Here is a 50,778-nt window from a genome sequence, read left to right on the forward strand (position 1 = left end):
TTAGTATGGTCCCATGAGTACAACAAAAAGTACAAATCCCTTATACATTTTTGGAAATACAAGGAACTTGGTGCCCCTCTTAATGGGAATATGATACGGTGTTTCATCATAGTATTCATCAGGTTTGAAGATAAATAAACATACAATTTCCTCTAAACAAAACCAGAATTTACTCACATATAGCAAAAGGCCATAGCATCTGCCCCTCTCACATGTAAGTCACGGTTGTGGAAGAGATACGTGGACGATATATTGGAAATAGTGCAAAAAGATCAATTAGACAATCTTACTGAGCACCTTAATCAGAGTGACCCACAGAGAACATCAAATTTACCTATGAGGAAGAGCACGATGGTACTATACCGTTTCTGGACACATTAATTGTTTGCAGGCCAGATGGATCAGTGAAGTTACTGGTATATAGAAAGGTCACACACACTGACCAGTACCTCAATTTTTAATTCACACCACCCTATCCACCAAAAACTTGTGGTGATCAGGACCCTTTTTGATGATGAATTCCATCATAACTGAGGATGCGGATAAGAAACAGGAAATTAAGATCAAAGAGGCCCTCGGCCACTGTGGATACCCAAATTGGGCTTTTAAGCAAACAAAAAATGGATAAGAAACAGGCAAAGAAACCTGAAAAAGAAAAGGGACACTGACATCCAAACTAAAGGACTAGTTGTCATTCCTTACATGGAAGGGCTTGAAGAAAAAGTCAATAGGATATTCAGAAAACATGGCATAGCCACAGCCATGAAGCCAAACACTAACCTCTGCAAACTTCTAGTCCGCCCCAAGGACAAGGTTGACCCCATTAACAGCATGGATTGCATCTACGAGATACCTTGTACCAATTGTAACCACTTATGTTGGTGAGATTGGAAGGAAGTTTGCAACATGGCTCAAAGAACATCAAAAAGAAACTATGAGGGTGGAAAAGACAAAACAAAACTACACACGTCAAACACGCAAACAGTCAGAAACTGAACAATCAAAATCGGCTATTGCAGACCATGCATCTCAACAGAACCACGTAATAGATTGGGACAATTCAAAAATCCTTAGCAAGGAGTGTAATGCAAATATAAGACACATCAAGGAATCAATCTGGATTCGTAGAAGATGACCCAACATCATGAATAGGGACAACGGGACACACTATCTAAGTCACGTATATGATCCTCTACTGAGTGACAATTCTACACCCTCTGTGGTCAGGATTCGTCCAACTGGAAGAAGTGATCATCAATCATTATTCTGATGATGCTTTTTGACCATGAAAAGCGAAACCGTCAAACTAGTGAGTTAATTTTGGTTTTGTTTAGAGGGAATTGTATATTTATTTCCTCTCATCTCATATACAGAAATATAGTATATTACTGACCTCCAAAGTATGGGAGATTTTTAACTCCCACGATGTTGTGTCTTGCCAATATGCCTATTGAAAAATCTTTGGAAGTGTTAAAAGCTTGGTTGGAAGTTGATAATCCTTGAAAAATAGAATTCTACTTTCAGTTACAGAGGTGTTGGACCTACTACAGTTTGTCCTCACTCCCGTCCTCACTACAACATATTTCTTATTCCATTCGAAAACGGTTTGAAGTGGCCATGTGGAGCCCGGTTTCACCAGTAATGGCTAATGTGTACATGGACATTTTGGCGGTGATCAAGTATAGGATGACAATCTTACAAACCATTCCCACAGAAAACATTAAATTCACTTATGAGAAACAGAAAAGCTGATGGCTCAATTCAATAAAGTTACTCATTTACAGAAAGGTCACTCATACAGATCAATAGCTTAACTTAAATTCTCACCACTCTCTACACCAAAAACTTGGTGTAGTGTGCACTCTTCTTGACAGGATGAACAGTATTGTGACGGAAGAGGGAGACAAGAAACAGGAAGAGGATAAGATCAAACAGGTGCTCAGCCGGTGTGGCTACATCAATTGGGTCTAAGCAACTGCAGCTATTTTTCTAGATTTAAGAAAAGCGTTTGATACCATCAATCACCAAATTCTCTACAGCAAATTATATGACTATGGTATTAGAAATCACACCCTGAATTGGTTTGTATCTTATTTAAGTAACAGGGCACAACGAGTTAATATAAATTCCTCTTTGTCTGACTTCAAAAGCATTAATATAGGAATTCCACAAGGGTCAATCTTAGGGCCTCTGTTGTTTATTGTTTATGTTAATTCCTTGCCTGATAGTGTGTCATGTAATTGTGTGATGTATGCAGATGATACCACTCTCTTATGTTCCTCTTCTGACCGCGATATACTCCAACAGGAATTAGACAAAAATATGAGTTGTATTGGTAAATGGTTTCATGAAAACAAACTTACTCTTAATGTTAAAAAAACTCATGGTCTTTGGTACTAATCATGTTCTCAACAAATTTGATGATATTTCACTTTCTCATGCAAATAATGTTATTGAAAAGGTTGAAACATTTAAGTATTTGGGTGTTGTACTTGACCCAAAATTAAGTTGGAATGATCATGTAACCTTTGTATCAAATAATATATCTCCAAGCGTATTGGTATTATTAGTAGAGTAAAATATTATCTTCCTCCTAAAACTTTAAATATGCTTGCCAATGCACTTGTAATGCCCCATTTTGACTATTGTAGTACTGTATGGTCAAACTGTAATGCTGATTTATCCAACTCTCTCCAGATACTTCACAATAGACTTGCTAGAATTCTGCTCAATGCCGACATTAGAACTCCTATAGTTGATTTAATGTATTCTCTGAATTGGTTTAATATTGATAAAAGATGGGAAAACCATCTCCTCATTGTAGTTTTTAAATGTCTGAAAGGTCTTGCTCCAAATTATCTGAGTTCCCAATTTTCTTTTACAGAGTCTATGCATGGTAAATGTACGCGTAGTCAAAGTTCTAAAACCCTTATTGTACCACTTTGGAGCAATAATCAGGGTAAGCGTACTTTTCATTATAGAGGTGCCAAGGCATGGAACAAACTTGCATCGGATGTACGAAGTAATTACGAGTCAATGAACCTTCATATGTTTAAAAATGTATTTGCTCAATGTTCTATTTAACATATTTTCTTAAAATGTTTTCCTTGTTTCCATTATTTCTGTATTAGAAAGTATAAGCTTTGTTTTGATTATCATATGTTATTTATTAAGTATTGTATATTTTGTAATTAAGTGCAGGGCCTTCTTGGAGATCAGTACAAGATACTGAAGAGGTTACCCTGGATAAAGAAAGAATAAATAAATAAATAAACAGAGAAAATGGCTAACAAACAGGTTAAGCCTATTAAAGACAAAGAAAGACAAAGAAAGACAACAAGACAAAGGGTTTTATAGTGGTTTCATACATAGAGGGACTTTCACAGAAAGCAGACAGGATTTTCATTTTGCAAACACGGCATAGGCACAGCAATGAAAACAAATAATACTCTTCGTAAGATACTTGTACATCTAAAGGACAAAATCGACCCCATAACACTACTGACTGTGTCTGTAAATTTCCGTGCACCAACTGTAACCATTCCAGTAGGTGAATCGCAAATTTAACACTCATCAAAATGAACATCAGAAAGACACAGATAGGATGGCTATTAAAGACTCCGAGCAAAACTATATTTGTCAAACCTGCAAACAATCATGAACAATCGAAATCAACTATAGCAGATCATGCTCTTCAATAAAATCACATCATTAACTGGGACAATGCAAAAATCCTTTGTAAGGTGTGTGACTCAAACTCTAGACACATCAGATAATACTCTTCGTAAGAGTAAGATTAATGTTTAACCAGTGACATGGATGTATTGCTCCAGTTCCAGCTCCTGTATTATCACTAAATTATGTTGTATTTACTTTGAATTACCACCTGAATTTTATATGGATATTTACATCTTGATGTCAGGATTCTACTGATATACTTTGTTTTTGTGGATTTTGTCAGAATTTTATGGAATTTGCGACTTTATATTTGAACTTTTGCTGTTATAGCTGAACTTGAAATAGTGATATTGTACAGTGTATTGTACACACCTATATTGATTATTGATTTTTGATGACTTGCATCCTGTCTCTTCACAATGGACTTAACTAGCAATACAAAGGATATGGCCACACAGCTATGGAATTCTTTCAATGGATCATTCAATGGTTTCACCAACAAGGATATTTTTGATAGCAGTATGTGGGACATATCACCCAAAACTCAATCAACAACTATTACTATTAACCCTGACATTTTCGACAAATTTCATAATGAATTGCATTCAAGGTATGGATACCCACAAAATCATAGAAAGCATGGCCTCATCTACAGAACTGTGATGTGTGCAACATTGCAACGAGTTACAATCACTTGTTACCCTTCTACATGTACTGTGTCAGTACAAGGTACACTTCACTCCACTTGGATAGACACTATTCTCCCAGATATAGCCAAGCAACTTTATAATGATAATGATATTTCTTCTATGGAATGTGTCACTTCAACTCCTGAAGATGCAAAGACCTCTAAATCTATATCATCAACAGTGAACTTTTCCCTTAACTATGATGAAGACTTTCCCCGTCTACCATTGCCTCAAGCACCTGCACTAACCAAAGAAATTGCAACTCAGACTGACACTCTACCAAGCAAAGCAGTGTCAACATGTTCATGTCAGACTATCACCATGGTAACATGTGAAACCCAAACAGAGGATCTTGATCAAAATAGTGATTCACAAACCAGCTCAGCCTCAGAACAACACCCCTCTACGGACACTTCTGTGTCAAGCCCATGAAACCACCAAATGTGATTGTGAACAGTAGGCCTACCACTATGCAACATGAATCTGAACCTACAGCCCCTCTTCCTGATACATGTACTGTCCATGTTCCTACCATCCCCACCAGCAATCCCTTCAGTGTTTTAGAAGTGGATGAAACCCCAGATGAAACCCCAGATGACTTGGATGATTTTCCCCTATCCCTTGCCATGGAAAACTACATCTACAAGGCATACTCCTGCTCCATCATCTGCATCTACAGGCATAAAGCCTACTCCTGCTCCATCATCTTTCCAGCACTTGCCAACATCCTGCAATTCAGCTAACTCTAAACCTGCATCCCAGAAGTCAACCAAATCTCCATGCTCCAGAGCTACACCCGAGCTACTCCAAATAAGCTAGATACCACTGCATCTACAACTCCTAAGAAGTCAGATTCATCAAACTCACAACCTGAACAGCGGAGAACTGTTTTAATAATTGGGGACTCTATACCTAAGGGTGTGGTAGGTAGGCGCATGTCCAGGAAGTACAGAGTGATAAACAAATGTATACCTGGCAGTAAACTCCAACTTTGGACCAAAATGATACCAGAAATGATTAAGGAGGAACAGCCTGTGTCCATCATCATTCACTGTGGGACAAACAATTTATCTAAATGTATGACACATGAATGTATTTCTTTGTTAACTAATTTGATTACTACCATTCGTATAACGTCACCAAATGTTCACATCGCAGTTTCATCTCTTACTACGCAGAAATATGTTGCACGACAGATATGGATAAAGGAATACAATGCAAGAGTTCGCGATTTGTGTAAACATTATTCGTTGTCCTATATTAACAATGACAATATTAGAGATGAACACATCTCAGACACTGATAAGTATCGACTACATCTAAATGGACGCGGTACCTCACTTCTTGCGCTAAACTTCATCAACTTCTTAAAAAATAACTTGTACTTTCCACATATGGATTTTCTTATGCACAGAAACGTTATGAGAGCAAGGTAGTTTCTGTTGATAACAATATAAATATTGATATTGTTAGTGAAGATTCAGTAATCTTGAAAAGTGACAATATCTATATAATAATACGCATCGTCTATCTGTCTATCTGTGTGTCTGTGTGTCTGTGTGTCTGTCTGTCCGCCTATTTTCTCGGAGACTAGGGGTCGCACGTTCCTCAAACTTGGTGGGTGGGTGCAGCTTGGTATGAGGAAGAACGAGTTTATATTTTTTAAGGTCAAAGGTCAAGGCCGGGGTCAAGTTCAATTGAAGTCTAATTACAAACACTTTAAATGGCAAATCTAGCCATGCCAATGTGTTGACCTTGGACTCTCAAACAAAAGTTTCCACGGTGACCTTTTCCTCAGACCTACGGTTAAGAGGTCAAAGGTCAAGAAAGGTAAAAACTTCAAATTGCCCCTATAGAGCTCAAACTTGGTGGGTGGGTGGACCTTGGGCAAACAAATAAAAGTTTCCACGGTGACCTTTTCGTCAGACCTACGGTTAAGAGGTCATAGGTCAAAAATGTAAAAATTTCAAATTGCTCCTATGAAGCTCAAACTTGGTGGGTGGGTGGACCTTGCACTAACAAATAAAAGTTTCCACAGTGACCTTTCCGACAGACCTACGGTTGAAGTTTCCACGGTGACCTTTTCCTCAGACCTACGGTTAAGAGGTCAAAGGTCAAGAAAGGTAAAACTTCAAATTGCCCCTATAGAGCTCAAACTTGGTGGGTGGGTGGACCTTGGGCAAACAAATAAAAGTTTCCACGGTGACCTTTTTTGTCAGACGTACAGTTAAGAGGTCATAGGTCAAAAATGTAAAAATTTCAAATTGCTCCTATGAAGCTCAAACTTGGTGGGTGGGTGGACCTTGCACTAACAAATAAAAGTTTCCACAGTGACCTTTCCGACAGACCTACGGTTAAGAGGTCATAGGTCAAGATAGGTAAAAACTTCAAATTGCCCCTATAGAGCTCAAACTTGGTGGGTGGGTGGACCTTGGACTAACGAGCAAAAGTTTCCACGGTGACCTTTTCTTTAGACCCACGGTGAAGAGGTCATAGGTCAAAAAGGTAAAATTTCAAATTGCCCCTATGAAGCTCAAATGTGGTGGGTGGGTGGACCTTGGACTAACAAACAAAAGTTTCCACGGTGAGGTCAAGAAAGGTAAAAACTTCAAATTGCCCCTATAGAGCTCAAACTTGGTGGGTGGGTGGACCTTGGGCAAACAAATAAAAGTTTCCACGGTGACCTTTTTGTCAGACGTACAGTTAAGAGGTCATAGGTCAAAAAATGTAAAAATTTCAAATTGCTCCTATGAAGCTCAAACTTGGTGGGTGGGTGGACCTTGCACTAACAAATAAAAGTTTCCACAGTGACCTTTCCGACAGACCCACGGTTAAGAGGTCATAGGTCAAGATAGGTAAAAACTTCAAATTGCCCCTATAGAGCTCAAACTTGGTGGGTGGGTGGACCTTGGACTAACGAGCAAAAGTTTCCACGGTGACCTTTTCTTTAGACCTACCGTGAAGAGGTCATAGGTCAAAAAGGTAAAAATTTCAAATTGCCCCTATGGCGCTCAAATGTGGTGGGTGGGTGGACCTTGGACTAACAAACAAAAGTTTCCACGGTGACCTTTTTCGACAGACCCACGGTTAAGAGGTCATAGGTCAAGATAGGTAAAAACTTCAAATTGCCCCTATAGAGCTCAAACTTGGTGGGTGGGTGAACCTTGGACTAACAAACAAAAGTTTCCACGGCGACCTTTTTGTCAGACCTACAGTTCAGAGGTCATAGGTCAAAAAACATAAAAATTTCAAATTGCTCATGAAACTTGGTGGGTGGGTGTAACTTTGGCCAAGGAAGCTCAGATTTGAGAGCGAAAGTCAGGTCAAATTGCAAAAGCTGCAATTGAGCTCATCTGTGAGGACAGTGATCCCAGCCAAAGGACATCCCCTAATTTTAAGATCCGCAAAAGCCAATAACCATGACAGCCGAGAACCGCGAAATACGGGTACCGCCTAGTTGTAAATAATAATGTAAACATTTCATGTGATAAACAAGCAACAACAAATAATCAGATTTCTTGTGAAGAAAAGTTTGATATACAAAATGCAGACAATACTATTTGTACAAGTAATGCCAAGGGTACATTTAAGAAAAACCGTAATAAGAAAAATTATGAAATGTGTGGTACTTGTTTATGCAAAATTAAGCCATCTTTATCTCATGCATGTGTAAGTGTAACTTGTTCTAAATGTGATTTGAAATTCCATTCAAACTGTGCCAATGTGCATGTGTGATGCCATGTAGTAGACTGGAAAATTGGTGGTGTGACTCATGCTTCACAAGGGTCTGTTTTACTGAACTTCCATTTAGTGATTTTTGTATTGATTTTGAGTGTGCTCTTAAGAATGGTTTAAAAATTAAGAATGGATTAAAAATAGCTCATCTCAATGTGTGAAGTCTGAGATACAAAGTTGATCACATCAACTTATTACTTAATTCAAATAATATTGATATTTTGTGTCTCACTGAGACATGGTTAACAAGTGACATTGATGACAATGAAATCAATATTTCTGGTTACAATTTAAGTCGTATTGATAGAACTTTTATGGGACATGGTGGGATTGTATGTTATGTAAAAGAATGTATTAACTTTAAAAACAATGATATTCTCAATGATAATGATATTGAAGCACTTTGGATTGAACTCAATTTACCACACACTAAACCAATCATTCTTGGAACTGTGTATCGAAAGCCTGATGCTAAGGCTGAATACATTGACAAACTAGATCAGGTTTTCCAAAAATGTGTTTCAATGTATGATGAAGTCATTATTGTAGGTGATTTCAATATCGATATCTCAAAGCCAAGCGAATCTAAGAAAATAACTAAACTTGCCAACCATTCTCAACTTAAGCAATTGATTAAGGAGCATACAAGAATAACTGACAAAAGTAAGACTATTATTGATCTAGCATTTGTTTCACAATTTGATAAAATCATTTCTTCTGGTGTGCATAGTCTTGGCATCAGTGATCATAATCTTATTTACTTAGTAAGAAAACAGAAAAAGATCAAGCATGCTCCAAAAATAATTAAAGCTAGGTCTTTTAGGAACTTTGATGAAAACAAATTTATTTCTGATGTCAAAAATATAAACTGGAATGTTATTGAAAATTATAAAAATGTTGATGTTGCATGGGATGTTTGGAAATCTCTATTTGATCAAGTTTGTAATACTCATGCTCCAATTCAAGACAAAAAAATTAAGAGTCATAAGCCAGATTGGATAACTGATGATTTTATAAAATTAAGTAAGGATAGAGATTATTATTTTAAGAAAGCTCACAAAACTAATGACCCTAGTGACTGGGAAATGGCAAAAGCACTTCGTAATAAATGTAATATTAAGTAACAGATATCTTAAAAAGAAACACTGTACTGATGCCATTAATGATAATATAAATGATCCCAAAAAGTTATGGCAAGCAATTAAGAAAGTTGTTCCAAGTAAAGTCAAAGTAAATGTCGCTAATATAAAAAAGAATGGGACAAGTTTAAATGCTACAGATACTGCTAATGAATTTAACACTTATTTCACATCAGTTGGCACTACTCTTGCAAGTAATTTTGATGACATTAATGAAGACATAGGTGAATCATGCTCGTCTTCTGAGGTTAATTTCAATTTCAGTACAATTACCTCCGACTTTGTTCATGAACAAATTTGTTTTCAAATGATAAAGCAACAGGTCTTGATGGTTTTCATATCAAACTTCTCAAGTTAGCCTCTCCTATTATTTGTAAATCTATTGCTTACATTTGTAACCTCTCACTTTATTCATCAATATTTCCAACTGATTGAAGAGAGCCAAGGTAACACCGATATACAAAGATGGCGATAAAGGTGATGTTGGCAACTATCGCCCTATATCAGTTCTACCTATCATTTCAAAAATTATTGAACGTGCAATTCATAATCAACTTTATGACTATCTCAGTGTCAAAGGCATTCTTTCCCCAAGTCAATCTGGTTTTCGTCCTAATCATTCTTGTGCCACTACTTTACTTGATGTTCAAGATTATATTTTGAAAAATATGAATAATCGTCGTGCTGTAGGTGCTATTTTTCTTGACTTGAAGAAAGCCTTTGACACTGTGAATCATAATCTACTTTTAAATAGACTTTGTATGTATGGTGTTAATGGATATGAACTTGAATGGTTCAAATCTTATTTGAGTAATAGAAATCAGTGTGTAAATATTAACTCGGTTCTTTCTGACTTTAAACCTGTAAACATAGGTATACCTCAAGGGTCTATCTTAGGACCACTTCTCTTCATAATTTTTGTAAATACTTTACCACAAAGTGTATCATGTAAATCTGTGATGTATGCTGATGATACTACCCTTCTTTGTTCTTCAGAAACTGCATCTCAACTTCAAACTGATCTTGAAAATAATTTGAATGATATTGCTGATTGGTTTCAAAAAAACCACTTAACTTTGAATATCAAAAAGACTAAATTTATGATATTTGGTACATGGCATGTTCTATCTAAATTTGATGATATTAAGTTAAGTTATTGTGATCAAACCATTGAAAAGGTTGACCAGTTTAAATACCTTGGTGTTATATTTGATTCAAACTTAACATGGTCTAACCATATCAATTATGTTTCTAAAAATATTTCTAAAAGATGTGGTGTCATAAATCGTATTAAGTATTATCTTCCAGAGTCAACTCTGACCATGCTGGCAAATGCTCTCGCACTACCCCATTTTGATTATTGCAGCCCTGTATGGTCAAATTGTTCTGGAGAACTTGCAAACTCTCTCCAAATCCTCCAGAACAGACTTGCAAGAATTATTTTGTCAGCTGATATTAGAACACCAACAGATGAAATGATGGATAAGTTAAATTGGATTAAGCTTGACAAAAGGTGGTACAATCATTTGTTAGTTATTGTTTTAAAATGTATTAAAGATCAAGCGCCTTCATACTTATCATCTAACTTTACATTTACACATTCTGTACATAATGTTGCAACCAGAGGCCAAATTTCAAATATGCTTTATCAACCAAAATGGAGCTCTAACTCTGGTAAACGTACATTTTTTAATGTTAGAGCTGTTAAAATATGGAATGATCTTCCATCTAACATTCAGTAGTAACTATAATACAATGAGTCTCTCCATGCTTAAGAATGCTACATTGTGCACCTCAACCAAGATAATTTAATTCATAATGTAAATGTACTCATAATTATTTCATATTTAACTATGTATATTTTTCCTCATGTACATGTACTACTATAAATATTATTTAAGTTGTATTTTAATTTGTAAATGTACGGCTCTTGCAGGGCCCCCAGGAAGATCAGTGTTTTCATTGATGGGATTACCCTGCTTAAAGAAAGTATAAATAAATAAATAAATAAATAAATCCATCTGGATCACAAGAGGATCCAATGTCATGATTAGGGGATGGGGAATGAGGAGACCCACTACTTAAGTCACATATATACGATCCTCTCCTGACTGATACACCATCTACAGTCAGGATCCAGCAAACCGGAAGTGGTATGGATCAACCATCATCATTCTGAAGATCACTGTAGACATTGATAGATGAAACAATCAATCGTGAGTAAAATTCTGTCTTTGTGCATAAGAAATTTATCCAGAAATAGTATAGATTGACCTGCCTGTGACAAACCATTCATTTTGTGTGGTTTATGTATCCGTAAAAAAACTCTCTTTTTTTCTGCAAAAAACATTGAAATTCAACCCTTTTTTAAAGGTAAAATTACAAAAGATCAACTTTTTTCAGTAAAAATGTAAATAAAATAGGACAAATTCACAAGAATTCACAAGAATTCTGGGACAAACCATTCATTTTGTGTGGTTTATGTATACTGTATGACTCACTGGGCAGGGCATGGCATATCAGCAGAAGAACAGACAACAGATGGACTACAGCAATTACTGTATGGAGACCGATGGTGGGAAACAGAAAGAGATGGAGAGACGAGATAGATCAGTACTGGGAAACAGTAAATTGGTTCAGCAAGGCAAGAGATAGAGCTACCTGGCGGAAACATGCTGAGGCTTTCGTCCAGCAGTGGACCGACAATGGCTGATGATGATGATGATGACTCACTGCACAATTTTCCCAATTTTGAACAGATGTTAGGAATCAATATCACAGGCATCAAGTATAGCACATGCTTGAGCATATTTTGCATTGAAAATCTAATCATGTTGAGGTAACGTCTGGCCCTGTTACCAACTACCGAGTTACATCACTGTATGCCATACCGATCTCCAGATATTGGGGAAAAAGAACACACCACCACCCACCCCCCCAAATGCAAATCCGTAAAAATAATTCCTCTTTTTTCTGCAACTAACACTGAAATTGAGCCCTTTTTTAAAGGTAAAATTACAAAAGATCAACTTTTTTCAGTAAAAATGTAAATAAAATAAGACAAATTCACAAGAGGTCCACTTTTTAGCCCCACGCCCCCTCCCCCGAAAGAAATTCTGGCTACATGTCTGTGCCCCTTTTAACCAAATCTGTTTTGATATTTTACTTACTGGTTCTGTTCATTTCCTTGTTTGCCACAGCCACCTGCTTCTGTAGAGTTTGATTGGTATCTTATCTTCTCCAATGTCCTTTCTGAAAGCTGCTGTTGTAAATAATATATAAAATGTAGTTCAAAGTACCAGTATTTCAAATCATTTCAATCTGAGTAACAAAATATTTAATATGTTTATTAGTATCCCTACACAAACTTCATCTACACTGTAAATTTAGTGTTTAGATATTAAACACAAAATCTAAACACCGGTCTGTTCTCATTTTTGAAACATTTAGATGAAGTTTCTGTTTAGGGCACTCGTGTTTAGAATTTAAACATGTTTAGATTGAAATGAGTTTAGGATTGAAATAGTAATTGTGTTCAGCATTATGAAATGTTTAGATTTCATGTGTTTAGGAATGAAACATGTTTACACTATACATTCAGGATTTAAACATGTCTAGATACTATACTAGTGTTTAGAGATAAAACACAGCCAATTGCAAAACATGTTTAGATGATAGTGTTTAGATACGATATAATCATTCGTTCACCGAGTAGTTATGGGACAAGAAGGTATACTGACTGCAAGAGTATAATATCGAGAAATTTGTGGGTAAAAAAGAAAAAAGATGTCTGATTTCATGATCAGGTATCCACCCCCTGTTCAGCCACGTAAATAGCCGTCGCTGTGGTGTGGAGCTTCTATCATGACCTGGTTGTACTTGACAGGAATCTATAAGCTTACTCATTATACTCTATACATTCTAACTTGAAGCTGTACGCGCATGCATATCTCTAATAATGTACATGGAGGTGCTACAACTTTACAATAACCACTTGATCATGAAATCAGACATCAGTTTTCTTTCTTACCCACAAATTTCTCGATGTACTCTCGCAGTCAGTCTGTGACGATACCTTCTCCACGCATGCCATTTTGAAATTATTCTTTCATATCACGTGACTAGTTAGGCGGTAAAATCTTAAATGCTATTAAAACCTAAACATAGTGCTCTAAGCACGAAGCATGTGCACTGTTTAATTCTGACACACAAACGTTTAAACATGTTCAGCAGTGTCAAAAGTGTAAATACGTTTTCTACTAAACATTGAACTGTTTTGTGTTTACATTGTTTTCGTGTATTCAAGAAGTATTTAAACACGCGATTGGAAGTGTCACATTTCAAAACACATGGCCAAATCATTCAATGACCAAGCTGTTTAGAACTTTATACGTTTATGATCTAAGCATGTAGAAAAACGATGAATCATAGGATTAAACACGAAAAACACTTGTGCTTAGACTTTAAACATTCACTCGCAAGTGTTTAAAACCTAAGCACCAATTACCTCTGAATTTACAGTGTACATAAATTATGTAAACACACATCTTTACTATGTAATTCAACATGCACAGTAAAGATGTGCACATCAATGATACTGCATGTCATTTAGAGCTACTTTAAGCATGTTAAGCAAAGGCTTTTGGGATTTCCTAGTATACTATATCGAATCTGTGGTGTTTACTTTCTGGGGAGCAGGAGGACACAGACCCAAAAGCCAGGAACTTTCCCCTTCCCTATAAAGCCCCCTGTTATGAGTTGTTAATGACTCAAGGCCAACACCTTTTACCCAAATTCACTTTAGAATGCACAACAAAACACCGTGTAGTAATTTAACAATATCTGAATCTTTAATCAAACGTAAAGTATTATTTATAATGATCTGGGGGAATTCCAATATGATGTCATATCTACTTTACATAGTAGTATGGAATTCTTAATCCATATCCCTGACTTTGTTTACTGCGATTGTGTGGTAAAGGGGATTCCCAAAATGTCATCACACACCAACTCCTGCAAAGGGGATCCCCATCTCTCATATCTCTCATGACATAGCTTTAAACTGTAAACAAAGCTTTAAATTGTAAACAAAGATAAATGATCAAATCAAATTACTCAGGGCTCATCACACCCCCATACAAATGAGCTGTCAGTTAACACACAGCTTCATTAATTTCCAAACTTACTCCAAAAAGGTTGAGATCTAATGTAGGATCACACAATGTCTATATGCAGTGGCCTATGTGGCACTATAATGAATGCAACTAGAGCGGTTCTCGGCTTTCGCGGTTCTCGGCATTCGCGGTTCTCGGTAGTGTGGGTTGGTCCGTATGTGACGTTTCTGTTCAGAACCTTGTGTGACCCTGCACACCCCAAAAAAAAATCATCCGCCACCACTGGTTATAACAAGGGCCTTGTAAATGCAACTGGTGAGACAGAGCCTCGAATGACGTTTGTGTTTTCAGTCTGATTTCAGTTCCCTAACAGGTACAAAGTTTACGCATTATCATTAGGCCTACCAAGTATTGTATGTCCTATAATCTCTTATGTATGACATGGATCTTTACCATGATTGTGCAAGCCAAAAATATCATTTCAATACCCCAAACATGCGTTAAAAAAGACCATGTTTTACACATGCAACCTCAAGTTTAGACATATAATTTAATTTTCCCTAAACCCTCATGCACGGGAAAAATCATGCCGCCACCATTGGTTATGACAAGGGCCTTTTAGGGTGCACACCAGTAAATAACCCCACTGACTTTCTGTACAGACAGGGGCCGGAAAACAACTCAGTTCTTCAAAACTTCCCTTTCTGCAAGCAGAAGGTCAGATGACGACATCCATTGTAAAAATTAATATATGGATTTCAGGATTTTGTTTCCAGAAATATTGTAAAAAGTTCAACCTATAACCCATACAGCTAACGCCACCTCACAAACAGCTTGGTGTTTCTGAAATGTAACACATTTTGAAAGTCGTCATAAAAAGTCGGATCCTGCTAAATTTACACAGACAATCTAATTTACAGGCCTAAATGATGATTAAATATGAATCAGGGCCTAATAGTTGCCTTTTAAGCCTTTTCTAATGTATTACATTAAGTCATATTGCACATTTCCTCGTTTCAAATACTGTTTTTTTCCCTTCCAGGGTGTAGCTAGACTTCTCCGTACTCCACTTGCCAATTGTGCTTCTGGCTATTGCATTTAAGCTTAAAACTCCGATTATTATTTGTGCACAATTGATAGATTTTCACATCTAATCTTTTCAGTCACCGACGCCCTCTGTTTGTTAGCTTCCCAAGTGGACTACTGACTTTGGATTGCGGATAACTTTTTAACACGGATTCTATGGAGAGTTAGGCCAATTTCTGGCCTAACTAAAATTGGTCATGATGTAATGCATCTTTAAATGAATCTGGCTTGTGATTGGTCCCCCAGATATCGTTATTGATTGAACAAATTCATCAGGATCGGTAGAGTAAACTAGTAAACCAGAGTTCGTAGTATCTGATCCAAGAAAATGCACTTACTGTGTACGTTTCAACAATTACTGTTGTCTTTGTCAACACTTGATGAGGAGTGACTGCAATCTACTGACAACCAACGCTAGAGGGATATGTAAAATCAGGCGGTTTTTGGCGATTTTAGCCATTAAGCCCCCCCACCGCATAAATCTGAAAGCCCTCTGAGCCCCCCTCCTGGAGACGCTATTGCAAAATCAATGGAGAGAAACGATACTACCGTGTTTCTTAATAAAATGTAGCGGGGTACATCAGGCAACTGTGAGAGCCAAAAAGGCCTCAAATTGAGCAAAGAAATACATTAATTTTCACGTGCATTTCAACCAAGACGCTTCATTAGTGGTATTCGCCCTTAATGTCATATTATCATGACCGTTTTATTTTGTTTTATGTTAAGGGCTGGGGTATGAACGTTTGGACAGTATTTATTGTGGGACATTAGAGCACATCAGACATATCGAATTGCATTCTGAATACTAAGAATGTCCTGATATCAAATAATTTTGATTTTTTGAAATTCGCAATGTAATACACATTTTATGACAAATCTTTAAAAATTGATATTTTTGATATGGCCGTGCGTCGTGAACTGGTGTTCTCAATAGGGTGGTGTTGTTTCATATTTTAGTAAAAAATGACTTATTTGTAATAAGCAAGTACCTTTAATCATTTCTAATGCCATCAAATTTACATTCATTTTAAAGCCTATAGTGTTCTCCTTAATTTGATACCAAACATAATATTCTGAGGTTTTTAATTAAAAAGTTGTAAGTAATTAAGTAAACGAAGACGCAGGGTGGTGCAATTGGGATACGGAATTGGGATACGGCACCATGTAAAGTCTATGGGAGAAATGAGCACTCTGCTCATCAAGGTTTTTCTATATTACAACAATGAATAAAGTCTTTAAATAAGATACTGCCTAAAGGCCTAGAATCGTACTCTTTAATTTGGTACCAAATTTGATATTCTGAGATTTGAAATAAATAAGATTTAATTAATTAAGTAAACGAAGATGCCGGGTGGTGCAAAATTGGGATACGGCACCATGTAAAGTCTATGGGAGAAACAAGCATTCATCAGTTCATCATGGTTTTCTACATTACAACAATGAATATACTAAAGATCTATTTGTTTTGTAATTAATTAATTAATTTTAATTAATTAATTAATTAATTAATTAATTCTAATTAATTAGGCTAATTAATTATATAATTAATTAATTTTAATTTTAACTTAACACGGATCTTGGGACACCGAAATCTGAAGACAACCATCTCAGGTTTTTTTTTAACTGCCATAAATCAATTGTAATTGATTTTAACAGGCCTGTATTAAATAGCCATTAAATTAAATTAAATAATTAAATAAATTAATTATTAAATAATTATCTAATAAATAAATAAATAAATAAATAAATAAATAAATAAATAAATAAATAAATAAATAAATAAATAAATAAATAAATAAAACAATCTCAGGTTTTTTTAACTGCCATAAATCAATTGTAATTGATTTTAACAGGCCTTAATTAAATAGCCATTAAATTAAATAATTTAATTAATTAATTATTAATTAATTATCTAATAAATAAATAAATAAATAAATAAATGCTACAGACCAAAATTTAATATTTGCTCAGCCTCGTTCATAATATTGGAATTTTAAAATTGGACATTTAAAATATATATGCACACATTTATATTATAAATGATTATATTTTTTATAATTGCTCACTCACTGCATGTGAGCTATTAAAGAGTGTCAAGAGTAATACAAATTCAGGTGAATTTGGATAAAAACAACACAGAGCCCGAAACATGCAACCTCTCTGGATAGTATATAAGCAACAGAGCCTGAAAGTATTGCTAGAAAGAATCTGAAGTGAGTTAAACTTGTGGTGAATACCCATGATACCTGTAGTTTTTACATGTTTGAAGTCAACACAAGCGATTAGTTCTTTTAATTTTTTTAACTGAACAAAATTTACGTCTTTTATGTCGGCATGTTTCGGTGTACTGACATCACACCACAGAAAGTACCCTATTTAGGTGTAACCTTATCAAAGTAAACATTTTAGGATGGTTGTTGCTTGCACTTTACAACATTATTAATGTTTTTAAGAATACACTAAGATTTTAGTATAAAGAGGCTCTTTTAGCAATTCAAGTATTATTTTTGTATTTTCCTCAAATTTTGATGGAAAATTTTGTAACATGTCATTCCGTGTATCAAAAAAGTACATCAAGTAGGGGTAACCCTATCAAAGTATACATTTTTGGGTGGGCTATTGCCTCTACTTTGCACCAATAAGGTTGTTTTTAGATAGGTGCTATGGTTTGATGTTACATGTTTTTGAGGAGGTGCTACTTTTTGACAACTTTTTCATGCATATTTGGATTTTTACCTGATTTAGACTTACCCCTACTGAAAATTGGATGCCATTTTTGGAAAGATTGGACTTTTTCCATTCAGAAAATGTTTACTTTTGCTATGATAGGATCTATAATTTGGAAGTTATGAATGTTTGAATACAAAATGATGCGCGATCCTAGAAATTTACTAACGAAACGCAAAGGACTACCACTTCAAGACACACGGCCATATATAACAGTCCTCGAAGTAAATTTTATAAATTTAATGATACATTCTTTAAGTATATGTAGCTGGGAGGAAAGGCCGCCGATCTATTGAAAATTTTGACCTTTCATATTGAAGATATGGATCCCCCCCCCCCAAAAAAAATAGGTCTTTTTGGGAAATAAAATCCATATCTTCAATATGAAAGGTCAAAATGTTCAATTGATCGTCGGCTTTTCCTCCCAGCTACATACACTTTAAGAATATGTCATTAGATTTATAAAATTTACTTGAGGACTGTTATATATCAAAATTTGAAAAATATCAAATTTTAATAATTTGTCATAAAATTTGCATTATATCGTGAATTTCAAAAAAAAAAAAGAAAATTATTTGATATGAGAAAGACATTCTTCAGTATTCAGAATGCAATTCGATATGTCTGATGTGCTCTCATTTCCCACAAAAATACTGTCAAACGCTCAAAACGCTCATTCCAGATCCCTTAAGTATATGTCATATTACATGTTTCACATTTGTACGATTTTAAATAATTCTTTATCATGTTTATAGGACATGCTCTGTTATATTTTTATATCCTCTTTTCATTCTTGAAAAGATAGATCATGCTTTTTATTTCACCCATTGGGTATTTCTTTATTAATTTGTGTTTATATGGCGATTTCAAGTGGGATAATAACTCCTGGATGACGTAAGCATAATGTTGATAGATTTAAATATCATTATAAATAGGCACTTAATAATAATGATATTGAAATAAATTGATAAATAGATAAATTAATAGATAAATAAATAAAAGATATATAAGCCTAGATAAATAATAAATAAATGATAAACTAGGAGTAAATTGCAAACATTAAAAATATCTTAGAGCAAATGAGCATTTAATAAGTTTTTGCGACAAATATTTTGCCCCTTCTTGTACGTTTTATCATTATTTTATCTTTTACTAATTTTTTTTGGGACATGCTCGCTTATTTATTTTTTATGTGTTCCTCTTATCATTTGTGAAGTATTTCTTTATTTTTGTTTTAGTACAAGTGATCACTGAGTATGTTTAACTGTGGAAATATCGGTAGATAAGGTGTTTTTTATTTCACCCTTGAGTATTATTTATAAGTGTATCAACATACATTTCACATGTCATGATTTTTCATTGTTTTATTTTAAAGCAATTCTTTATTGGGGTGCATGCTCTCATATATTAGGTGGTTTTTTTCATGTTCCTCTTGTCATTCTTGATAGATGGCTGTTTATTTATGTCGCGTGTTAAGTATTTTTTTAATTTTTGGTCGAAGTATATAATTATCATCAGACACATGTCACATTTTTATGTATGATTTTGCATTATTTAATTTCAAATTATATAATTTTTTAAACGTACTAACGTAGTTCTTTATTTTTGTTTCTGTGAATATCATCCGAAAAGTAGGCCTCCTGCACATTATGATTTTGCCTTGCTTTATTTAACTCTTTACTGGGGTGCATGCTCTCTGCTGGTTTTTTTCATGTTCCTCTTATCATTATTGACAAGATAGCACCTGCTGTACGCTGTTGATTTATTTCGCCCTACATTAGTTCTTTACTTGTGTTTTTAGATTTTGAAGTTTATATCATGATAGCACACGCTATGTTTTAGAGCAACCGCATTGTCGGGTTAAAGACAGTTCTTGTTTTAAAGCCTGAATACAATGTCAACATTCAGTTCGTTCATAAAATATGGCTATTTATTTATGTCGCGTGTTAAGTAGTTCTTTATTTTTTGTTCGAAGTGTATAAATATCATCAGACACCTGTCACATTTTTATGTATGATTGTTCATTATCTAATCTTAAAATATATAATTCTTTAAACTTATTTCTTTTTTCTGTTTCAGTGAATATCATCCAAAAGTAGGCCTCTACACATTATGATTTTCCTTGTTTTATTTAAACTCTTTATTGAGGTACATGCTCCTCTTATCGTTATTGACAAGTCATCACATGCTGTACGCTGTTTATTTATTTCAGCCCTCATTTTCTTTACTTTTGTTTTTAGATCTTTAGTTCTTTATTTTTGTTTCTGTGAATATCATCCGAAAAGTAGGCCTTCTGCACATTATGATTTTTCCTTGCTTTATTTAACTCTTTACTGGGGTGCATGCTCTCTGCTGGTTTTTTCATGTTCCTCTTATCATTATTGACAAGATAGCACCTGCTGTACGCTGTTTATTTATTTCGCCCTAAATTATTTCTTTACTTTTGTTTTTAGATTTTGAAGTTGATATCATGATATCACACGCTATGTTTTATACCAACCGCATTGTCTGGTTAAAGACAGTTCTTGTTTTAAATCCTGAATACAATGTCAACATTCAGTTCGTTCACCTCACAATGCGGTGCGATGTTATATAACTGTATAAATTGCAGGGTTGCCAAACCCGCGATGTAATAGGCCTAGGTCAATAGGATGAGTTTTGAAGATTTTCCTCGCGACAATTTCCTGTCCTATAGACACCAATTGATGGTTAAGAAAAATATTGCATGACTTTTCAACATTGGCTTACGCGACTTCTGGTAGTTTTTTATCTCATAGAAACCAACGGTTGATAAAAAAAAATATTGGGCGACTTTTCAATGATTTGACCCAGCGGTTTGCCCTCATTTGTTTGGCAACCGTGGTCTGTGTTAAGTGAATATATTTCGGTAAGAAAATAATTATCATAGACCATGTAGACAGAACGGACAATAGTCATAGGCGCTCTCCTCCATTTTGAGAAATATACTTTTACACACACACTACATTTAATGATCAGCCTTAAAGTTTTACCTTTTAGTGGGTTAAGCCAAACCTAAGTGGATGAAATATAAATCAACACTTCTGGCACTGATTGGTTTCCGTAGTTGTTATATGGAATACTGAGCTGTCTGTAGCTACAAAATTGTCTGCAAATCGGCTTTTGCCGGGCCTCTCTTTTTTTTCGTTTTTCTCATTAAATTAGGGTCCCGTTCAAATAAAAAATAAACTGGTGTCTAGATGTAATCACAGTTAACACACCAGGAAAATTATAGAATATACAACAACCTAGTTACACCTGTAGACTGCGAACAAACATGCACCTGGCCAGACCTGGCCGTAAAACAAAGTGTTCTCCCTACGGATACCCTTAAGGGTCACACAATTATGCACAACTACCCTTAGACAGAGAAAACTAAAAAGGACAATGACACAAAGTGTTTTGCTAATCATGATGACAATCAAACAAGTCACCCTTTATTATGCACTTGGAATTTGTTTCCGAATCATTACCAATTACCTCTGATCTCAGCCGAAACACACAAGTATATTCTCATATATAGAGAAACCATAATTGAAACAATTGGAATGCGATGGCTGCTATCGTATTCCACATCACAACAGCGCATGACCATAGTAGAGTGTTCCAATTTGAACTATTAATAAAGAAATAGAAATAGAAAAAATTTTCCCGATGTTGCTTGTTTGATTGCTAATCAACAATGATAATCAAAACATGATGGCGCCCAACGTCTCCACGAGACGGCGACTCCCATTGGTTCATGGGCCCTGCCAACAACAACAATTGCCCAACAATGACCACCCTGGAACAATGAATCATCCCTTTTCTCAGCATGGGTAAATGAGTTTTACATTTGCTGCGCCTTGTAAAACTGTATTATACTCATAAATTCGATGTCCGAATCAACTGAAATTTTGGAAATAAGCTTTTATCATGGATATCTATTGAACCATGCAAAGGAAGGATGATAGAATCAAGAAATGCCCCTTTTAAGGGATACTGCACACATTGGTGAATGCTAGAACATGCCTGTTGCATATCATGGAGAAATTCTTGCAAGACAGCTGAATTATGTTTTTCTTGCAAAAGGAATTAATGATTTCAACTTGCCATGTATTGAGTTGTCACTGTGGAATACTACCACAGTAGCATGATATTCAAACTGCAAACCATATTAAGGGATCTAAAATGAGCGTTTATTGCGTTTCGACAGTATTTTTTGTGGGACATGAGAGCACCTCAGACCTATCGAATTGCATTCTGAATAAGAAGCATGTCTTTCTGATATCAAATAATTTTCATTTTTGAAAATCACAATATAATACAAATTTTATGACAAATTATAAAAATTTGATATTTTTCAAATTTTTGATATATAACAGTCCTCGAAGTAAATTATATAAATCTAATGACATATTCTTAAAGTGTATGTAGCAGGGAGGAGACGCCGCCGGTCAATTGAAAATTTTGACCTTTCATATTGAAGATATGGATTTTTTCCCAAAAAGACCTAATTTTTTTGGTGTTTTGGGGAAAAAAATCCATATCTTCAATCTTAAAGGTCGAAATTTTCAATTGATCGTCGGCTTTCCATCCCACCTACATACACTTTAAGTATAAATCATCAGATTTATAAAGTTTACTTCAAGTACGGTACTGTTAAATATCAAAAATATCAATTTTAATGATTTGCCATAAAATGTGTATTAAATTGCTAATTTCAAAAATCAAAATTATTTGATATCAGAATGACATTCTTCGTATTCAGAATGCAATTCGATATGTCTGATGTGCTCTAATGTCCCATAATAAATACTGTCCAAACGTTCATACCCCAGCCCTTAAAGCTCTGAGCCTGACATTGGAATTATTCTTTTTTAAGCTTACTGAACAAATCTTGCAGTCTTGAAAATTGAATTTCAGGACAAACAAGTTTGTACATAATATATCTGCTTGTTCATTTAACCAAATCTGTCTTTGATATTGTACTTACTGGTTCTGTTCATTCCATTGTTTCCCATGCAGCCAACTGCTTCTAAGTTAGTTTGACCCCTTTCTTATCTTCTCCAATGTCCAAGTTACTGTTGTATAAAATTGTACAATAAAACATTTTCTGATTCTGATTTGTTTTACAATGTGTATCAACACCCCTCCCTATGCATCCAAAAAGTACTGCTGTTAACCATGGATATCAGAAGCAGTTCAAATATGTAACAATATTTATGACGAATAAACAAAAGATTTCATTTCTGCCATTGGCAAAATTGTGCAGCTGCAACGCGACGGCAGACTGCAATCACAGTAGTGTGGAAAAATTTAACCTTGAATTGAAACCTATATTTAGCCCTTTATCACTGTTAATGTACACATTGCTAAAGTACATGTGTACTTGACAAGGGTGTCCCTTACATTTTATTGTAAGCAAAACCAAAAATATATTTGAAAAGAATAAACTTGTACAATTATTCTGATATGACAAAATTGTCTTTTTTATTGAAACCATTAACACCATGCTGGATTTTTTGGCTAAATATGAAAAGAAAAATCAAATTTACAAACAAGCTAAGTAGTTCAGAATCAGCAAAGCTTGAACAATTACTCGCACAAAAATTACCACTTTTTACAGTGCATGGACCTACTGAAAGAAAGTTCATGCTTCATACCAACGTACAGGTGAGTATATTGGGTTATTCCAGATATTACAGGCAATTTTTTTTTTTCAAATTGGGAATTCCCCTTTTTTTTTGGATAAAAATTTTGGTTTGGGAATTCCCCAAAAATTATGGTATTCTTTGTATTCTTAAGGGGATGAGTGCTATTAATTTATGTAATAGCCCATTGTTAATACATTTATATAATCAAAGAATATATTGCACCAGCAGAAGTAAATTAGTAATTTTTTGGATTTGTATGGGGCTAGTGCAATAATAATATAAAGGGGGGAAGCAATTTTGGAAGGTTAAAAGGGAGTGGGGCAAAATATTCTTGGAACACATGCACTGGGGTACCTTTTATAAAAGACAGCTTAGGAAATAGTACAGAAACATTCAAAATGTCCTGCTCGTCAGACTCGCATTATATGTGATGCGATCAGGCGAAATCAGTCGGAACTCGGTAATATTGATTTTGAGATATAGCCAAACAAAGGAAATATTTCTTTGTTTGTTTTGAAAAGTCTTTAATTGTTCATATCTTTAGAACTGGTTGTTCAATTTCAATAGGATTTTCTGCAAAATCCAGCTTTGTAATGCTTTTTACTATCCTATAAGAACTGAAAATTTAATATTTCCGAGTTCCGACTAATTTTGCTTGATCGCATCACATATCTAGTCCATTTCAGGTTTGCTTCTTTGGTTCCTATAAAACAAACAAGAGCACCAATGGCGCTGTGGCTCTACGCTTTTTTGTGGGAAAGCAATTGTTCTTGGAGTCGAATGCGCAACAGGTTGGTAGCTTTATGGAAAGGTTGGGTAGGTCGGTCAATTTTTTTAAACCTTCAGTTTGAAAAAATTCCCCACAAATATTCAATACGGTCCTTGAAACTCAATGCGGGGGTCACTCTTCCTCCGCCACATTATTATTTTTTGCAGCATTATTATTTTTTGCAGCATTACTATTACTTAGTTGCAAAATCTGAAAAATTCATTATTGTGCAAATTACTACTGAACCAGCAAGAATAATTTGTTCTGCAAAATTTTAAAATCCCTTTTTTTAGTATTTGAAGCTTTCAACAACTATAGAAAGCCTTGGCAACTACCGGTATTAGAATTCATCTAAATTGACCTCAGACGACCCCGAAATGACCTCCCAAAAATTTGGCTCTAAATGGTGACCTCAGATAACCCCGAAATGACCTTCCAAAAATTTGACTTCAAATGTTGACTGTACCCACCAAGTTTCATGCCCATAGGACAGTTTTTAGTAATTTGACCTCAGGTGACCCCTGACTGACTCCGAAATGAGCTTCCAAAAATTTGACTCTAAATGTTGACTGTACGCACCAAGTTTCATGCACATACAACAGTTTTTAGTAATTTGACCTCAGATGACCCCTGGGTGACACCGGTTGACCCTGAAATGACCTTCTAAAAATTTGACTCCAAATGGTGACTGTACCCACCAAGTTTCATGCCCATATGACAGTTTTTGCTAATTTGACCTCAGATGACCCTGGATGACCTCAGGTGACCCTGACCCACTAACCAATACAAACTTGTTCTGCCTGGGGTCAAGATGCACCCACCAAATTTGAGGAACATGCGACCTCACAAAATTTGGCTCCAAATGTTGACTGTATCCAGTTTCATGTTCATACAACAGTTTTTAGTAATATGACCTCAGATGACCCCTGGGTGACCCCAAAATGACCTTCCCAAAATTCTGATTCCAAATGTTGACTGTACCCACCAAGTTTCATGTCCATACGACAGTTTTTAGTAATTTGACCTCAGATGACCCCCGATGACCCCAAAATGACCTTCCCAAAATTTGACTCCAAATGTTGACTGTACCCACCAAGTTTCATGCCCATACGACAATTTTTAGTAATTTGACCTCAGGTGACCCCTAGGTGACCCGGATGACCTCAGGTGACCTTGACCCACTAACCAATACAAACTTATGCTGGGGTCAAGATGCACCTAGAACCAGGGATCTATACGATGATTTTGTTTTTTGGGTGGATCACCGCATAGGGATTTTACACATAAAATACACGTAACCCACACACAACGCAATTGAATAACAGACCAGCAGTGCCGCTTGGTTACCAGTTGTTCTCATTTATGTAATCAGCAATTGGATGTTGACTGTATCCAGTTTCATGTTCATACAACAGTTTTTTAGTAATATGACCCCTGGGTGACCCCAAAATGACCTTCCCAAAATTTTGATTCCAAATGTTGATTGTACCCACCAAGTTTCATGTCCATACGACAGTTTTTAGTAATTTGACCTCGGATGACCCCAAAATGACCTTCCCAAAATTTGACTCCAAATGTTGACTGTACCCACCAAGTTTCATGTCCATATGACAGTTTTTAGTAATTTGACCTCAGGTGACCCCGGATGACCTCAAAATGACCTTCCCAAAATTTGACTCCAAATGTTGACTGTACCCACCTAGTTTCATGCCCATACGACAATTTTTAGTAATTTGACCTCAGGTGACCCCGGATGACCTCAAAATGACCTTCCCAAAAATTTGACTCCAAAGGTTGACTGTACCCACCTAGTTTCATGCCCATACGACAATTTTTAGTATCTTCCCAAAATTTGACTTTAAATGTTGACCCACCAAGTTTCATGCCCATACTTGTTTTTAGTAATTTGACCTCAGATGACCCTGGGTGACCCCAGATGACCTTCCCAAAATTTGACTCCAAATGTTGACTGTACCCACAGTTTCATGCCCCTACAACAGTTTTTGCAAATTTGACCTCAGATGACCCTGGATGACCTCAGGTGACCTTGACCCACTAACCAATACAAACTTATGCTGGGGTCAAGATGCACCTAGAACCAGGGATCTATACGATGATTTTGTTTTTTGGGTGGATCACCGCATAGGCATTTTACACATAAAATACACGTAACCCACACACAACGCAATTGAATAACAGACCAGCAGTGCCGCTTGGTTACCAGTTGTTCTCATTTATGTAATCAGCAATTGGAGCCTACAAAATGTGGTGCATTTATAGTGTACGGTACTAACATGTGATATCGGGAATTGACACAAATTTTACGGTAAAAAAATCAGTCATAGGCCTACACAGAAAGGATAAAATTCGAATTGAGAAAATATTGTATGTGTGACTTGTTGTACTAAAGATGCATCCACCCACCAAGTTAGAGGAACATGCTTCCCTACTATGCTAGTCTGAGGTGCTCTGATGATATACTCTGACGATAACACTCCGATCGCCATGCAATCTAAGTTTTGTAGGCCAGTGGGACAACGGAATCACTACGTGAACGAGCTACTACTACACAGACAGACAAACAGATTCTAGTGAATTAAATAGTGATGATCAGTTGTAGCAACTACAAATTTCGAATTGAACCACCACCCTTATGCAGTGTTTGTGACCAAAACTTACAGCATAACAGCATTACTTTATCAAATTCGGAAGACTGAACATCGGCACTATCGCCGTTTCATACAGTCACTTCCGGGTCCATTTTATCACTATCTGCGCCATCAATCCATTTCAGAATCCGAATTGATGCAGAATTTATCCTCATCTATCAAACAGAGCTATGTGAGACCCCGGATATCAAGAAAGGACGCACCGTTTTGCGCATGCGCATAGTAGTGATTTCCCGACTTTGAGCATGCTCATTTCAGTGATATCTCGACTTTGCGCACGTAATTAATTAAGATGCGCATTTGAACGAATTCCCTAGTTTGCGCAGCCGAATTTCCGATTTTGAGCAGCGTGCGCAAACTGGTAATTTCTTTGATATGCGCATGCTCAAACAGCCGAATTTCCGAGTTTGAGCAGCCTGCGCAAACTAGGAATTTCCTTGAAATGAGCATGAACGTATGGAGCGAAGTCAACACGTAAACAACACTTGCATCATGATCACGGACAGTACAACTGTCAAAACGGAGGAAATTATTGCTCTGAAGATTTAATTTTGCTTTCTATCATCAGAATTGTATATTATTATTATTATTATTATTATTATTATTATTATTATTATTATTATTATTATTATTATTAGTGTTATTATTATTATTATTTATTATTATTATTACCGGTATTATTATTATTATTATTATTATTATTATTATTGTTATTATTCTTATTATTCTTCTTCTTCTTATATTATTATTATTATTATTATTATTATTAGTGTTATTAATATTATTATAAATATACTGTGGTTTTATTATTGATATTAGCCGGACTATTTGTATTATATTATAAAAGTCACATTGGAGAATTTAATTTGTTTATACGCCGTAGAAGTGACGTCATAATCGGATTAACTACCATAGCAATAGATGAATACAATTTTTGAATAGACCGCCCTGCACTACAAGCAGATTGCACTAATCACCTGTGTATGTCAGCAAACATAGATTGGATACAATACCGCTCTATCTTACAGGTGCGAGTAATCAGCCTTTCTTTGACATCTATGGTTCAATGAATCGGTACCGCGTGAACGTTGTAGTGCATGGCGGTATAGTCAAAATTGTATTCATCTATTGCTATGGTAGTTAATCCGATTAACTACGTCACTTCTACTGCGTATAGGGCCTATTATTATTCTCTTTCTTCTAATTATGTATTTATAATGTATCTTTTATCTATTTATAGGCTGTTTATTTATTTATTATCATAACATATTTTATCATTTATTGACTTATTATTATTTACTTAGTTGTTCACCTAACAAAATTAGTACCATTTTGGGGAACTATATTGGTTATAATAATAAAATAATGATAAACGATACAGGAAAGGATATCATAACAATTGTCCACTTGACAAGGTGATTAGCGCAATGTCACGTTATATAATAGGAACAATAGCTGAATGGCTAGGATATTGAATTCTTTGGTATTAGTCATTGACTGGTGTGCTATTATTAATCAATGGAATCTGTATAATATACCGTATATGAAATCAATGGATTCTATAATATAACCAGATTCTTATCATTGATAATTTTTTTTTTTATAAATCAGCCATCTTTCATTTGTATGAAAATGTTTAATAAATCATAGACAGTAACACGGTAACACCATGGCTGTCGAAAGATTTTTAAAAAAGTTTAAAATGAAATCACACTTCTAAGCCCCTTTAACATGTTTGAGTATATTGAGGGATAGTGCTTATAGCACTAAGAAAAAAAGAAGGAAGGAAGGAAGGAAGACTGTCCATTCAGTCTTTCCGATATGCCGATTTTAGATGAAAAGAAAGGAAACAAACGAATCCGCCCTTCAAAATATAATAATTAGCCCGATTTTAGATGAAAAGAAAGGAAACAAACGAATCCGTCCTTCAAAATATAATAATTAGCCCGATTTTAGAAGAAAAGAAAGGAAACAAACGAATCCGCCCTTGAAAATATAATTAGTCCGATTTTAGATGAAAAGAATGGAAGAAAAACAAATGAAAGAAAGAAAATCAGTTCAAAACTGTTTAATATTATACAATAACTCATAACATCCATGCTAAAAAGACAAAACAATGTTTTGTTAAAACATATGGAATAAAATTAAAAGAAAGTCACTGAGAGAGAGAAAACAAATAAGAAAGAAATATAATTTAATTTTCTAATTTGAAAAAGAAAGTCACCCCTTTACAAAGATCTTAATTAATTATCTAATTAAAGGATGCTATTATACAGTCTACAGCCTGACCATGCACACGGCATAAAACGACCAACTTCGGTGCTTCCAAATCTGGGTATTTGATATATCCAGATATGGAAGACCTATGTGGGCGCGTGAACAGGAAAAATAACGAGTTATGAAGTTTAAAATGAAATATATATATTATCACTAAACGCATTATATAATGCAATCACTTTGTAAACATGTTTGAATGCTGAACATGTTTGAGTATATTGAAGGATAGTATTTAGAAAGAAAGAAAACAACACACCAAAAAGACAAAGCAATGTTTTGTTAAAAATGTGGACTAAAAAGTAAAAGAAAGTCACTGAAAAGAGAAAATAAATAAGAAAGAAATATATTTTATTTTTAATTTGAAAAATAAAGTCATCCCCTTATGGATGCTATCATAGGGTATACAGTCTACAGCCTGGCCATGCACACGGCATAAACGACCCACTTCTATGCTTCCAAATCTGGGTATTTGATATACCCAGATATGGAAGACCTATGTGAGAGCGTGAACAGGAAAAATAACGAGTTATATGATGTTTAAAATTAAATATATCGCTAAACACATTATTGCAATCACTTTTTAACATGTTTAAATGTTGGACATGTTTGAGTATATTGAGGGTAGTGTAGAAAGAAAGAAAGAAAGAAAGAAAGAAAGAAAGAAAGAAAGAAAAGAAAGAAAGAAAGAAAGAAAATACAGGCTAAAAAAAGACAAAAATGTGGAATAAAATTTAAAGAAAGTCACTGAAAGAGAAAACAAATAAGAAAGAAATATATTTTATTTTCTTATTTGAAAAAGAAAGTCACCCCTTTACAAAGATCTTAATTAATTATCTAATTAAAGGATGCTATTATACAGTCTACAGCCTGACCATGCACATTGCACACGGCATAAAACGACCAACTTCTGTGCTTCCAAATCTGGGTATTTGATATAGGGCCTACCCAGATATGGAAGACCTATATGTGGGCGCGTGAACAGGAAAAATAACGAGTTATGAAGTTTAAAATGAAATATATATTATCACTATAACGCATTATATAATGCAATCACTTTGTAAACATGTTTGAATGCTGAACATGTTAGAGTATAGGGATAGTATTTAGAAAGAATGAAAAAAACACGCTAACAATTTTCCACCTAGTAGAATTTGGAAGACATTTGCATACCCTATTCGAATTAACTTTCAAACTTTCCTCTTTGAAAAATGTATACGGGTCTGTAGGAAGCGGCCATATAATTATTTCCAATTTGCATACAATGCAAGAATAAGAATTAATATACGAAACTAACTATAAATTGCACACAGGTGACAAATGGAGCAGAAACTGTGTCAAATTATGTCAATCACTGATTATATCTTGTCTCATATGAGAACTGTTATATCAGGCTCAAATATCGAGTGGCCCGTCGGGTCAGCATTGTTGGAAGTTATACTGGCCCAATGCAAAATCCACTGGCGCAGGGCCACCGGACCACCGCTTAAATCTGTCCCTGCCTATACGGGTGAAACTGATAATTGATAATTTAGTTATTATCAAATTTACATTCTAAAGTTATTATGTAGGCCTACAGGCGAATGCCATGTTGCATTCGTGACGTGAACATACTATTATTCAACAAAGAATTAGGCCTATTTATAAGCGCTTCGACCATGTTGACCGTGTCCAAACAGGGATTTCCCTTTTAATAAAGGAGCACCGCGCAATGCCGCATGTAGAATAGGCATATCCATTGGTATATATTCAAAATAGCTGTCAATCATCAGAATAGTTAGATTGTACCCTTTTTCATAAATAAGTACGTGATTAATATTATAATAAATATATATCAGTAATTTGCAAAGAAAAAAGACAATCAGGGGGTTAGCGACCTTTAATTTATTCAAAATTTACCATTAATGGCCAAAGTTGACCTTCCCGTTTTCGGCTTGCGGCTAATCACGGCGTATTATACAATTGAATATATGAATACAAAAGCCACCCAAGTCCATACTTTGGCCAAATTGAGTCAAGCATGGGAAAGTGTTGCTATACATAGGCCTGTCATATGTATGAAAGAACAACTCAAATTCATCCTCTGTGTCTATTGAACATCTATAATACCGCGTGTATGTTTGTAGGATTGGGTGGGGTGTGTGGGGGTTGTGTAAGACGGATGGGTGTGTATTTTGTATTGTAGTTTTGATATGATAAGCCTTGGAATTTGGTGGTATAGGCCTATATGCAATGCCAGAAAGAACCATTTATAGACATGAAAAAGATTTTGCAAAGGCCAAAGAAACATTGCCATCACTTTGCAGACATGATTCAAACGCTAAACATGTTAGTATGATAGTGTTTACTAGTCATTTACATGTATATTATCAAAATACATGAACATTAAAATAAAATGCGTCTGCGTGAACAAAATATTTAACGAGAACACGAGAAAGAACTTGAAGATGAGGAAGAAGAAAAAAGAACCATGAAAGAAAAAGAAATAAAGAAAAAAAAATAGAAAAAGAAAGTCATGCATAAGTTTTCGAGTTCAAACATTCCGCCTTGAAATTGTTGGCATAATTAGCGGATTAGTCCGTGATTGACAGGCAAGTTACAGAAATTAAGAAAAACAAAGCGAATCATGATCAAATAACTGTCAATCATTTACAATCAAATCAGATTGCAACTTTTTTTCAGAAATAAGAACGATTAATGTTATAATAGGCCTGGTGTTTGCTAGAAGTCAGCACTGATGTGTAGAAAGTACATGATAAACGAAAGAAAGAAACATTATATATAATAACAATAATAGAAACTAGGTGTATCTGAAATTATCATTTTAAGGCAAGTCAATTCCGGGAGTCAATTATTGGTAATTGGTATCATGCCAGCCTGATCGTGCAAACGATGAACTGGGCCACTAGCTTCCAAATCTGAGTGTTTGATATACCTAGATAGGGAAGACCTATTATGTGCGCGCGTGAACAGGAAAAATAACGAATTCTGGAGTTTAAAATAAAATCAAAACCGGCCCTATATCACTTAACACGTTATTGTCGATCAATTCGTAAACATAATTAAATGCTAAACAAGAAAGATTTCCCTGTCTATTCCGGTGATTCCAACCATTAAGTTAGCCGATTCCACGTGAAGCTTTGACATTGTTTAGACATAAATATGTCAAAAATCCGCATGAGGCAGTGTTGAAAAACATTAAAACGATCGTAGGCCTACATTTAATGACTTCATCTCTTGACCCCGGGCTCATGACAGTTGCACACCATTATCAAATTGAAGGAGAACAAGAAAGATAGAAAGAAAGAGAAGTAGAAAGAAAGAAAAAGAAATATAAGAAAAAAAAAAAGAAATTTAAGAAAAAAAAACAGAAATTTAAGAAAGAAAGACAGAAAGAAAATAAATAAAAAAAAATAATCAAAGACAGAAATCAAAGAAAAGAAAGAAATGAAGACATTAAAGTCATAATGTACGATCTTATAATGTGAATTTGGTTAATTTTTTCAAACCTGATTTTTTGCATATTTGTAATGTTTACACATGTCACAACTTGCACCTAAATGGAATCAGCCAAATTTGTTGTGTTTGTAGGTAAACAGAGCAAAGTTCGTCACATAAAGTCATAATTCAAGAAATTATGACTTTATGTCCGCCCACCATAGAACTGCGTGTTAAACGGCCAAAATAACAAGCAGTGTTTCTTTCACGTTACCTCGTTATTTCAGCTCAAAATGGACAGAAACCATTCCCGATCATTATTACTAGTATTATTTCAGTATTCTGAGTACATAATGACAAATTTAAAATTGGAAGGAAATCGTACATTAAGCCTTTAATATGGAAAGAAACTTAAGAAAGAAGGACACTCGAGGAAAGAATTGGAGGATTTGAGCTTTTCACCAAATGACCCTGCATGTACGTAGGCTATATAGGCTAGGCCTAATAATATATCGAGCTGTAACCCATGACCGGGGAACTCATCACAGTGTGAGGAGGAGATGGTCCAGAACGCCGATGTAACCTGTCAATCTTAATTATGGTCCTGAAAAAACCCAAAATAGTATGTTTTGTGTAGACCACAACTTTGTTCCAATACGTATGCTCCTTTAAGAAAGGACTCACAGGAAAGGATATACTTATAGACTTTAGCATTTCAAAAATTTCACCAAATGACCCTATACTATACTACACTCCTCAAAAGATTTAAAGGATCAGATGAAAAATTATCAGCATTTTTGAAAACAAAGGATATGATGGATGATAATATTATTGATAATTGTGCTTGATCTTTCAAAAGGCAAAGTAGCATAGGGCCTAAAAGTAGGCCCTATAAGACTCGTGATCATGACATGACACTCGGCTAAGCAAACTTGACTTTCAGTAGGCCTACGTGCGTTTTTCACACAAGCACGATCCGAAATTATGGTTATAATGATGCATCCTATCACACTAGCCTATACACAAATCGGATAATCCACTAAGTATTTTGAAATGAAATGCTCAAATAATATTAGTAATAACTACAGATAATAACTCAAAAAAGCCTACATGACAAGGTATTCAAGTGAAATATAAATAACCCTTCTGGCTATTTTAGTCTGAATATGACATTATCTCTATATTTCACTATCCAACATTTAGGCCTACCGGCTATTTCATCAAAAGACTCTACCATCAACCTGTAAACCTCGGCATGCATAGATGTAGGCATAGGTGGAGTGGGAATATTTGTGTGTAGGCCCAATATACTGGTCCCGGGATAGGGCCTATATATACGGTATATATATATATGATATATCAAAATGAATCGATGCACGCAAACGGTACTGTTTCTTGTTTTGTTTTTAAAAATTTTGTTCTTAACAATTTGCCATTCGTATAGTCTTTGAACATCATCAGAGCTTTCAACATGGTTAAAATCTACTAATTTATTTATTTATAAAAACGACTGCAAAAAGAGACTAGGTCGTGCGCAAACCAGGAAATTCCCATGAATGCGCAGATGCTCAAAACATAGATTTCCCGAGTTTGAGCATGATGCGCAAAACATAGATTTCCCGAGTTTGAGCATGATGCGCAAACTCAGGAAATCCCAAAAGGACGCAGCTTTTAAGAGCTGCGCATATCAAGGAATTGCTGGGTTTGAGCAGCTTTGGGATGCGCAAACTCATGATATCACCATTTCCCGCATGCGCATTTTTCTGCGTAAACTCATGAAATACGGTATATTACATACATGTTTATTCCGCAAAATTGTAATTTTTACAGATTTTCAGAATTCCCAACCCACGCTGTAGAAAGCGGTGCCAGACAAACAATGATATTTATTTATTTTATTATTAGAACATACGCTTTTATATCAGCGGCACACGTCTACCCGACGGTGCGTTCACAAAATTACAAAGTAAAACAAGAAAACACAATAAATCAACAAACATAAAACATGGCAAAATGTTAATGAGTACAATATTATCGATCCACTAGGCACAATCCCATTTACATGATCACGAGCAGGAAGCGGTGCAATGGCAAAAGCGGGAACCTACATCGTAGGTGGAGGGCGCGCATTTAACAAACATACCAGAGCACAAGCATTCAAATATGGCTGAGGAATAAAGTGTGATTGTGACTTGTGGAACAACAAATTTTACTCCAATACAAAACATAATTTACACAGCAATTACGCAAAATGTACAATGTACATATAAAAAATTAAATTACTTGCATGGCTATCTTAAAAACTTAATTTGTGAGTTCATTACGTAGTAATGAATAGCCAGATGTGACCTTCGCTGTCGAGACGTTGTTTTCAGGGTTGTTAAACCCGCGATTTGGTAACCCAATTAGGCGACTTTTGAAGATTTTCCCCGGGACAATTTCCTGCCCCATAGAATACAAAAAAAAAAAAAAAAATTGGGCGACTTTTCGATTATTTGACCTGCGATTCGGGCTGAATGTTTTTGGCAACCCTGGTTATTTAGCGTTAATTTAACTAAATTACTACGCCGCTGGTCTCTAAATATTTTGAAGTGTTGTCCCATGGTAACAAAACTCCCGAGAACTCAATAAACAATCTGGACAAAGGAATCATCCAATCACGTTTCTATCCATGTGAGATCACCGCAAAAATTCATGATAAAAGGTCACTTTCCAAAAGAAAAATAGTGCAATCCGTCAATTCCCGCCATGATCTCACAACTTAAATTACTCAGACCAAAATAATCTCTAGCGCATACAGGGAACCAAGCAAAACGATAGAAATGACTTGTTTCTCATGACGACTTTTGACTTTTCTCACTTCAAAATAAGTACTTTCCCCACCCCAAATTCACTTCTAAAGGAGTGCAATCGATTGCTAAATAACTAAGCAAACCTTGGAACGTAATTTCAAAGCCAGATATCATACACAAAAGAAGCCTTAGCATAAAAAGCCCGGTGGGTTCAGTCTTCACTGACAATGTGTACGCATGATGGTTCCAATTAGGGGTACTTTTCAAGAAATGTCCGCGGAATTTTCGAGGACAAAATTGTTCGCGACATTGTCCAAATTAGGGGTGTTTTGAAGCAAAATTTTCCTTGAAATGAAACAAAGGGTGTATTTCTAGGACTTTTGGCCGCGTTTTACCGCTACAGTTTTTGTTATTGTCCTCATTTAACCGTGAAATAGGGGGGGAAATTCAAAAGCGTCCTTGAAATGATAAAATAGGGTATTTATTTCGGAAAAATGTCCTCGATTCCTCGTGATAAGGGGGTGAAATGAAAATCGTCCTCAAAATGATAAAAATAGGGGAGGTATTTGGGGCAAATTGTCCTTGATTTCAGCATAAAATAGGGGGTAAAATTGCTGCAAATGTCCTCGATTCCCCGTGAAATAGGGGTCATTTTCAAATCCTGGAACGGTCATACGTCCTACCCGTAATACAAACTGAACCCACCGGGATAAAAAGCAATAATGCAAGTGGCCAAAATATGTAGCAAAAATACAGTCCTCACTGACTGCAATGACTAAGGCTCACTAGCTCCGCTAAGAGCCAAAAACAGGGGGAGGGCACAAGGAATTTTTTGGCAGGTCAAAAGGGGGCAAGTATTTTTGGCAGGCCATTTTGAAATTTGCCCACCATAGGAGATAGATAATTATTGCACAGTTCCTAATGGAGCATTATTAGTTTATGCCACCCATATCCATCTTATCAACAATTCTACAAATATCTTTTATACCAGTAGGCCTACTCCAGGTTAAAAAAATTATTAATATTATGCAAAGACTTATCATATTTAGTACTTGGCCTACCAAAGTTGAAGAATATACTGATTGAATAATTTAGTTATTCCAAAATTTTAATTACAAGAGAGCATCAATAATAATTTTAATTATCATTATTTTTTAAATAGTGTCTTTTCTGTAGATTATTCATCCAGTTAAAACAAAAGGACAAAATTTAATCAAAAACTGGAACTTACATGTTTTGTTAACACAACATTGCATCCAGTGAACGGACATCATCAGGTGACTGTACCTATCCCACAATGCACTGAGATCCCACATCCCTCAACACCTCAGCATTGAGGACGTTATGCAACCAACTTCTTCCAGGGCCAGTTTTTACTTGCATTTTACACAGAGTGCTCAGCAATATTGGTTGCGATTATCTACTTTTCTGCACATGCCAACAGTGCGATAATATTCATTTGTGCATGATCCTGCACTTGAAGATTTCACACCACCAAATAGTATATATGGTTGTGCGCCCTTGAATTTCAATTCTCAGAAAAACCCATTGATTCTGAATTTAAGCATTAAAATGAGCAGAACTTTGCATAATTTTAGCCAAATTTGGATTGGTCATGATTGGTAATATTAATTCCTGCAAGTGTACCACAGATGGGAGAGATCGAATAACTTTTAATGATTTTAAGCAGCCTTTTCTTTACAGAAACACCGGCATGGTTTTGCCTGAAAAATAGGAAATTCCCAGACATCGTAGACTTTGAGGGCCAGTCGTAAAAAAATAATGACGGTCAACCTATATTTTTTTTTTTTTAACCAGAGGGATCAGGCAAGGGCTGATTTCAACCATCATAGCTGTCGCTTAAAACTGAGTCGCTCCTGTGAAGAAAAAATGATGTTTTCTTAAGGCAAATTTAGCACATATCTCTATGGGACTCTGATTTGGTGGTGTGAGATCTGAAGGAAGGAAAGAAGGCATGTGGGCGATAAACACAGACTACTGCAGACTATTACTAGGAAACAGGCAAATATATAGATGAACAAATTTTATACTTAGTTCTCTGGGTTGATAGGATGAACAAATTGTAATCGTTATCCTAATACCTATAGATTAAAATCTTCCGCAGATGCACTGGTTTTTTTTGTTTTCTTCAACATTTATGTTCGCTGGCTGCTCTGGGTAAAGATTAAAATTTGTTCATCCTATCAACCCAGTGAACTAAGTACAATGTATATAATATTCAGGCAAATATATAGTCCCAGCATGAAGTGTGACACCCCCCCGGTCTTCAATATGAAATGGATATGGTATAAGTGTGGGGCTGACACATTTCTAAGCTATTGATGTATCATCTTTACCATTATAACTCTTATTGTTCTCAGTTGTTTTCTTGGTACCAATTCAGTACAGACTGAAATATTCAAAGTGAAGGGTTGAGATGTGTGATTGATGAAATAGAACTTAGAAGATTGAATATTTCAATCTGCACTCACAGCAGACTTAGAAGGATTGAAGAATCAATCTTTCAGACTGAATTTTCAATCTTTAGAATTACGGTAAGAGAGTGGAATTAAGACTCAAGAGAGTACAGTGTGTGTATTACGCGGGGGGTACTCAAGTTTGGTTTGGGTAGGGGTGTGCCTCTGAGAATTTGAATGTGGACCCATCAATATGTCAATTTTTCAAGAAATTTGGACCCATCGATATACCTAAATTAAAACATTTTCAAGACAATTTTCAAAAAGTTTGGCTACAGTGCGGCAAAATTGGGCCTATTTTCCAATAAATTGAGAAAATTTAAAAAAAGGACCCATCCACATACCAAAATTGGCCTAGAAAAAGGGCCATTGATATACCAAAAGGCCAAAAATGCTTAACTATATTTTGAGTCTTTGTTCAATTAATTCATATTAAATATTCCAAATATTTGTAAAATCACCTGTTATAAATCTCTGTGCTACACAGCTTTCTTCACTTGAAAAATGTCTGTGAAAACATTAAAACCACACATGAAATAAAGTACACAAATTCAAAACAACTGCAAACAAACAAGCAAATAAATAAACTCAGGATGTCACAAACAAGATTGTTATTTTTATACATCTATTTTCTTACATATACAGGAACAAACTCTTTTCCTCAGTGGACGTCAAGATTGAAGTACAGTAAAATTGTTCTGTTGCTAAGCAAACCTTAACAAACTTGTACTTATCTATTAGTATTTACAATTTTAACACAATGGAAAATATATGTGTTATGAAAAATACTCTTTTTAATCAAATCCTATTCTCTATTGGAGAACTAGCCCAATTCTATTCATTAGGGTGAGAGGAGGTCAGAAAGGCTGATTACATTTGTAAAAAAATTGTTAAAATACTAGTTAAAGTTGATCTTTTGGGGTTGGAATTTTCAATATTTCACACTTATGTTACCAGATGGGAGGCCAGGGGTTGACAGCCTCCAAAAAAAGCACCCTTGTTTACAGCATCATCAGACTTTTGGTTTGTTCCCTAAGCACTCTATCATCCTTAACAAAAATAATAGAATTACCATAAATACAAGCAATACATGATAAAAGAATTAAAATAAGCAAATGGTAAGTAAAGGAAAGAAATATAAACCTGAAAGTCCAAACACAATTACCATACTATGTAGTTCCTTTTTGATCAACAATTGTTCACAGCAGTGCCCTTCCACAAAACACAACATATCCCCAATGACCGCTCTCTTCTTGGGGCAATGCTTTTCAGATGAGAGCATTGTCTCATTATTGTGAGATGATATCCAGAATATGGATTTGAAAAGGGGGCTAAGAAGTAGACTAAAACAGAGGGTGCTTTCGTCGCATATGCAAAAGATAATTTTATGTATAGGAAAGAGTGACTTTCACACACCCACTTATAGTTTAAATGTGTATTTACATACCCAAACACCCCAACCCACACCTCCACACATCCAGTGGTGGCGCCAGGAATTTTTTCGGGGGGGCATTGAGGGGAAAAGTGAATTTCCCCTCAAAACTCAGACAAATATGGAAATTTTCATAATTTTGGGTTTTTACTGGGTGGACAAAATTAATTTTCAAGTACCTTTGAACGGAACGACCCAGAGATAGGTGTGTGTAAAAAAGTAGAAAAATACCCAGTGGTCTAGTCGCAGCAGCCCAGTGCATACCTGCCAACTTTTGAAAACTAGAAATAGGGACACTTGCGAAGCAGAGTGAGCGTAGCGCTCACGACTACAGCCGGGGGTCCAGGGGCGAAGCCCTGGTGGGGGTTGAGGGGACGAAGCCCCCCGAAGCCAAAGTCAGAGGGTAAAAAGAACATTTCAAAGCTCCTGGCTTGTTCTACACTTTTAATAAAAAGTGCTTCCTTCTTCCAGAAAACATGCTTTAAAGTTTTGAGTTTCCTATACTTTTATGCACAAGAGACACTCTTAAAAAATGTTTTTGGCTTTATTACATGACCAATATGGCTTACGTTGATATATGTGAAGCAGAAAAATAAAACAATAATTAACCATTTGTGCTTGCATCCACTGCCTCCCCCACCCCCCACCAACTGGCACCCCATCCTGGGCCTTGATGGTCAGTATGCTTTTGGTTAAAATTTCAGGACGACAAACATTTTAGCAGATTTAGCACCCCAAAAGAGACCATTTTTGACATAAAAACCTGTTTTGGACTTTTTTGAAAAAATGCTTCCTTCATCCTAAAAAAGTGGTTTTATATATTCACTTTCCTATACTTTTGTACGTAAATAACCATCGCAACCAGGATCAGCTCCCGAGTTTCGTACGGGTTACAATGAGACAATTAGCAGTAAGTTCCTTGTCCAGGGGAATTTCAAGCTAACTCAATTTTTCCACGAGAGCGTACTAGGCACCACCAGGGTTTGAACCCGCAACCTCTCGCACCATAGTCGAATGCCTTATCGATTGAGCTAACTTGACTGCCTTAATATACATTGCTGGGTGGGAAAACCTCATACAATTTTAAAGGTCGAATGCAAAACCTCATTATGTAAAAAGTGGGTCACATGAAATTAATGTGCAATTTTGGATAGGCCTACATTCTTTTTTTTGTGTGCCAACTTAAGATAATGTCCTTTGATGCTTCCCTTTTAACTGCATAAGTATCTGTAAATAACAAAATAACCAATGCCATTTTCTTAAGTAAATCCTGTTGATTTTGAATAGTTTTTGTGTCTTACACAAAATGACAGAGTCGTTATTACATACCTTATTTGCTCTAATTTAAGTCCCCCTCTAATAAATCCCCACCATTTTTTCAAACAAATTGTTCAGTAAATGCTGTCAAAATACATGAGTCCCTGCATTTTTTAACACTGATCGCCGATTTCACGATACCAATGTTGTGACAATGTTTTACAGTATTTGTAGAAATCCATATTTTTGTGGAGCACCGCAGCACTGCATGTCAGACGGTACTAGCAATGTTTTTAATGGGAATTATCATTCTAAAAGGACCTCTAATTAACGCCCCCCCCCATTTGGAAAATGCAACTCCCCGGGGGCAGTAATTAGAGAGAATACAGTATGAGGTTTTGTCATTGGGGCCCACTTTTTACAAGTTTTGCATTTGAACTTTGAAATTATATATGAGGTTTTTTCCCTCCCAGCGACAAATAGGTAAAATATTATTTGCAAAATTATCTTGCATATGCACCACTGAAAACAGAAAATGACATTTTTGCCACAAACTGTCACATACTTTGCAGAGAAATCACAGTTTCAGATATTTCAAGGATGCACCAGTATATGATTTCATATTTTTTATTTTTGAAGTATACAGCTGTATTAAGATTTAATTTAAATCTGGTCAACCAGACATACCTATTTTTGACGGACGAACCGACGTTGCGACTGAAACCTTCAGTCTTCAGCTGGGTTGTGATGCAAATGACCTTGAGTACCGGACACTTCCGGTATTGATGACAATCGACGAGGAATGTCCTTTATGATCCTGTCCCAGCCGTGTGATAGTCACCGATTATCGCTAACCTTTATATGGAAAGATTTGAGCGCATTGCTTTGTCAACGTTTCCCGGTATAGCGCCATCTAGATGGTATCGATATGTGGATGATACTTGGATTTTAATTAAATCCAACGAACTTGATAGGTTTTTTCAACCACATCAATCAAATTGATCCCCATATCAAGTTCACGCAGGAAGGATTGTCAAATAACAAACTCGCGTTTCTTGACTGTTTAGTGTCCGTGGAAGAAGATCGCTCCCTTGCTGTGTCTGTTTATCGAAAACAGACACACACGGACCAATACCTTCAATTTGGTTCCAATCACCCGCTCATTCAAAAACTCGGCATGGTCAACACCTTGTTTCATAGAGCTGAGTCGATCATCACCAAAGACTCCGATAAGATTGCTGAACATCAACATCTTCGCAAAGTGCTGGGTAACTGTGGTTACCAGGACTGGGCCATTAACAAGGCCTTAAACAAGGACAACAGCAAACCCACCGCCAGTAGCACGAATCAGACGGGGAGAACAACAAGTATTACCATCCCATATCACGGAGATTTATCGGAAAAACTCAAAAGAATTTATTGCGACCACGGAATTACCACCCACTTTAAACCCACGAACACGATCCGCCAGTCCTTAGTGCATCCCAAGGACAAACAGCCCAAGGGGAGGATCAGTGGAGTGGTATACGGGTCCGCTGTTCTGAAGAGCAAGCCTGTCAAGACTCTTACATAGGAGAAACCGCCCAACCTCTTCACAATCGCATGTTACAACATCGCAGAGCCAGCTCAAGTGGAAACGACTCATCAGTGTACTTACATTTGAAAGCCACGGACACCATTTTGACACCAAGGATGTCCGAATCCTAGATCGCGAGCATCGTTGGTTTGAGCGTGGAGTGAAAGAGGCAATCTGGGTGAGGGCTGAGCAACCATCCCTCAACCGCGGTGGCGGTGTCCGGGCCAAACTATCACACGGCTGGGACAGGATCATAAAGGACATTCCTCGTCGATTGTCATCAATACCGGAAGTGTCCGTACTCAAGGTCATTTGCATCACAACCCCGCTGAAGACTGAAGGTTTCAGTCGCAACGTCGGTTCGTCCGTCAAAAATAGGTATGTCTGGTTGACCAGATTTAAATTAAATCTTAATTTCAACATACCCAGATGAATGAGAGTCTACACAGTTTTATACAGCTGTATGCTATTTCCATTTTAATGTACTGTCGGATATGCCAATTTCAAAATAAAGAGAGGGTTTTTGAGCATCACAAAGTGACCAAAAATGACATAATTATGTCACTGTGAGATACCATCCGCAAATTTCAAATGTTGCCTATTAAATTTATGAAGGCAAGCAAAAGTATGTCATGTATTTAAACCACAGTCTGCCCTGTATTCCATCTATCCCGCTCCCAATCTTTCAATGTTATGAGGTTCCCCCGGGAAGGTCTCATGCCTGGAAGGTACTTCTATGCTGATGTCGAAGTATTATGAGGATGTGTCACCCAAATGGATCTGGGACAACAAACCTCTAGGTATGGAGACATGGATCCATCATCTCAAAATAGCAAAAATGGAAATTCCTTAGACATGTTTTGAAAAAATCATTGCCACAAAATAGCAAAATTTTGTAGTTTTTAGTACAATTTACTCTTGGAAATCATAGGGTTTTGAAGCTTGGGCGGTGCACCAGACTAAGCACAATTACACCATTTTTCACTCTGATGTGGCAGTGACATCAGTGCGCATTTCATTGGCCACAGCTTCAAATCACTAGCATTCACTCAAAGCACTGGTGTACACATGTGATTAAAGACACTGTATAGATACGCAACAAAACAGCTGCCTCAACGTGTTGACGTCACTGCCACATCAAACTGAAAAATGTTGTAATCCTGTGTCAACTAGGCCACTGCGTATAGGCCTAATATAGCCTAGCTCTTTAATATATCTGACTTAGGGTCGCGACCCAAAGCCCTCATCTCGGCGATAAACTAATACTGAGTTGTAATTTGCAATGACAAGCGCTCCATCATAAGTAAACGCTAAATCCCATGGGTTTTCAATGCCTCTATCAATGCATCTCATGTATGCACCTGTAGGACTGTACTGATGGAGGTGCCCAGTGCTGGGAATTGGCTGAAAACCCCTATACACATGCATCAGGATATATATATTGTCATGTACATCACATTCTATTCCCTTGATGTCAAACCTGTCCTTCTTTTCTTCATCTATCCTGGGTATGAAATTGAAAACCTCATTTCCTGAGTAATCCATTGCTACTACATAATCATCTTGGAAATGCCCAGAATCAATAGACCCCTCTCTACAATACAGAATTTGGTTCTGACTGTTTACTCTCATATATGTTGTAAACCCTGTGCTCTTCCATATCACTTTCTTGACTAGATTACCCTCAGGACATGTAAAGATGCTTATTATTTTCTTGTCATGTTCCCCGACTAACACATGCCCATCTCTATCTACGGCCACACATCTTGGGTCGGCCTTTACACTTGGTAACTCATCTGGTTGCAAAATAGGGAAACAGGAAAGGTATTTGCCATCTGAATCAAACACATGAACATACCTCATGTCCATGCCTATCACTACAATATGCCCTTGTGCAGACACTGCTATACCTTTTACTAGGAAAACCTGCAACCTATCACATGGGTCTGCATCAGGTGTGGCAAGTTGCATTTTGTATTCCCCATCTCCACTCAACATATACAACTGTGATGCTTCATGACTGACTCGATTAACCACCATATTGCCATTAGGACAGCATGCTACATTCTGGACTTGAAGTGGCTGTACGTGTTGCTGCTTTAGGGTGATATTCCTCCATAGTTTCCAAATATCCTTTCCTATAAATGAAAAAAATAAAAACCAAACACTAATAAGAAAACTTATCTTGTTATTGACCTAATTAAAGTTTGTTTTGCTTACATAAGGTGAAAATTATTCGATTCTTGTTACTGTGTGCATCTATAAAGTCCCAACTCACATAAATTCACATAAGCATGCGCCAGTCACACATTACACAACGCGCAAAGCACTACGCCCAACTGCGTGCATGCCATCAATTCACAGTGTTACTTTTTCAGCCTTATATACAGAGGCGTACCGTGGCCGCCCCAACCCCGGGGGCTGAAGAAAATTCAATTTTGCCACCCCTTCCTCAACAGCCCGAAAAAGGTTGTCCCAATTTTTTTTTTCGGTTGTTTGAAAAAGTGAAGAGGAAAAAAAAAAAGGATTTCAGGCGCTAGCGCCCTAGAAGCAACACATTTTCATGTATAGTACCATTTTTTCAAAAATTGTTATGCTTTATCAAATTTTTCCGCCCTTTTTATTTACTAATTCTTTTTGCCGCCCCCTTCTTTTTTGCCACCCCTGCTTTTTGCCACCCCTTCTTCTTCCGCCGCCCTTCATTTTGCCGCCCCCTGCTTTTACCCCAGGGGCTGGCACCCCCAAAGCCCCCCCAAAAAAATACGCGCCTGATATAAGCTGAACAAACTTTAGCATTGACCCCCAATTAGCTCCCACAACCCTGTGGACTATTAGTTACACCCTGTTTTCAAGAAATATAGGAAAATATCTACTGTCTGGTGCTGTATTTTGATAATCTTACTGAAAAGAAGGCCAAATTCTTTCTTAGCTTTTTAATAATTAGTGCAGCCCATGGTGTGCAGGTGTACAGGGATGTATCTCCCTTTCAGTTTTTTTGGTATATTGATGGGTGGATTTTCATTGAAAACCAATGTGGGCAACAGTGCCTTAAAAACACCCAAACCGGCTAAATTTGTGCGCTTTTTGTGAAAAATTGGGATACCCATGGGTTGCAAAAACAACAAAAGCATACACATCCCTGTATTTTCTTAAGAACCCCACCCACATTGTCAACAAGAATCCACTAAGGGCAGGCAACACCCAAGAGGTCAAATGCTATGAGCTTATATACATAAACACATGCCCATTTTGAATTAAATCCTGCATTTAAACATAATTTGCAATATAATACAAATTTTATGACAAATTATTAAAATTTGATATTTTTTTTTAATTTTGGTATTTAACAGTCCTTGAAGTAAACTTTCTAAATCTAAAAAGTGTATGTAGTTGGGATGAAAAGCGATGGTCAATTGAAAATTTTGACCTTTCATATTGAAGATATACAATCATTTTCCCCCAAAAGACCTACTTTTTTTTGGTGTTTTGGGGGGAAAATCCATATCTTCAATACGAAAGGTCAAAATTATCAATTGATCATCGGCTTTTCATCCCAGCTACATACACTTTAAGAACATATCATTAGATTTATAAAGTTTACTTTGAGACCTGTTAAATATCAAAAATATCAATTTTTAATCATTTGCCATAAAATGTGTATTTTATCATGAATTTCAAAAAATCAAAATTATTTGATATCAGAAGGACATTCTTCATATTCAGAATGCAATTTGATGTGCTCTCATGTCCCACAAAAAATACTGTCCAAACGATCATACCCCATCCCTTAAAGCCATATTGTAACACTTGCAGAGGACGCCCTCAATATTTTATAATGGACTTTAGTAAACTAACATATCCTGCAAACTAACATATCCTGCAAAAAAATGAAAACTTAAGGTGCTGTAGTTTTGTCAAAATCAATCCGAGATTTTGAATAAACCGTCTGAACAAGACATTTTATTATTTTGATGGAAATATTAGTTGAATGCATATGTGATGTTCATAACACCGTACTTACATGGCACGCTGGACAGTCATACACACATCAAAGGACTGTACAGTAGCACACGACCGACAGAATGACATGCATTGGTTTCATCGGTGCTGGTAGTAAATTCCAATGTTCTTTGCTTTACCTCACTTGTTTGGCTCAAAATTAAAAGGGGACATAACAGACAGTGAAAGCTAACATTTTATGGAAAAGAAATCTAATCTATTTTTTATGGAAATGTTACAATATGGCTTTTCTATGTCATAATAAATTTACCTTGTGCTAATACCAATCCTTCCTGCTCTTCAGCACTATTCTTCGGTGAATCATCATTAATAGTGTCAATGCACACTGGTTCTGCTTCTGTATTGTTTAAAAACACAGTGATGTCTCAGGTAAATTGAATGGCCACACTTCAGTAGTAATTGGACCAGAGTTTCAATTCCAAACAGTGAACCGAGGGCCTCCCTTCCCTCCCCCCTCTAAAAAAGGGAGGGGGGGGACAATTTGACAAATTTTTAGAAAGTTTTACAAAAACTTGTCTACCTCCTATGATCCAATAGGTGGTGAATGGCAGGAAGTTATGTCACTTCCGGTAGTGATGTTAGTCTTCCTAGCAGTCTCCAACAGTGGATCTAACATGTGACTTAGATTGTAGACCCCCTCGCCTCTGTTCATAACTCCTCGTCCCCTTCTCCTGATCTAAATCGATTCTTTGATCCATCTTGCTTTTCTATCACTTTCTCTCAAAAGATTTTTGACTCCTCCAATTGATAATGTAATTAGCCCTGGCTACATGGTCACTAATAGCCGAGTTCTTGAACAGAGACAAGGGGTCTACAAGTCCAAGTCATATGTTTGATCCACTGTTGGAGACTGCTAGCAAGACTAACATCGCTACCGGAATTGACATAACTTTCCGCCATTCATCGGCTGTTGGATCATCACAACAACATCAAGCTTTGAAAAAGTCAGTGGTTCACTGACGAAACTGTCAGCAAGAAAGGAAGTTTCTTCAATTGGTTTTGACAAATAAAAAACTCTTAGTTTACATGAAGAATTACATTGAAATCAAGTAAGAAACAAAGACTTGGTGTAAAGGAGGAACATATTTGATTTGTTTCTCGACTATTCATTTACCTTTGTCTTGGCTTTCAGAACTTCTAAGGCCTTGCTCACTGTTTGGTGGAATAGGCTGTCCAATTGATCCATAAGAAGAAAGAACTGTAATAAATGGGAAATAAATATTTATAGTAAAAATACCTGGGGTAAATACCAAATGCAATGGCTCATTTCAAGTTGCTGAGTTTTGTAGAAAACTTTTTAATGCACGAAAATGGACATATGGACACTATATCGCCAACTCATCTCATTGGATAATAGTTTCCTCTTTTGCGGGTTGTTTTAGTCCCTATATCTCTTTGGATTCGTATAGAAGCAACCCTGCATATTTTGTACACTACACACAATTCAGTCATAACATACAATTATTAAAAATCAATTCCATATACCTTTAATAACATCCTGAATAGTTGGCCGCCTTTTGAGATCCATACTCCAGCACTGTCTCATCAGATCTGATAGTGATTTTGGGCAACTTTTTGGTATTGCTGGTTGCTCTCCATTGCAAACTCTGAAGACCAGTGTCTGCCATTCAATTCCCACAAAGGGTAGTTCCCTGGTGTAGATCTCTAACATCAGCATCCCATAGGCATAGATGTCTGCTGGTCTGGAATAGACACCTCTTCCTCGCTCATTCCCCTTGTGGATTTCTGGGGACATGTAACGATAGGTTCCTCTTATGCTTGATGATGACTGTGAATGCTGAATTGCACGGGCTAGACCAAAATCACATAACTTCAGCACATGATCAGCACATAACAAGCAATTGTTGGCTTTAATATCCCTATGCAGGAAGTTCAATGAATGTAGATATTCAATAGCTGATGCAGCCTCTTTCATCCATTTAAGCTTCAAGTCATCTGGTAAAGGTTTGGATTGGTCTGATAGGTAGTCATGAAGTGACCCATTTGTAGCATACTCTAGGATGATCATATTGATTGGGCCTTTCTTGTAGAATGCTAAAAGAGCCACAATGTGGGGATGATGCAGTTTACGCATGATGTCAACTTCTTCTTTGCGTAGAGCATAGACGCTCTTTGCTGCAGCCTCAGTGTATCCTTTGAATGGTTTCTTAAATGTGATACGATTGACAGTTCCAAAGGCTCCTTCACCAAGTTGCTCATGAAAGTCAATATTATCAATATGATTCAAGACAGTTACTTTATCCTCCATTGTATCTGTAACGAATAATGAAACGTAAAATTATTGAAAACTCTATTACCAACACTGCCCATTGAATTATTGGGTAAAGGAACAATAACAGTCAGTACAAAGATGCTAGTTGTTCATGGGTTGTGGTGTGAGAGTACTGTTCATTTCATACAAAACTCATGAACTACATTGGTAGATTGACCTGCATTGGTACATGTAGTTCCTGAGCAGCGGGTGGAGGTAGTTCAGATAGTAGCTGACTATTGTAGTTGAGCAGATACCTAAAGTATTCCTTTCTCCTTCCATTCTGCATGTAGGGGTTGTCACTTGTTGGTGGACCGGACTACGATCTTGTGCCAAAAGATCAGACACTCTTTGCTGCAGCTATTCATATCCTTTGTACAATGATGAAAGAAAGATTTTTTGTGTTTACAAGATGAACATCTGGTATATCTGATTCAAGGAGGGGCTTCAGGCAGGACAAGTCCCATCAGTTGGTCACTGATTCACACATCCTCATGTACTCTGATCTAACCCACTCTGTCACTCTTCCCTCCCTATACTTACTCACAGACTGGACCTGTGGATGAACAATTCTACAGGGTGTTCCAAAAGTCTCGATACCATTTTAAACATTCGTAACTCAAGTATACAGCAAGCGACAACAAAAATTGAGGTATCTTTGTACAGAGAAAACTCATGCAATTATTTTGACACTAAATTTGACACACAAACTTACTTACATAACAAATAAACTATGGTAAAACAGTTGGCATATTACACACAAAACCAGTTTCATCATCATAGCCCTTACAGTTCTCAAGATAATTTGTTAAAAAGCAAACCCATGCGGATAGATGGACCTACACACCAAAGTGACCAATAAGTCTCCCTCTGCACATATCAAGCAAGGCAAAAACTAATCGCTCAGCGACTGATCGTAAATTTGACCTTTTTTTTTATAAAACAAGCTGTTACATCAAAAAACATGAGTTATTATGATCAAATTTATCTTTGTATTTGTTATTGATTAAATCTTTAGGCAATCTCATCTTATACCACCCATTCACTTTTGACCCCTTTAATAGCTTACAGAATAAAACACAACTAGTACAGTTATATACAGCTTTACTCCATGACATCAAAAGTAGTATAAGACAAAATTTCCTATCTTGGAGCAGTTCCAAGGTAATATTTCATACAGAATATCTCTAAGAACAATTTACCCAAATCTCTCTTTGATATTGGTGACCATCCACCACAAATGAGCCCAGAAGTTGGAAAATGTGATTTTGAGTTACAGTGCAAATCCAAAAAATGTCATATTTTGAGTAAAAATTAGATTTTCACAGATTTGAAATATTTCATACTTCTCTTACACAGCTGCAAAGTTACACGGCTATACAAACACTATAAATAATTAAAAATTGACACTTTATGGAGCTAGTTTCAACAGAAATAATAGAATTTTGATAACTTTAAGTGCAATTTTCTCAGTGTTGTAAGGCAAATTTTGAAGAAACATAACTTCATTTCAGTATATAATACAAAGTTGGGTGAAGTGTCATTTTGAAGCTTCAGGTTCGATATTTCCAAATCTATAAAAATCTCAACTTGATGAAGGGCCAACTTCTGGGCTCATTTGTGGTGGACGGTCACATTTTACTTACTGGTTCTGTTCATTTCCTTGTTTATCACAGCCACCTGCTTCTATAGAGTTTAATCTGTATCTTGTCTTCTCCAATGTCCAAGCTGCTGTTGTATAAAATTGTATAATAAAACATTTCTGTTATGTATATCTTTAACACCCCTAGATACCCCTCCCTTTGCATAAAAAAAACACTGGTCTTAACTGTGGATATCAGAAGTAGATCGAATAGGCAAAAAAAATATTATGAAGAATGAAATATTTATTTAACTTCCACCATTGGCATAATTGTGCTGTTACAGACTGCAATCACTGTAGTGCGTAAATATCAAAAATTTTAACCTTGCATTGAAACT

General features: G+C 36.1%; 1 protein-coding gene and 1 long non-coding RNA gene across 2 annotated transcripts; both read right to left on the reverse strand.

Moving 5' to 3' along the window:
- Positions 1–12,411: 12,411 nt before the first annotated feature.
- LOC140163911 (uncharacterized) lies at positions 12,412–23,371 on the reverse strand. Its single transcript, XR_011860430.1, has 2 exons — positions 23,162–23,371; positions 12,412–12,503 (listed from the first exon to the last, which is right to left on the reverse strand). It is a non-coding gene; the product is annotated as an uncharacterized lncRNA (long non-coding RNA).
- A 19,626-nt stretch (positions 23,372–42,997) lies between these two features.
- Positions 42,998–50,526, reverse strand: LOC140163441 (uncharacterized). The gene is made up of 5 exons (XM_072186755.1): positions 50,445–50,526; positions 48,012–48,800; positions 47,641–47,724; positions 46,777–46,863; positions 42,998–44,644 (listed from the first exon to the last, which is right to left on the reverse strand). The coding sequence occupies exons 1-5, from the start codon at positions 50,455–50,457 to the stop codon at positions 43,728–43,730; spliced, it is 1,890 nt and encodes a 629-aa protein (XP_072042856.1). The 5' UTR covers positions 50,458–50,526; the 3' UTR covers positions 42,998–43,727.
- Between the last annotated feature and the right edge of the window lie 252 nt (positions 50,527–50,778).

Source organism: Amphiura filiformis, chromosome 11 (assembly GCF_039555335.1).
Source record: "Amphiura filiformis chromosome 11, Afil_fr2py, whole genome shotgun sequence".
Classification (NCBI taxonomy): Eukaryota; Metazoa; Echinodermata; class Ophiuroidea; order Amphilepidida; family Amphiuridae; genus Amphiura; species Amphiura filiformis.

Bases quoted from the DNA above. Each gene is read 5' to 3' on its own strand.
- LOC140163441 (XM_072186755.1), bottom strand. The intron at 46,864-47,640 runs GTAAATGAATAG...TAAACAATACAG, and splicing joins TTCTGAAAGCCAAGACAAAG to AAGCAGAACCAGTGTGCATT. The intron at 44,645-46,776 runs GTAAATTTATTA...TTTCATTTATAG, and splicing joins AGGATTGGTATTAGCACAAG to GAAAGGATATTTGGAAACTA.